General features: G+C 46.1%; 5 protein-coding genes and 1 non-coding gene across 13 annotated transcripts; 3 read left to right on the top strand and 3 right to left on the bottom strand.

Annotated features, from left to right (window-relative positions):
* Positions 1 to 18,839: 18,839 nt before the first annotated feature.
* Positions 18,840 to 19,687, top strand: LOC125542808 (papilin-like). The gene has a single exon (XM_048705998.1). The coding sequence runs from the start codon at positions 18,927 to 18,929 to the stop codon at positions 19,347 to 19,349; it is 423 nt and encodes a 140-aa protein (XP_048561955.1). The 5' UTR covers positions 18,840 to 18,926; the 3' UTR covers positions 19,350 to 19,687.
* A 2,707-nt stretch (positions 19,688 to 22,394) lies between these two features.
* LOC125542809 (amino-acid permease BAT1 homolog) lies at positions 22,395 to 28,001 on the bottom strand. Its single transcript, XM_048705999.1, has 7 exons — positions 27,787 to 28,001; positions 27,421 to 27,684; positions 24,153 to 24,171; positions 23,662 to 24,063; positions 23,268 to 23,557; positions 23,042 to 23,171; positions 22,395 to 22,924 (listed from the first exon to the last, which is right to left on the bottom strand). Exons 1-7 carry the CDS (start codon positions 27,915 to 27,917, stop codon positions 22,577 to 22,579), a joined length of 1,584 nt encoding a protein of 527 aa, XP_048561956.1. The 5' UTR covers positions 27,918 to 28,001; the 3' UTR covers positions 22,395 to 22,576.
* Positions 28,002 to 28,491: 490 nt separating this feature from the next.
* On the bottom strand, positions 28,492 to 31,649 carry LOC125542810. The gene is made up of 3 exons (XM_048706000.1): positions 31,520 to 31,649; positions 30,189 to 31,427; positions 28,492 to 28,778 (listed from the first exon to the last, which is right to left on the bottom strand). The coding sequence occupies exon 2, from the start codon at positions 31,402 to 31,404 to the stop codon at positions 30,190 to 30,192; it is 1,215 nt and encodes a 404-aa protein (XP_048561957.1). The 5' UTR covers positions 31,405 to 31,427; positions 31,520 to 31,649; the 3' UTR covers positions 28,492 to 28,778; position 30,189.
* A 2,381-nt stretch (positions 31,650 to 34,030) lies between these two features.
* LOC125549708 lies at positions 34,031 to 34,191 on the bottom strand. The gene has a single exon (XR_007301438.1). It is a non-coding gene; the product is annotated as a U1 spliceosomal RNA (small nuclear RNA).
* An 8,530-nt stretch (positions 34,192 to 42,721) lies between these two features.
* On the top strand, positions 42,722 to 46,786 carry LOC125542811 (protein NETWORKED 4B-like). Its single transcript, XM_048706001.1, has 2 exons — positions 42,722 to 44,645; positions 44,798 to 46,786. Exons 1-2 carry the CDS (start codon positions 44,543 to 44,545, stop codon positions 46,540 to 46,542), a joined length of 1,848 nt encoding a protein of 615 aa, XP_048561958.1. The 5' UTR covers positions 42,722 to 44,542; the 3' UTR covers positions 46,543 to 46,786.
* Positions 46,787 to 47,320: 534 nt separating this feature from the next.
* Positions 47,321 to 51,656, top strand: LOC125542812 (protein NETWORKED 4A-like). 8 transcript variants are annotated; one of them, XM_048706010.1, is made up of 5 exons: positions 48,067 to 48,250; positions 48,459 to 48,563; positions 48,694 to 48,856; positions 49,332 to 49,484; positions 50,161 to 51,656. In XM_048706010.1, exons 4-5 carry the CDS (start codon positions 49,379 to 49,381, stop codon positions 51,396 to 51,398), a joined length of 1,344 nt encoding a protein of 447 aa, XP_048561967.1. In that variant the 5' UTR covers positions 48,067 to 48,250; positions 48,459 to 48,563; positions 48,694 to 48,856; positions 49,332 to 49,378; the 3' UTR covers positions 51,399 to 51,656. The 8 variants fall into 8 exon arrangements, with proteins under 8 accessions (XP_048561966.1, XP_048561967.1, XP_048561961.1 ...); XM_048706009.1 differs by lacking the exons at positions 48,067 to 48,250; positions 48,694 to 48,856 and adding an exon at positions 47,321 to 47,620 and having other exon boundaries at positions 49,368 to 49,484; XM_048706004.1 differs by lacking the exon at positions 48,694 to 48,856.
* The last annotated feature ends 19,226 nt before the right edge of the window (positions 51,657 to 70,882 follow it).

Here is a 70,882-nt window from a genome sequence, read left to right on the forward strand (position 1 = left end):
CCTAGGGCGCGCCCCCTACCTCGTGGGCCCCCTGGAGCTCCTCCGACCTCAACTCCAACTCTAAATATTTGGTTTCGGGGAGAAAAAATTTAGAGAGAAGGATTCATCACGTTTTACGATACGGAGCCGCCGCCAAGCCCTAAAACCTCTCAGGAGGGCTGATCTGGAGTCCGTTCGGGGCTCCGGAGAGGGGAATCCGTCGCCATTGTCATCATCAACCATCCTCCATCACCAATTTCATGATGCTCACCGCCGTGCGTGAGTAATTCCATCATAGGCTTACTGGACGATGATGGTTTGGATGAGATTTATCATGTAATCGAGTTAGTTTTGTTAGGGTTTGATCCCTAGTATCCACTATGTTCTGCGATTGATGTTGCTATGACTTTGCTATGCTTAATGCCTGTCACTAGGGCCCGAGTGCCATGATTTCAGATCTGAACCTATTATGTTTTCATCAATATATGAGAGTTCTTGATCCTATCTTGCAAGTCTATAGTCACCTATTATGTGTTATGATCCGTTAACCCCGAAGTGACAATAATCGGGATACTTACCGGTGATGACCATAGTTTGAGGAGTTCATGTATTCACTATGTGCTAATGCTTTGTTCCGGTACTCTATTAAAAGGAGGCCTTAATATCCCTTAGTTTCCATTAGGACCCTGCTGCCACGGGAGGGTAGGACAAAAGATGTCATGCAAGTTCTTTTCCATAAGCATGTATGACTATATTCGGAATACATGCCTACATTACATTGATGAACTGGAGCTAGTTCTGTATCACCCTAGGTTATGATTGTTACATGATGAACCGCATCCGGCATAATTCTCCGTCACCGATCCATTACCTACGAGCTTTCCATATATTGTTCTTTGCTTATTTACTTTTTCGTTGCTATTTTCTATCATCACTACCAAATACCAAAAACATTACTTTTGCTATCATTACCTTTTGCTACCATTACCATTACTATCATATTACTTTGCTACTAAACACTTTGCTGCAGATATTAAGTTTCCAGGTGTGGTTGAATTGACAACTTAGCTGCTAATAGTTGAGAATATTCTTTGGCTCCCCTTGTGTCGAATCAATAAATTTGGGTTGAATACTCTACCCTCGAAAACTGTTGCGATCCCCTATACTTGTGGGTTATCACACGTTAAATAGGGCACCGTCTAAATCCGTTGAGACTACGCCTTATGAACTATGGTTTGGCAAGAAACCAAAGTTGTCGTTTCTTAAAGTTTGGGACTGCGATGCTTATGTGAAAAAGCTTCAACCTGATAAGCTCGAACCCAAATCGGAGAAATGTGTCTTCACAGGGTACCCAAGGGAGACTGTTGGGTACACATTCTATCACAGATCCGAAGGCAAGACATTTGTTGCTAAGAATGGATCCTTTCTAGAGAGGGAGTTTCTCTCAAAAGAAGTGAGTGGGAGGAAAGTAGAACTTGATGAGGTAACTGTACCTGCTCCCTTATTGGAAAGTAGTCCATCACAGAAACCGGTTCCTGTGACACCTACACCAATTAGTGAGGAAGCCAATGATGATGATCATGAAACTTCAGATCAAGTTACTACCGAACCTCGTAGGTCAACCAAAGTAAGATCCGCACCAGAGTGGTACGGTAATCCTATTCTGGAGGTCATGTTACTTGACCATGACGAACCTACGAACTATGAGGAAGCAATGATGAGCCCAGATTCCGCAAAATGTCTTGAGTCCATGAAATCTGAGATGGGATCCATGTATGAGAACAAAGTGTGGACTTTGGTTGACTTGCCCGATGATCGGCAAGCCATCGAGAATAAATGGATCTTAAAGAAGAAGACTGACACTGACGGTAATGTTACTGTCTACAAAGCTCGACTTGTTGCGAAAGGTTTTTGACAAGTTCAAGGAGTTGACTATGATGAGACCTTCTCACCCGTAGCGATGCTTAAGTCCGTCTGAATCATGTTAGCAATTGTCACATTTTATGATTATGAAATTTATCAAATGGATGTAAAGACTGCATTCCTGAATGGATTTCTGGAAGAAGAGTTGTATATGATGTAACCTGAAGGTTTTATCGATCCAAAGGGTGATAACAAAGTGTGCAAGCTCCAGTGATCCATTTATGGACTGGTGCAAGCCTCTCGGAGTTGGAATAAATGTTTTGATAGTGTGATCAAAGCATATGGTTTTATACAGACTTTTGGAGAAGCCTGTATTTACAAGAAAGTGAGTGGGAGCTCTGTAGCATTGCTAATATTATATGTGGATGACATATTGTTGATTGGAAATGATATAGAATTTCTGGATAGCATAATAGGATCTTGAATAAGTGTTATTCAAAGAAAGACCTCGGTGAAGCTGCTTACACATTGAGCATCAAGATCTATAGAGATAGATCAAGACGCTTGATAAGTTTTTTCAATGAGCACATACCTTGACAAGATTTTCAAGTAGTTTGAAATGGAATAGTCAAAGAAGGAGTTCTTGCTTGTGTTGCAAGGTGTGAAGTTGAGCAAAGACTCAAAACCCGACCACAGCAGAAAATAGAAAGAGAATGAAAAGTCATTCCCTATGCCTCAGTCATAGGTTCTATAAAGTATGCTATGATGTGTACCAGATCTATTGTATACCCTACACTAAGTTTGGCAAGGGAGTACAATAGTGATCTAGGAGTAGATCACTGGACAGCGTTCAAAATTATCCTTAGTGGAATAAGGATATGTTTCTCGATTATGGAGGTGACAAAAGGTTCGTCGTAAAGGGTTACGTCGATGCAAGTTTTGACACTTATCTAGATGACTCTAAGTCTCAATCTGGATACATATTGAAAGTGGGAGCAATTAGCTAGAGTAGCTCCGTGCAGAGCATTGTTGACATACAAATTTGCAAAATACATACGGATCTGAATATGGCAGACCCGTTGACTAAAATTCTCTCACAAGCAAAACATGATCACACCTTAGTACTCTTTGGGTGTTAATCACATGGCGATGTGAACTAAGATTACTGACTCTAGTAAACCTTTTGAGTGTTGGTCACATGGCGGTTGTGAACTATGGGTGTTAATCACATGGTGATGCGAACTATTGGTGTTAAATCACATGACGATGTGAACTAGATTATTGACTCTAGTGCAAGTGGGAGACTGAAGGAAACATGCCCTAGAGGCAATAATAAAGTTATTATTTATTTCCTTATTTCATGATAAATTTTTATTATTCATGCTAGAATTGTATTAACCAGAAACTTAGTACATGTGTGGATACATAGACAAACAGAGTGTCACTAGTATGCCTCTACTTGACTAGCTCGTTGAATCAAAGATGGTTAGGTTTCCTAGCCATAAACATGAGTTGTCATTTGATTAACGGGATCACATAATTAGAGAATGATGTTGTTGAATCAGAGATGGTTAACTTTCCTAGCCATAGACATGAGTTGTCATTTGATTAACGGGATCACATCATTAGAGAATGATGTGATTGACTTGACCCATTCCGTTAGCTTAGCACTTGATCGTTTAGTATATTGCTATTGCTTTCTTCATGACTTATACATGTTCCTATGATTATGAGATTATGCAACTCCCAGATACTGGAGGTACACTTTGTGTGCTACTAAACGTCACAACGTAACTGGGTGATTATAAAGGTGCTCTAAGGTGTCTATGATGGTACTTGTTGAGTTGGCATAGATCGAGATTAGGATTTTTCACTCCGATTGTCGGAGAGGTATCTCTGGGCCCTCTCGGTAATGCACATCACTATAAGCCTTGCAAGCAATGTGACTAATGAGTTAGTTGCAGGATGATGCATTGCGGAACGAGTAAAGAGACTTGCCGGTAACGAGATTGAACTAGGTATTGAGATACCGACGGTCGAATCTCGGGCAAGTAACATACCGATGACAAAGGGAACAACGTATATTGTTATGCGGTTTGACCGATAAAGATCTTCGTAGAATATGTGGGAGCCAATATGAACATCCAGGTTCCGCTATTGGTTATTGACCGGAGACATGTCTCGGCCATGTCTACATAGTTCTCGAACCCATAGGGTCCGCACGCTTAACATTCGGTGACAATCGGTATTATGAGTTTATGTGTTTTGATGAACCGAATGTTGGAAATATGCCCGAGAGGCAATAATAAAGTGGTTATTATTATATTTCCGTGTTCATGATAATTGTCTATTGTTCATACTATAATTGTATTAACCGGAAACTGTAATATATGTGTGAATACATAGATCGTAATCTGTCCCTAGTAAGCCTCTAGTCGACTAGCTCGTTGATCAATAGATGGTCATGGTTTCCTGACCATGGACATTGGATGTTGCTACCTCTTGAGCACTGTGTTGGTTTTCTCCGAAGAGGAAGGGATGATGCAGCAAAGTAGCGTAAGTATTTCCCTCAGTTTTTGAGAACCAAGGTATCAATCTAGTAGGAGGCTACGCGCGAGTCCCTCGCACCTGCACAAAACAAATAAATCCTCACAACCAACGCGATAAGGGGTTGTCAATCCCTACACGGCCACTTACGAGAGTGAGATCTGATAGATATGATAAGATAAGATTTTTGGTATTTTTGTGATAAAGATGCAAAGTAAAGTCAAAGCAAAGTAAAAAAAGCAAAGGAAATAACTAAGTAGTAGGAGATTAATATGATGAAGATAGACCCGGGGCCATAGGTTTCACTAGTGGCTTCTCTCAAGAGCATAAGTATTCTACGGTGGGTGAACAAATTACTGTTGAGCAATTGACAGAATTGAGCATAGTTATGAGAATATCTAGGCATGATCATGTATATAGGCATCACGTCCGAGACAAGTAGACCGACTCCTGCCTGCATCTACTACTATTACTCCACTCATTGACCGCTATCCAGCATGCATCTAGAGTATTAAGTTAATGAAAATAAAGTAACGCCTTAAGCAAGATGACATGATGTAGAGGGATAAACTCATGCAATATGATGAAAACCCCATCTTGTTATCCTCGATGGCAACAATACAATACGTGCCATGCTGCCCCTACTGTCACTGGGAAAGAACACCGCAAGATTGAACCCAAAGCTAAGCACTTCTCCCATTGCAAGAAAGATCAATCTAGTAGGCCAAACCAAACTGATAATTCGAAGAGACTTGCAAAGATAACCAATCATACATAAAAGAATTCAGAGAAGATTCAAATATTATTCATAGATAGACTTGATCATAAACCCACAATTCATCGGTCTCAACAAACACACCGCAAAAAGAAGATTACATCGAATAGATCTCCACAAGAGAGGGGGAGAACATTGTATTGAGATCCAAAAAGAGAGAAGAATCCATCTAGCTACTAACTTTGGACCCGTAGGTCTGAGGTGAACTACTCACACTTCGTCGGAGGGGCTATGGTGTTGATGTAGAAGCCCTCCGTGATGGATACCCCCTCCGGTGGAGCTCCGAAACAGGCCCCAAGATGGGATCTCGTGGATACAGAAAGTTGCGGCGGTGGAATTAGGGTTTTGGCTCCGTATCTGATCGTTTGGGGGTACGTAGGTATATATAGGAGGAAGGAGTACGTCGGTGGAGCAACAGGGGGCCCACGAGGGTGGAGGGCGCCCTTGGGGGGGAGGCGTGCCCCCCTACCTCGTGGCCTCCTCTTTTGTTTCTTGAAGTAGGGTCCAAGTCCCCTGGATCATGTTCGGTGAGAAAATCACATTCCCGAAGGTTTCATTCCGTGTGGACTCCGTTTGATATTCCTTTTCTTTGAAACCCTGAAATAGGCAAAAGACAGCAATTCTGGGCTAGGCCTCCGGTTAATAGGTTAGTCCCAAAAATAATATAAAAGTGGATAATAAAGCCCAATAATGTCCAAAACAGTAGATAATATAGCATGGAGCAATCAAAAATTATAGATATGTTGGAGACATATCAAGCATCCCCAAGCTTAATTCTTGCTCGTCCTCGAGTAGCTAAATGATAAAAATAGAATTTTTGATGTGGAGTGCTACTTGGCATAATTTTAATGTAATTCTTCTTAATTGTGGTATGAATATTCAGATCTGAAAGATTCAATACAAAAGTTCATATTGACATAAAAATAATAATACTTCAAGCATACTAACTAAGCAATTATGTCTTCTCAAAATAACATGGCCAAAGAAAGTTCATCCCTACAAAATCATATAGTTTAGTCATGCTCCATTTTCGTCACACAAGAATGCTCTCATCATGCACAACTCCGATGACAAGCCAAGCAATTGTTTCATACTTTAGTAATCTCAAACCTATAAACTTCCACACAATATATGAGTGCGATCCATGGACATAGCACTATGGGTGGAATAGAATATAATGAGGGGGGTTATGTGGAGAAGACAAAAAAGGAGAAAGTCTCACATCAACGAGGCTAATCAATGGGCTATGGAGATGCCCACCGATTGATGTTAATGCAAGGAGTAGGGATTGCCATGCAACGGATGCACTAGAGCTATAAATGTATGAAAGCTCATCAAAAGAAACTAAGTGGGTGTGCATCCAACTTGCCTGCTCACGAAGACCTAGGGCACTTGAGGAGGCCCATTGTTGGAATATACAAGCCAAGTTCTATAATGAAAAATTCCCACTAGTATATGAAAGTGACAAAACAAGAGACTCTCTATCATGAAGATTACGGTGCTACTTTGAAGCACAAGTGTTGCAAAGGATAGTAACATTGTCCCTTCTCTCTTTTTCTCTCATTTTTTTATTTGGCCTTTCTCTTTTTTTATATGGCCTTTCTCTTTTTTTTAATTCCTCACTTGGGACAATGCTCTAGAAAATGATGATCATCACACTTCTATTTATTTACAACTCAATGATTACAACTCGATGCTGAACAAAAGATGACTCTATATGAATGCCTCCGGCGGTGTACCGGGATATGCAATGGACCAAGAGTGACATGTATGAAAGAATTATGAACGGTGGCTTTGCCACAAATACTATGTCAACTACATGATCATGCTAAGCAATATGACAATGATGAATGTGTCATAATAAACGGAATGGTGGAAAGTTGCATGGCAATATATCTCGGAATGGCTATGGAAATGCCATAATAGGTAGGTATGGTGGCTGTTTTGAGGAAGATATAAGGAGGTTTATGTGTGAAAGAGTGTATCATATCACGGGGTTTGGATGCACCGGCGAAGTTTGCGCCAACTCTCAATGTGAGAAAGGGCAATGCACGGTAACGAAGAGGCTAGCAAGGATGGAAGGGTGAGAGTGCGTATAATCCATGGACTCAACATTAGTCATAAAGAACTCACATACTTATTGCAAAAATCTACAAGTCATCAAAAACCTCGGCACTACGCGCATGCTCCTAGGGGGGTAGATTGGTAGGAAAAGACCATCGCTCGTCTCCGACTGCCACTCATAAGGAAGACAATCAAATAACACCTCATGTTTCAAATTTGTTACATAACGTTTACCAACGTGCATGCTACGGGACTTGCAAACTTCAACACAAGCATTTCTCAATTTCACAACTACTCAACTAGCACGACTTTGATATTATTACCTCCATATCTCAAAACAATCATCAAGCATCAAACTTCTCTTAGTATTCAAAACACTCATAAGAAAATTTTACTAATCTTGAATACCTAGCATATTAGGATTTTAAGCAAATTACCATGCTATTTAAGACTCCCAAAATAATCTAAGTGAAGCATGAGAGATCAATAGTTTCTATAAAACAAATCCACCACCTTGCTCAAAAAGATATAAGTGAAGTACTAGAGCAAAACTATATAACTCAAAAGATATAAGCGAAGCACATAGAGTATTCTAACAAATTCCAAATCATGTATGGCTCTCTGAAAAGGTGTGTACAGCAAGGATGATTATGGTAAACTAAAAAGCAAAGACTTAAATCATACAAGACGCTCCAAGCAAAACACAAATCATGTGGTGAATAAAAATATAGCTCCAAGTAAAGTTACCGATAGAAGTAGACGAAAGAGGGGATGCCTTCCGGGGCATCCCCAAGCTTTGGCTTTTAGGTGTCCTTAGATTATCTTGGGGGTGCCATGGGCATCCCCAAGCTTAGGCTCTTGCCACTCCTTGTTCCATAATCCATCAAATCTTTACCCAAAACTTGAAAACTTCACAACACAAAACTCAAAGTAGAAAATCTCGTGAGCTCCGTTAGCGAAAGAAAACAAAAGACCACTTCAAGGCACTGTAATGAACTCATTCTTTATTTATATTGGTGTTAAACCTACTGTATTACAACTTATCTATGGTTTATAAACTATTTTACTAGCCATAGATTCATCAAAATAAGCGAACGACACGAAAAACAGAATCTGTCAAAAACAGAACAGTCTGTAGTAATCTGTAACTAGCGGAAGATCTGGAACCCCAAAAATTCTAAAATAAATTGCTGGATGTCAGAAATTTATCTATTAATCATCTGAAAAAATAATTAACTAAATATCACTTTCCAAATAAAAATGACAGCAGTTCTCGTGAGCGCTAAAGTTTCTGTTTTTTACAGCAAGTTTAACAAGACTTTCCCCAAGTCTTCCCAACGGTTCTACTTGGCACAACACTAATTAAACACAAAAACACAACAAAAAACAGAGGATAGATAAATTATTTATTACTAAACAGGAGCAAAAATCAAGGAATAAAAATAAGATTGGGTTGCCTCCCAACAAGCACTATCGTTTAACGCCCCTAGCTAGGCATAATAAGCAAGGATAGATCTAGGTATTTTCATCTTTTGTTTTCAACTTTTTAGCGGAATCAAGCTCAAATCCGGGAGGTTATTTACGTTTCCCTTCATATTCTGAAATTTTTAGATCTAACGAATCCAACCGCTTATTGCAAAGGGTAATCAACATATTCATGTGGTGAATATTTCCACTAACGTTCTTAAGAGGTTCAAGAGACTTCTGTAAAATTTTAGTAACTTCACAAAAAAATTCAAAAACTTGCGTCTCTTCCTGAGTAGGATGAGGCCCCTTTTGTTGAGGTAGTGTTCCCACTATACCTTCTATAATTTCAAGCGCGATATGGGGATCAATTTCAATAAAATTGCCTTTGGCAACGCAATCCAAGAGTTGTCTATGAGACATATTTAATCCAACATAAAAATTGCGAAGCAAAATTCTCTGGTTTATTTCAGAGGTACAATTACGATAAGACTCCATTATTCTCAACCAGGCATCTTTTAAGTTTTCTCCTAGTCTTTGTTTGAAGTGAAAGATTTCGAACTCAGGGGACAACGGAGAAGATAAGGGACTAGCCATAACGATAAGCAAACGAACTAACACACAAGCAAACAAAAAGCGAGCGGGCAAAAAGAGGCAAACGGGAAAGAGAGGGAGGATAGAGAGAGAGGGCGAATAAAACGACAAGGGTGAAGTGGGGGAGAGGAAAACGAGAGGCAAATGGCAAATAATGTAATGCGGGAGATAAGGGTACTTGGTATATTGACTTTTGCATAGACCTCTCCGACAACGGCTACCTCTTGAGCACTGTGTTGGTTTTCCCTGAAGAGGAAGGGATGATGCAGCAAAGTAGCATAAGTATTTCCCTCAGTTTTTGAGAACCAAGGTATCAATCCAGTAGGAGGCTACGCGCGAGTCCCTTGCACCTGCACAAAACAAATAAATCCTCGCAACCAACGCGATAAGGGGTTGTCAATCCCTACATGGCCACTTACGGGAGTGAGATCTGATAGATATGATAAGATAATATTTTTGGTATTTTTATGATAAAGATGCAAAGTAAAAGCAAAAGAAAATAACTAAGTATTGGAAGATTAATATGATGAAGATAGACCCGGGGGCCATAGGTTTCACTAGTGGCTTCTCTCGAGTGCATAAGTATTCTACGGTGGGTGAACGAATTACTGTTGAGCAATTGATATAATTGAGCATAGTTATGAGAATATCTAGGTATGATCATGTATATAGGCATCACGTCCGAGACAAGTAGACCGACTCCTGCCTGCATCTACTACTATTACTCCACTCATCGACCGCTATCCAGCATGCATCTAGAGTATTAAGTTCATGAAAACAAAGTAACGCCTTAAGCAAGATGACATGATGTAGAGGGATAAACTCATGCAATATGATGAAAACCCCATCTAGTTATCCTCGATGGCAACAATACAATACGTGCCTTGCTGCCCCTACTATCACTGGGAAAGGACACCGCAAGATTGAACCCAAAGCTAAGCACTTCTCCCATTACAAGAAAGATCAATCTAGTAGACCAAACCAAACTGATAATTCGAAGAGACTTGAAAAGATAACCAATCATACATAAAAGAATTCAGAGAAGATTCAAATATTGTTCATAGATAGACTTGATCATAAACCCACAATTCATCGGTCTCAACAAACACACCGCAAAAAGAAGATTACATCGAATAGATCTCCACAAGAGAGGGGGAGAACATTGTATTGAGATCCAAAAGGAGAGAAGAAGCCATCTAGCTACTAACTATGGACCCGTAGGTTTGAGGTGAACTACTCACACTTCATCGGAGGGGCTATGGTGTTGATGTAGAAGCCCTCCGTGATGGATACCCCCTCCGGCGGAGCTCCGGAACAGGCCCCAAGATGGGATCTCATGGATACAGAAAGTTGCGGTGGTGGAATTAGGGTTTTGGATCCGTATCTGATCATTTGGGGTACGTAGGTATATATAGGAGGAAGGAGTACGTCGGTGGAGCAACATGGGGCCCACGAGGATGGAGGGCGCGCCTGGGGGGTAGGCGCGCCCCCTACCTCATGGCCTCCTCTTTTGTTTCTTGACGTAGGGTCCAAGTCCCCTGGATCATGTTCGGTGAGAAAATCACGTTCCCAAAGGTTTCATTCTGTTTGGACTCCATTTGATATTCCTTTCTTAGAAACCCTGAACTAGGCAAAAAAACAGCAATTATGGGATGGGCCTCCGGTTAATAGGTTAGTCCCAAAAATAATATAAAAGTGGATAATAAAGCCCAATAATGTCCAAAACAGTAGATAATATAGCATGGAGCAATCAAAAAATATAGATACGTTGGAGACGTATCATTAATCACATAGTGATGTGAACTAGATTATTGACTCTAGTAAACCCTTTGGGTATTAGTCACATGGAGATGTGAACTAATCACGTAAAGATGTGAACTAGATTATTGACTCTAGTGCAAGTGGGAGACTGAAGGAAATATGCCCTAGAGGCAATAATAAAGTTATTATTTTATTTCCTTATATCATGATAAATGTTTATTATTCATGCTAGAATTGTATTAGCCGCAAACATAATACATGTGTGAATACATAGACAAACAGAGTGTCACTAGTATACCTCTACTTGACTAGCTCGTTGGTCAAAGATGGTTATGTTTCCTAACCATAGACATGAGTTGTCATTTGATAAACGAGATCACGTCATTAGGAGAATGATGTGATTGACTTTACCCATTCCGTTAGCTTAGCACGATGATCGTTTAGTTTGTTGCTACTGCTTTCTTCATGACTTATACATGTTCCTCTGACTATGAGATTATGCAACTCCCGTATACCGGAGGAACACTTTGTGTGCTACCAAACGTCACAACGTAACTGGGTGATTATAAAGGTGCTCTACAGGTGTCTCCGATGGTACTTGTTGAGTTGGCATAGATCGAGATTAGTATTTGTCACTCCGATTGTCGGAGAGGTATCTCTGGGCCCTATCGGTAATGCACATCACTATAAGCCTTGCAAGCAATGTGACTAATGAGTTACTTACGGGACGTTGCACTACAGAACGAGTAAAGAGACTTGCCGGTAACGATATTGAACTAGGTATTGAGATACCGACGATCGAATCTCGGGCAAGTAACATACCAATGACAAAGGGAACAACGCATACCGTTATGGGGGTTTACCGATAAAGATCTTCGTAGAATATGTAGGAGCCAATATGAGCATCCAGGTTCCACTATTGGTTATTGACCGGAGATGAGTCTCGATCATGTCTACATAGTTCTCGAACCCGTAGGGTCCGCACGCTTAACGTTCGATGATGATCAGTATTATGAGTTTATGTGTTTTGATGTACTGAAGGTAGTTCGGAGTCCGGATGAGATCGGAGACATGACGCAGAGTCTTGAAATGGTCGAGACGTAAAGACCGATATATTGGACGACTATATTCGGACATCGGAAAGGTTCCGAGTGATTTGGGTGTTTTTCAGAGTACCAAAGAGTTACGGGAATTCGCCGGGAGGGTCAATGGGCCTTCGTGGGCTTTAGTGGAAATAGAGGGCAGCAAGGAAGTGTGGAGTGCACCCCCCTAGGCCCAAACCGAATTGGTTTAGGGCTTTGGGGGCCGGCCCCCTCTTTCCTTCTCCTCTCCTCCTCTTTCCTTCCCCTCCTTGTTGGACTAGGAAAGGGGGAACCTACTCCTAGTAGGAGTAGGATTCCCCCTTGGGGCGCACCCTATGAGGTCGCCGGCCTCCTCCCCTTGCTCCTTTATATACATGGCCAGGGGCACCCCATAGACACACAAGTTGATTGTTCCAAGCCGTGTGCGGTGCCCCCCTCCACCATAATCCACCTCGTTCATATCGTAGCGGTGCTTAGGTGAAGCCCTACATCGGTAGCAACATCATCACCGTCATCACGCCGTCGTGCTGACGAAACTCTCTCGTGAAGCTCTACTGGATCGGCGTTCGTGGGATGTCATCAAGTTGAACGTGTGCTAAACTCGGAGGTGCCGTGCATTCGGTACTTGGATCGGTCGGATCGTGAAGACGTACGACTACATCAACCGTGTTCTCATAACGCTTCCGCTTATGGTCTACGAGGGTACGTAGACGATACTCTCCCCTCTTGTTGCTATGCATCACCATGATCTTGCGTGTGCGTAGGAATTTTTTTGAAATTACTACGTTCCCCAACAGAATCATGGACTGATGCTTTAGCCGGAGGAGAAGGGGGCGCCTCCGCTTCCATGGAGCTCAGGCGTGGCCCGATGATGGTCTATGCTGAAGAAGAACCGGACAAGAACTGGTTCTGTACATCGGCGTCGCCTCGGCGATGGCCTTTATGGGACCTAAGCGGCGATGGCCTCTTGTGTTCTACGTCTCCCCGATCATGGCGGCGAGCGCGCACGTGTTGGCTGCCACCTCGTCAACATCCGTGCAACCGGCTTCTTTCTTTGCTTGCATGGTGCGGCTACGCGTGCGTCAACGGCGGACGGCGCAGTCGCAGGCACTGAAGGCGTGGTATGACGCGGTGTCATCAAAGGCAGGGACGAAACCCGTGCCGGCCTGGAGCAAAACGCCACTCCTCCGCGAGCTGGCTTGGAGCGGCGAGTTGCTGAACCACGCGTCGGCTTGGGGCGACAACTTGCTTCGTCGGGCTAGTCGAGGGAGGTGGAGCAACGAGCTACCTCGCTCATATCCGCAGGGCTCGGAGGGCCATCCAAGCGGCTTTTATGCCGGAAAACCGCTCTTCCTACTCGTTGCATGCCATTGAAAGAGTGGAGAAAATGATGGAAGGAGATGGGAAGCGGCAAAGTGGTGCGATTCTTGTCCGGCGTATGGCCTCGTTTAAATAGAGGGCTGGCGGAGGAGCTTACCCAACGTTGCATTTAATGTCGGCCCGTTCCTGGACGGACGTGTCACCGGAGTAGATTTCTTGGCTTCCATGCGGGTTTAATGAAAGCGTTTGAATGCGGCGAGGAGGCGTGTTCAGCCGAGCGTGCAGCGAGCGCGCGCCACTTCAATGACGGAGGCAGTGAGAGGTCGCGTCCGTCCTGAGCCGCCTTCAATACGGAGCGACGCGCTCAACGGCGGCATGAATGCATGCAGCTAGCAACGGGCGGGAAGTACGCACGGGGGGAGGGGCAAGGCGGTCAGAGCACGTGACAGAGGTCCGGACTCCCGCAAACATCCCTCACGTTTGTTTCCGGTTTGCGGGAGAAAACGCGTCCGGACCACGTCACGGACCGATATAAGACCATGTTGAATGTTTTAAAAAAATTAATTCTTTTGTAGCTCATCATTTATTGGCAAAGATAGCAAAGGCGGTCTGAATGGATGCGAGAGGTTTGCGGGTTGCTGTTGGAGATGCCCGTAGAGCAACTCTAGCAGACCCCGCATCCTACCCCAACCCGTAAAATAACCGCCAAAATGCGGGTCGGGGCGGAAAAACCCGTCCGATCAGACCCCACATCCCGCCCCGGCCCGCAAAAATTTGTAGGGGGCGCGGCAAAATCCCGAGCCCAACCTGGGAAAACGCGGGTTTCCCCCTCGCGGATGCGGTGCCCTGCATATAAGCGGAAGCGGTTGGTGGGGGGGACATTTCATCCCGCGCTTTCTCCCACCAACCACCTCTCCTCTCCCCTCTCGCGCCGCCGCCCAAGATTCCGGCGACCGCAGCCGGCAGGAGCACGCCGGAAGGCCGCCACGCGCACGAGGTCTCCCCCCTCCCCCCTGCGTCGGCGAGCCGCCGGATTTGCAGATCTGCGGCAGTTCATCGCGGGCCGCCGGATTTGGCTTTTTTCGGCCGCCAGTTGCTGCCCCAAGCTATGGAGTGGTCGGGGAGCCTCTCCCACAGCCCAGTCAAGGGCGCATCGCCGCATGCAGGTGCGAGTTCGTCTGCCCATCGTCGCCGAAGGTTTGCGGGCATGGACTCGTCCGGCCGTCCACCGGGCTCGGCGCTCGCGCAGCGTCTTTGTGACTTGCCGATGCCGCTCATAGAGTGCGACGACTGCACGCGAAAAGTGTTGCGGCTCACTTCGAGCACGCCGAAGCACCCCGGATGGGTGTTCTTCAAATGCAAAAACGACGGGGTACGTGCACTTGCGGTAGCTCGTTTCATAGCTCATTCTTTAGTTCGATTGCGGTAGCTCACTTTGAGCTTCTTTTGTGTAGGACGAAGGATGCTCATTTTGGTTTTGGGAAGTCCAATACATTGGTTTGTTGATAGAAAGAAATTTAATAGATGTTAGTGCACTCCTTGGTACAATCGAAGGCAATGATGCGGCTACATGTGTAACTAGAGGGGAAGCAACGTCTACTTCTTTGAAACCAAAGATGAAGAATGAAGAAAGCAAGATCAAGAATCCGCAGATCAACAATAAGTGCATGGAGAAGATATTGCTTCAACTAGTGGGAGCAGTTATGGAAGTTGGAAATCTTTTAAAATGCACACTTGTGGTTCTTGTTTTCTTTGGTTTTGCTATTCTAGCCAAGATTTGGTGATATCTTTTGTATCTAATGTTGTTGCAAAAGTAAAGAAAAGCATTATGCTAGATCAATTTAAGTTGCAAATCTAAGTTTTGCGGGGCGGGAGGAGCTGCGTCAGATCAGAACCCGCGGAAGCCGACCCGTAAAAAAGCATATTACGCGAATATGTTTTTTTACGATCCATTATACGGGGTCTGCATCTGTGTCAGTCCGCGCCGGTCCGCAAAAACGGTTTTGCGCAAACTGCAAACGCATTTTGCAGGACGACGAGATGCGGGGTCTGCTAGAATTGCTCTTACACTACTAGTCATAAATACGGCTCCTCAAGGTAACATGTGTTGATAATTCCCTGCCTTCTATACATGTCCATAAGCATGCACGAGGGATAAAATGTCAGATAATAATGTTGCGTGTGGTGATAATTCCACGCCCATATGCATGCAATAGGGAGTAAATAAACTAATAAAGCGGCCACTGTGGATGGCAACGGGACATGCTCTTAGGATAAGAACGGGGACAAATGAAATGAACTAGCAGCGCGGCCTCCCCCGTCTCTTATCCATGCCGGCGATGTAAAGGATCACCACTCTCTCGTACGTCCAATTACTCGAGCATTTTCTTTCCCGAAAAGAAGTACTCGAGCATGCATGAATCGAGATAGCTCCTTGAATGCGGACGAAGAAATTGCAAGGCCGACGACAGCAACCAGTGGTTTCTTCTCCTGCAATTAGGACAAGAAGAAGAAGAGGTGGGTACACATCACCAAAGCATGCAACTTGCATGCATGGTCCGTTGTCGTTCTTATCCTCACCGCTCTCGTTGAGCTACTCGATTAAGCATTCATGTTAATAGGAAACCATCGAAAGTACTGGTACACTGGTAGATGACACATGGAAGTGCAGAAGATCACAGATGCCACAGAACAAGGAACCACACACAAGAACAACACCGAGACATTAATTAAACCCATTAAGCTACGGGTCAAGGGCAGTCAACCAGCTATACCACGTGGCACAAGTTGGTTGGCCGTGGTTAAAAATCTTTTGAAATTTTTTTAGATGAAGGTGTGAATTATTTTTTAATGCATTTTTTTCTTTTTAGATGAAGATGAGGATTTGGTATTTTTTTTTAAATGAAGGGTTATGCAAAGTGGCACTAGCTGGTAGGCTGTGGTGGTAATTTTTTTCTTTTTTCTTTTACTTATTTTTTAGATAAAGGTGAGGATTTTTTTTAAACAGAGACAAGGACTCTATGTATTTTTTTAAAATAAAAACATGCGCGTAGCTTTCTCTCAAACAGCACCACAGGGTGACGTCCCAACCACTAGTGATTTTTCTTTTAGCGAGGTATAGCCTTGCAGGCTTGCAACCCACGTCCTCGGGACAGTGACTATTCATATGTGACTGGTGTATATAGATTTTCTTAGGCATGTGTAATCGTCCAAGACAGCAATTGTTTGTGCTTATTTTGTTATAATTGTATATATGAGTAATTATTTTGCTTGGCTTTTATATGATGGCATAAGGCATGTTCAACGGCAAACCGTAAAAAACCTCCCGCATCCGTTCGCGGACAGGTGGGACCAGTCCACAGACATAGATAAGAGAGACAATCATCCAACGCTAGCTGCATACATTTTCACAACACCTCAAACCAACCGACAAAATTCATGCAAACACGGTCGGATTTCATGCAAACATGACGGTTTTCATATAAAAAAGGCAGATTTTCATATAAACATGACGGATTGCAGTACATTTACATCAACGGTGGTAGTCCGGCGCTGAAGGTATAATTAATACCTAATCTAAATCGCCGTCCGCGGATCCCTTTGTCTTCCTCATGTCCGGTAGCCCGATCACCGGACTACCGGGACACCCGGAGGTATATGCTTTAGCACAAAAGACGACTCGCTTCCCCACCGCTCATCGGAGTGGAACCCCTGGCTGATGCTTCACTAGTAGGGGAAGGGGGGGCTCCGCTTCCGTGAAGCTCATGCGGGAGCAACGAAGATCCTCGCAAGAGAAGAACCGGGCAAGACACCGGTTGTGTACGCCGGTGTCGCCTCGGCGGTGGCCTTCGTGAGACCCAAGCGGTGGCGGGCTCCCGTGTTCTACTTCTCCTCGATAATGGCGGCGGACGCAGAGGTGTCGGCCACCGACTCGTCTCTCTCCGCGCACCCGACTTCTGCATATGCCTGCATGGCGCGGTCGCAGCATGGGAGGCGTGGTATTCGACGACAACAATGACGTCTGTGCCGGCGTTGAGAAACTGGCCACTCCTCATCGAGTGGGCCTGGAACGGCGAGTTGCTGAACCACAAGACAGCTTAGGGCGGCAACTTGCTCCGTCGGGTGAGGCTCGGGAGGTGGAGAAGCGAGCTGCCCCGCTCGTATCCGGCCGACTCGGCAGGCCACCCAGCAGGCTTGTATGCCGGAGAACTGCTCTTCAGAAGCCATCAGAAGAGTGGTGGAGGACGAGATTGGGGAAGCGACGGAGGGGTGTGATTCTTGCCCGACATCTGCCATCGTTTAAATAGCGGACGGATGTAGGAGCTCAGCCGGCGTTGCGTTAAATGTCGGGCCGCTCATGAACGGACGTGTGGCCAGAGTAGGTTTCTCGGCTTCCACACGGGGTTAATAGGATGTATGAATACGATGAGGAGGTGTGTTCAGCCGGGCGTGCAACAGGCGGCGCCCTCGGCCGGCGCGCCGCTTCAATAGCGGAGGCAGTGAGAGGTCGCGTCCGTCCTGAGCCATCTTCAATGCGGAGCGGCGTGCTCTATAGCGGCATGAATGCGGGCAGGTGGCGCCGGGGGGAGCGCATGCAGGAGGGGGAAAGGGTTTTTGATGGATCAGGGCGGTCAGAAGCGGGCTTGGGAGCGGTCCGGACTGCCACAAACCTCCCCCACTTTTGTCTCTGATTTATGTAAGAAATCGCGTTCGGACCGCTCTCCGGACCAATACAGGCCGGCGTTGGATGACTTCCGCGGTCCGGACAGCGTGATCCGGACGGTTGCAGGAGGTTTGCAGGCCCGCCTTGGAGATGCCCTAAGTGGCTAATAGAGAAATAGATGTTTTTTTAGGATAGAAGTAGGTGTTTTAGTACTTTGGTTTCTTTTTTACAATGCCAGAGATTGGTGATTTTTTAGTATCAGGGGTTCTTTAGGTCATATTTTCTTAACGGAAATTGCATATAAGTTAGAATTATGTGTGTCACCTAAAGTGAAATATGTGTGATCTAATGATTGTTGTTATCAATGATGGTTATAGTGCACAAAACCTTTTTATCAAGATAATTTATGATATTTTCAAGCGTCTGAGTCAATATGAAGACTCTGAAAGGGATCTTTATAATCTGTATAAAATGAGGCACTTGCGTTGCGTGCACGAACGTGATGGATCTCTTCATCTAACCCACGTGCATGCACTAGGACAAGATGTCTTAGTCAAATGGTGATTGGACAAGAGATCAAAGTAGCCAGAGATGGCTTAAGGAGCTTTGGCACGTACAGGGCCAAACTGAACAGTTCGCTACGCTTACGCCAACTGATTTATATCATTAACTAATATGTAAGCTGGGGTCGTGCACGTCCAGGAGATGTCTATAAAAGGGAGTGGAGTTTTAGTAACATCTCACACCTCACTCACACATCTCGCCAATCTTCGAGAACGGTACAATATATACAATCTTATCGAGCTTTTTAGCTATGGCCGTCATGGCTTTCGCTAATGGTCTCAAGTTAGCTGCCCTCTGTGTGCTGGTCCTGATCATGGGCCAGATGATGGCAGTTACTGATGCGTCGGCTCGGCTTTTGCAGTTCGCAAAGCAGGAGCGCTCAACCTCTGAAAATTGTCTCTGCAGCCCTGCTACATGGTGGTGTTGCCCTCCAGCAAGCGGAGTCGCAAAACCCTCCGAGGGTTGCCTCTGTAGCCCTACTACATGGTGGTGTTGCCCTCCAACAAGCGGAGTCGCAAAACCCTCCGAGGATTGCCTCTGCAGCCCTGCTACATGGTGGTGTTGCCCTCCAGCAAGCAGAGTCGCAAAACCCTCCGAGGATTGCCTCTGCAGCCCTGCTACATGGTTTTGTTGCCCTGAAGCAAGTGGAGTCGCAAAACCCTCCGAAGATTGAACTAAAATCTTCATGAGGGGGGGAGATGGTAAGAGATGGATCATTAAGCCGTACGTACGGCCTGAACTTGAATCATCATTTTCTTTTAGTTCTATCCATGCCTACGTCTTTTGTGTGTATTGTATGTAATGTCGTGCAGTGTGTCTCGATAAAGAACAAATATGTGAGCTTCAAGACATATAATTGTCTTGGAGTGCTACGTAAGTCCGTGTGGGGATGCATATGCGATGTGCATATGCCAGTTTACTGTTGGGTTGATGTTGTAACCATTGTATGTTGTTTTCAAGTGTATGTCTATCTTGCTCTCAATAAATAAAGAAGTTGAATCCGCTGCCCCATGGATTTGTCCTATCAATACAAAAATTGAATCTATCTGTTGTTGGAAATTTATCGAGAATTTTTTGGATTAATGTCTTTGTGACAGACCGAGAGAGAAAAGGGGGGGCTCACTGTAATTGGTCGATAATTCTGAGGGATGTTTTGGGGGTATATAAAGCCATCAGACACAAGAGGGCAGAGGGGAGCCCTAGGGTGCGTAGATGCCCCTCGGACGCCTTTGGGCCTGCAGAGGCCTGCAGGGGCGCATAGGCACCCTAGGCCACCCAGGCGTTGGGCCTTGGCTCCGATGTCTCTTCACGCATCCTAAGCTTTGGGTTTTTTTCGGAATCTTTTGAGGCCCCATAATATGTATCAAATCAAATGACAATTTTTTCCAACAATAATATAATATTTTATATTATCTTATTTTGATTTAATAGAAATTAGAAATTTTCTATAGAAAATTGGTGTGGTATGTAAAATACACATAGAGGAAAAAAGGATCCTAATCCAATATATTTTTCCTAAAATTCAAAAACAGCAGAAAACATGAACTGGTAGTGAGCACTGAATTAATATACTAGAGTTGTGCAGAAGATTACTCAGGAACTAGTAGACCGGGGACAGCAGAAGCCATTTCATGCCGACTCTGAACCACCAGCAACTCCACTACCATAAGCAGTCCCCGGTTGACGCCTTGAAGAAGGGAAAATTTTGTTTTTGCCAGTCTAGATTTTGCCAATTTTCCTTATGCCATTCTAAATTTTGACATTTCACTTTTGACACTCTTAACTTTTGACAATTATCACAATTGTCATTCCGTGGCAAAAGCAAAATAATTTTATTTCATTTTTGCCACTCTTAGCATTTGAAATGTATCACAATTGCCACTCTGAAAATTTTGTTTTTGTCACGGGAATGGCAGTTGTGATAATTGTCAAAAACTAAGAGTGGTAAAAGTGAAATGTGAAAATCTAGAGTGGCATGAGGAAAATTGGTAAAATCTAGAGTGACAAAAACAAAATTTTCCCATAAATAAGTACTGTAGAATGCATGACAACAAGTAGGAGTATTGTATCACGGTGAAAAATTGTCTCACCATGTCTGTCCTTGGCCCACGGAATAGTTCATACAGTTCCTTCTTCTTTGATTCTAGTTTTGCATTTAGAAGCCATTCATGCTGACGTCTTGTCGGCGACCTGTGATTCCCGAGGATCGCCGCTGCTCCTACAACCACCAAAAAGCCGGCGGCCATCAGGTTAGACATGATTGTCTGTCTGTCTGTCTCTGTCTTGGGGTTTCTTGCCGGCCACAAGGTGGTACCGATGAGTTTAAGTACGACGCTGAAACCATACGAACACAAGAAAACAAGTTAGGAAGGAGTAACTCAGATTGGCTGGCAATGGGGATCATGAAGCGGAGAAACATATATGATCTGAGTTCTCGTAGTACTTGGCCAGAACTCGAAGAGCGCAAGCCCGATCGCCGTTCGGTCTCTGCTACTTCCAACCACTTGCAACATGGCTTATGTTGCGCACCCGTCGAAGCGTTTTGTACCTTCACAACGTGGCCTATGTTGTGTCCACAGCAAACCCCTTTGCAATGCTCAACTGCCACATGTTCTGAAGCCCCTTTGCAACATAGATGATGTTGCAAAGCCCCTTCACAACACAAACAACGTTGCAAAGGCACCAGCACCTCGCTGTTGTTTGCAACACCGTCCTTTGTTGCAAATCACCAGATTTAAAAAAAAATGTCACATATCAATTCCCATTTTGTTGACACTCGTGCTTGCATAAAAACATCGAGCGAGAAAGAATTGAAGGAGTGGAAATGATTAAGAAGGCGCTCTATGAGGTGTTTGCAATAAGTCATGGATGGAACCCCATGGTGTTGAAGATTGAAGTGTTGTGACGACATCTATTTGCCTATGGTGGCTCTTCGACCATTCTTGTTCTTCTGAAAAACTTTGTTTTTTAGCAGATTTTGTTGCTGCGCTAAGTTTTCTATGTGTTGTGATATCGTTCTTCAATTATGTGCCTGAAAAACTTTGTTTCTTACTCCCTCCGTTTCTTTTTAGTCTGCATATAAGATTTGGTCAAAGTCAAAGTTTATAAAGTTTGACCAACTTTGTTTGAAAATATATCAACATCTACAATACTAAAACTATGTGGTATGAAAATTAATTTCATGATGAATCTAACAATATTGAATTCATATTGTGAATCTTGAAAAAAAATTCTATAAACTTAGTCAAAGTTGATAAAGTTTGACTTTGACTAAATCTTATATGCAGGGAGGGAGTATCAGATTATGTTGCTGCGTAGATGCTTTCCTTGTGTTAATAATTTAAGTCACAAAAAATTGTCTGGTTGCTTGAATGGCTGGTGAGCTTAGGGAGAGAGCATGTAGTGTTCTCTTTGCCTCATACTTCGGTTTGTTCCGTTGATTTGATGCTTTATTTTTAAATTTTCTTTAAATTTTAGTGGTTTCTTTAATGAAAAATAATGTGGAGTCATTTAAAAAATCCAAAATCCAAATCTCTCGCGAAACAAACACGATATGATTTACCCGCAAATTAAAGAAAAAACAGGTACTCCCTCCGTTCGAAATAACTTGTCGCAGAAATGAATGTATCTAGACGTATTTTAGTTCTAGATACATTCATATTCGAGACAAGTAATTCCAAATGGAGGGAGTAAGATTTAATTAGGGCAATCGCACGCCTTCCAGTCATGTTGAAGAAATTAATTACAACATCTCTCCTGTGGAAGGCCTTTGTATTCTATGAGATTTTATTAAGAATCTCGGACACAACCAGCCTACAGTAGCTGCAGTGGACAACTAATCCTCCCAGCAAAATTCCCGTCACATGGCGTTCCGCCACAACAATTTCGCACACTTTGAAACTAGCCGCTCAAATTGGTGACGGGTCCCTTGAACCAGTGCCTGGCACTGACGACCCAAGACGTCAAGACGAGGATGAAGAGCCCGCCGACGGCGACCGGCGTGTAGTTGAGCGTGTCCCTGGTCACCGGGTACATCACCGGCAGCGAGAAGAGCACGGTGATGGTCACCACCCAGAGCACGGCCACCCACCCCACCAGCACGCCATAGCGCCCGAGGTTGAAGGGCCCCGGCACGAAGTGCTTCCGCGCCAGCGTCACCCGGAAGAAGATGGGCAGCGCGTACGCGATGTAGAGCCCGATCGTGGCGATCGACACCATGGCCTGGAACGCCACCAGGCTGCCCAGCGACTGCAGTTTCCAATCGGAGGGTTTATCAGCGCAGGATTAACTGGAGCATGTAGTTGTACTGTTGTAGTAGTACATTGACTACTGGGTGTCAATCCAGACAAGAGGGTTCATGTTTACCGGCAACGCCATGCAGAGGGAGACGAAAGCCGAGAGCCAGACGGCGTTGATGGGCACCTCGTGCTCGTTAACTTTGTGCCACACGGACGACAGCGGCATGGCGCCGTCTCTCGAGAAAGCATACGCCATCCTAGCCATCAAACACGTGGAAATTGTGAGATTTCAGATCTAGCTATGTGCCGATCGAGAAGTGCATGCAGATACCCAAGAAGACGATGATGATCACCTCGAGTTACTTGTGACGGAGCTCATGCCGCAGAAGTAAATGGCGACGGCGACGATCCCCAGGCAGACGATCCCGCCGACGCCGCTGCCGTAGCGACTCTTGAAGGCTTGGTAGAAGACCTGGGCGATGGCGTACCCTCCAGCTTCATTGTCGGGGCTCAGCAGGGAGGGTATGTCCTTGACGGCGAAGGTGACGCCGAGTATGTATCCCCAGCCGACCACTATCGATATGCCGATGGCGCTGATGATCCCGATGGGCCCGTTCGTGTCTGCGTTCTTGGTCTCCTCCGTCTGCGCGCATGCCAATGCCATGCATGCATGAGCAAAATAGCGTTACCAAGAGACCTACATATGTTGTCAGTGTCCTAACACCTACAAAAGCTCTCCTCAATTACCATATGCGCCGACGCGTCGTATCCTAAGAGCGTGTACTGGCTCATGAGGAGCCCCAGGAGGAAGATGTAGAGATGGCTGTGTATTCCGGCACTGTTGTCGGTGTTGAAACTGGTGAAGACGAACTTGGCACTGGCCCTCTCCGTAGCAACGGCCGGCACGGCGATCATGAGGACGAAGACACCTAGCATGTTCCAAGCGGCCGCGAACTGGCCGAAGAAGGAGAGCCACGCAATGGGGAGGCTGTTGATGAGGGCGTGGCTGAGCAGGATGGCGGCGTGGATGGCGATGACCTCGTACTTGGACGCCAGGTACCCTCCGCCGTTGTTGCCGCCGGTGCTCAGCAGGATGATCACCTGGATCAGCTGCGCCAGCGAGTAGTCCACGCTCGTTGTCACTGCCCACTGCAACAAAATTCTTTCTCCTGTCACTTCAGAGTTCAGAGTGAATGAGAAAACACATTCAGACAGACAAAGGTTGGGAGAGTTTTTACCTGTCCGACGATGTTAAACCTGCATGCATGCAACGCCAACGCAGCCGAGGGAGTAGACAACAAACATCACATCATTAGAGGCTGTCTCGAAACAGATAATTTACCGGAATGGTTCTTGTCTTGTCCCAACTAGAAGAACCATACTGGTTCTAAAAAAAAATTAGAAGAACCATACATACTGATAGGGAAAGTATCATGTGATACCATCCCTTAAATACTCACATGATACCAACTTTCAAACAGCAATTTTAAATGTTTCGTGTTCACAAGGCATGTGTCTACGGCACCTAAAAGAAACAGGTTCAAATTCGAAATACACATTGAGAAACCAAAAATGACAAATTTAGCATGAACAGTGTCACAAAAGAGTGAAGTGCACTGTAGGTCCTCGAACTATTGCAGGAGTGTCACATATGTCCTCGAACTATGAAAATCGTCATCCAGATCCTCGAAGTGCAATAAGTGTGTCATTCAGGTCCAAAATTTGCCTAACCCCATCTGACTGGCCAGCTAGCACCGTTAACCGTGACACGCCAGACAGGGGGCCCCGTAGGATAACGGATGTTGGTGGACAGTGCATCGGCAAACAGTTTTCATACGCGATGAACAATGCACGGGTGAAGAGTAAATTAAAAAGATAGCAAAAAACAGTCAAAAATCCTATAACGCACTACCATACCGCTCAAGAACGATAAATTTGAAAATGTTCACAAACGATAAATTCGAAAAATATTTGTTCATGACTTTGAAAAAATGTCCGCGAACAATAAATTTGAAGATGTTTGCAAACGATAAATTTGGAAAATATTTTAAAAACATATTTGTTCATGACTTTAAAAATATATGTGGTTTGCGACATAAAAAAAGTTCATGAAGAATAAATTTGAAAAATATTTGTTCACAAATTTATAAAAATGTTCACGAACGATAAATTTAAAATCATGTGTGATTTGAGAACATTTTTGTAAGCTGTGAACATTTAAAAGAAATATTTGTGACTTGTGACTTTAAAACAATGTTTGCGAACGATAATGTAAAAAATGTTTATTAAAGATACTTTTGACTCATGACTTTCAAATAAATGTTCGCGAACGAAAATTTTGAAAATGTTTTCGAATGATAAAGTTGAAAATGTTCGCGGACGATAAATTTGAAAATGTTCATGAATGATTAATTTTAAAAATATTTTTGATTTGCGAACATTGTTTTAAACTCATGAACATTGAAAAACTATTCGATAAGTTGAAAATGTTGGCGCACTGTTTATCGCGTATGAAAAACTATTCGCCGGTGCACTGTTGACCAATGTCCGTTACCTGTGGATCCCCCTATCCGACTTGTCACGGTAACGGCACCAGCTGGCCAGTCAGATGGGGTCAAGCAAACGTTGGACCTGTATGCCACGCTTACTGCACTTCAAGGACCCGGATAACGATTTTCATATTTTGAGGACCTACGTGACCCCCCAGAAATAATTCAAGGACCTACAATGCACTTTACTCGTCACAAAAAGGCAAAAGCAAAATTAACACTATTCACGTCTAGATCTTTTTTTTCTCAATGTGCATTTTGAATTTGAAGCTGATTTTTTATGGGTTGTAACACATTCCTTCTGAACAGTCACATTTTTTCGAAAAATTAAAATATTTAGAATTGATTTTTTTAAACAATGAGAGCATGTGGATCTGGGAGTTGATATCATTGTATATTCTCCCCATACTAATAGTAGCATATACTACTCCCTCCGTGTAAAAATATAAGAGCGTTTAGATCACTTGATCTAAATGCTCTTATATTTCTTTACAGATGGAGTACTATTCAATGATATCACTGAATGTTCTCCCCATACTAATAGTAGCATATACTACTATCCAAACACCCGTCACCATCAAATCAAAATCAGATTTTTCCCAGAAAAAAAAAATCAAGATCAGATTCTATGGCGTGAATGAGTCTAGTGGCCAGCCGCACATGTCAAAGCACGCAAGTGGAGCGAGCACATGAACACAAGCCAAAGATCCACGTCACCCCGTTAAACAACGTCAAATGCAGATCCATTTGCACTAGCACAGACTGGCAACTTTGATTCCATCTGATTGGATGGAGCAAAGAAAAAGATTATTCCAATTTCTATCCCGATTCTGATTGTCACAGAATCTGCTAGCTAAGACGGTTGTGGAACTGCCAGCCGCTCCGACGGTTGGTGGCATGGAGAAGAATCTTGATGCCTCGGCTTCCGCTAATAGATAAATAGGGTTAGTCCTCGTAGGGGGAGGGGGCGCTTGGGCGGATGTGGACGTTTCTTTTTCAAGTCAATTTTTTGAGCTTCGGTCCTTCTCAAGTTCAGTTGTCAGACCATATTAGACGAGCTCCTCCGAGGCGCTGATCCTTATGGATATGTGCATGAAGACATCCCCGTTGTCATCGACAAGGTCAGACTGGCTTCGTTTTGGCGGTGGCAGTAGTCTCGTTTGATGGTATATGGACCTCGATGTATTTTTTATTATGTTTGAGGTGTTTTATATTTTTGATAAATCCTTATAATACTCCCTCCATCCTAAAATATAGTGCGCCCGCGCTTTCCGAGGTCGAACTTTGACCATAAATTTAACGAACGAGACCGACTGCGGCGAGAGAAAAAGTTACATAATTAAAAACTTCTTTCGAATACGAAATCACTGATATAACTTTTGCTCCCGCCGCAATCGGTCTTGATAGTTAAATTTACGGTCAAAGTTGAAGCACGTAGATAGAGGAAGCACTACATTGTGGAATGGAGGGAGTATAGGTTTGATCCTTTTCGGAAAGAAAAAAGGACTGCTGTGGAAATGTCGTTTGAAAAAGAAATAAGAATGGGATCATTTGGGCAGCGCACGTGCAGTGCAGCATGGACTCTGTGTGCCGGCCGGACTAGATGTACTACTCGTGTTCAACCGGTCCAGTTCATGCAAAGAAATGAATCAAAAGATATTTGCACGTCTCTTTCCAGCTTGAGGCAAAACTACGCCCATTCAATTCAACATCTAATTTTCGCACTATAGTTTCAAGGAGAAGCACGTGCAGTCGCCTCAAAATTCGTCATGTCAAGACTTTTACGCCCCCTCCCTCCCAGAAATTCCAGGGTTTTTTATCTTGAGAAATGGATATTCCGGTATTGCACGGGCAGGACTTAACCACGTAGTACTCCAATTTCTTCAATTCATTCATGGCGGGCTAGTACGAATTGCACGGTCGACTGCAATAAGTGAAGTGAGTTGAGTGATCTTACCATCCGGTGAGCCAGGAGGCGAAGGGGCCCCAGCGTCGTTCGGTGCAGAGCCTGGCGCTCCAGAAGTAGAGGCCGCCGGAGGTCGGGTAGGCGGAGCAGATCTCGGCCATGGCCAACCCGACGACGACGGTGAAGGCGCCGGCGATGGGCCAGCCGTAGACCATGGTGACCGGCCCGCCGAACTCGAGCCCCGTCCCGTACAGCGTCGTGATGCCCGTCAGCACCGACACGATCGAGAAGGTCACCGAGAAGTTGGACAGCAGCCTGCACGCATTCGCAGCACGCTTTAGCAAGTGCGATTTCTGAATCAAATGAAATGGAGACGGTGAAAAGTTAATGTGGAGTAGGACTAGGAGGAGCACGTACGAGAGATTGCGCTTGAGCTGCGGTTCGTAGCCGAGCAGCCGGAGCTTTTTGGAGTCGTAGTCGTCGGCGGATGTCGCGGCGGCGGCGGCCTCGTCGGCGGCGAGCCGGCTGTAGCTGCCCTGCCCTGCCATGCTCGCTCTCTTTCTGTTGCCTGAAGACTAATAACAACTACCAGTCCGAGATCCAGATGCTATCCGTCCAGATGGCTCATCACACGAGCTTATAGAGAGGGACGGAGAGTGCGTGCGCTAAGGTAGGGCCTGCCTGTCTGCCTCAGATTCCGTGGAGAATCCATCCGGCCATGTGAAATGGCGATCGCGTGCGTTGGGCGACGATCTCCTCCTGTCCCTCGTGCTGATTAGATTAGCCCACGCATCTTCACACGATCCAAGGGATTTTTGCCAACATGGTTCTACAGCCTGACTAGCTACTGGAATACAAGAAGGCTCGTTCAAGTTAACACAAAACTGACACGTTTCAGTAATGCAGAAAACCATGACAGTGTAAAGTTTCTACCACATTCCAATAGGGTTACAACAGAAAGAAAAAAAAAAGGGACCGGTCTCGAATTTTCATGGTTTTAAGATTATTTTTTTCCCAACTCCCAAGATAACAATTATTCCATGAAGTTGTAATTTTCTTTTCCAAATTCATGGCCTCTCCTAAGAGAGACTCGCAGACAATGTATTTTGAAATTAGAGTCACAAAGCCAAACTGTCAGTCCTGCTTTCACAAAAAGACAAAGGATAGATGACAATCCGATGCATACATGATTAAGAGTCCTCCAGGACATTGTCACGCATGGTCCATCCACACATGCAAGCGAGACATACTAGCAAAGTAGATTCTACAGACGGTAAAAAGATTCACGAGAAGGCTCGCACAATTCAACTGAGCAAACTGGCTTCATCGACAAATTAGCAGCACGCGACATCGTCATCAGGAAAAAGAGTGGCGCCTCTTTGGATGATGCACGTTGTAGAATGCTTGGCCTGTAAGCGCAAAGAGCAGCAGATACATTAGACACCAAGCAAACAGAGAGTGAAGCCAGCGATATACTCCTGTGCTACGCCATGGTGGGGATAAAAATTTGGCAGCATAAAAAGGATCATTGACAATTACAACGCATAAAAATTCCAAACGCAATTTTCAGCTCCTTTTCTGAAGATGACACCCAAAGCTGACACAAAAATGACAAGACATGTAAAATCGGTTCAACCAAATAGGATATCATAATCCACCACAATGCCAAACACGGCCTTAATCAACACACTTGGTGTATCAACTAATAAGACAGTGTTATGTTATTACTATTATTAACCGAAAAAGGATAATTCAAGGCAAAATTTGCTCGTTTCAATAGAATACCATTCGTCGGGTCTAAAACACACCATCCTTAGCGCCTGGTGAAACTGCTGCACTCTTTATTAGTATGTCACATTCTGTTAGCCTACAAAAATATTCTTCAAAATTATCATAATAACTATGTTGCCCCTCAAGCTTAAATGAGCAAAAAGGAAAAGGAAATTGAAACGCTCATTGTTGACCAGCTTGCCTGTTAGCCAGCTTGTGTCAGTAAACAAGAGCATACAATAAGTTGACAATACAGCAATACAAAAGAATGGCTGAAGAAACATTCACTGTGCTACTTAGGTTGATTGGGAGAAAATACCACCAAAACCCACACTGACATCCAAATGGTAAAAATCTATGCATGCATGTTGTTAGGCTATTTTAGGGTATACTTAATACATTAATGACCATGCTAATCGTTGGGCGAATGAAAAAAAGTGGAGTTCGTGAGATATGACTTAGAAGATCCTGCTTGATGTACATATAAAGATTAATACAAACTAGGCCCCAGTAAATCTGCAATCCAATTTGGCGTCTAAGAATAACCAAAAAGGCCTTAAGAATCAAAATAATGAAATAGCCCTTTCGGTTTACATTAATCTAGTAAAATCACATTAATATAAACCTACAAATAAATACTCCCTCGGCACCAAAATGTAACACGTTTTTTGGTTTTGCATAGGGCATAAAAAACATCTTACATTTTGTTAAAGAGAGAGTATTTGCCAGTTTCTTCCTAAGATGGCAGTATATCCTTTTTTTAATGGTTCTTCACAAAACTCCAGTGAGGAGGAGCTATTATTTACATGGTCTACTTATTGATCCTTAAACCAACATTCAACTAGATGTCATTGTTAGTTGTTATATTATCAGCTGGGAGAGCTACTAGCTACATAACTGCAAGCGACATTAACAAGTCAAGTTTAACTAAATCAGAAAAAAATGATTGGGTATTGACTATTGAGAATGACGCTTAGAACTGGCTTAACTCATTTTTATAGCCTCACTCCGACACATGGTAAATATGTGCATACAAATACAGTACTCACCTCAGCGGTGAAAACCAGCCTCTTGACTCAGCAGATTTCCTGTGTAAATACACATAGACTGGAAATCTTCCAGCTGCCACAAATCTGTGTAAGTTTCTGTTTTTGGATCATAAACCTGTAGCAGCCCCGTTAGTTGCATCACAAAGACAATCCTCTCGTCATCTAACACCAGCAAAGGATAACTAAAATGATCCTCACGTCGGTAATAACCTATGCTGTACTTTTTAACCCAGACACCTTTCTCACGATCCATCAGAAACCATAGGTCCATCGATTGAGGTGAACTATGATGAACCTGCGCCACCACTAAGGACCCATTCAAATTGGTTATGGAGAGAATCCCCACAGCTCTGGGGTCCTCGAAGACAGGAAGCACATCTTCTTCGTCATATAAGCTGCTGACTTGTTCCGGACCATCAATCGGCGGCATCCATACTTCTGTCTCCAGGTTGAATGCAGCTATGCTGGCTGGTTTGATGGTCACCTTCGACTGATACATGTTTGAAAAATCCATCAAGAAATACACGACCCCATCGATGGCCGCGCTTTTCATCGTGTGATCGGAAAAGACACGGCCCGGAGGTCCTGGTCTTGCCCTCCACCGTCCAGGGCTGCGGCCGTTGAGAGTCATGACCTCGCAGAGCTGCTGCGGACTAACCAGAGGGCGAATTTCAAGGAAGCGGAACGCCTTGTACACTCCTGTGGAGGGGACTTTCCCAAAAATGCACGAGTCCATGGATGCCTTTCTGGTCTTCAGCAAACCAGCATACTTCATGGAGATGACTTGCGACGAGCTGATGACAGCACCCGTGGCCGGGTCGAGCAGGGTGACAGGCACGCCCAGAGGGTGGCGCCCTCCGACGAGGCAGACACGGTCGAGGCGCGTGCGCTGCACTCTCAGGTCGGGGTCGGAGGTGCGTATCCGCTTGATGACGTTGCCGGAGAGCAGATCCACGATGCTGACGCCGCGGGACTCGCCGTCGGCGAAGGTGGTGGCGAGGAGCGGGCCCGGGTGGCGGGCCGCGTGGGCCTTGACGAAGAGCGGGTCCAAGGTGAGAGAGCGCCACGAGGGGCTGACGGCGCGGAGGCGGCATACATCCTTCGCCGGGAGACGCAGCAGGATGTCGTAGAGCGCGTCGCGGGGCAGCTCGCCGGCGATGTGTTCCGGGGGGCGCAGCTCGCCTCGCTTGTCCGAGTCCGACGACGGCGACGCCATCGCTGAGGTCGACAATGCTAGATCTGCAAACAGCACCACGAGAGCTAATCTGAGTAATGTGACCACGAAATGGTGAGCTCAAATGAAGCCGCGCGGGCGGAGCAAGAGTGAGAACCAGGGCGGCGTGGGGATCGCCGGCGTCGGTGGTGCGAGCGGACGGGCGGCGGCGAGGTCAGGGTTCCAGAGGTAGGTGTTTGGAGGTTGGGGTTGTAGCCTGGGACTGAGAGAATGGGAGAGGCTGAACCGCCCATCAGAATTGGTGTAGCCTGGGCATGGCCCAGTAGAAGTTGCATAACAATTAATTGACGCACTTCGGCCCGGCAAGGCAGATAAATATTTCATGGTCATTCTGTTTTTTTTCTACTTTAAATGATCTGGGACTTCGAAAAGGTCCAAAAATTTAAAAAACTGAGGATTTTCAAATAAAATATTTAATAGATCATAAAATGTTTGTGGGTTGAAAATATGTTCCTAAAATTATAAGAAATACTTTCTTATTCAAAAAATGTTCAAGATTTTGAAAACAAATGTTCAGAAAATCCAAAAATGTTCACGATTTTTTAGAGTTCGTGTATTAAAAGAGATTCATGAAATTGAACAAAATTTCACCAATTCAAAAAATGTTCGTGAATGGAAAAATATACTAAAAATTAAAAACGGCTCGTGACTTACAAAATAGTTTATTTATTGTTAAAATGTTCGTTGATTCCAAAATGTACGTTAAATCAAAAAAATCTTTGTGTATTTCAAAAATTGTTCCACCAATTTCCAAAACAATGTTCGTCCATTCTAGAAATGTGCGCTGATTCAAGAAAATTGTTAAAAAAAATGTTTGCAAATAGTATAAAATGTTCATGAATCAAAAAATATTCTTGGCTTCTGAAAATGTTCAAAAAATTGTAAAAGTGCTTATGAATTTGAAAATGTTCAAGATTGCAAATATGTTCATGAGTTAAAAAAACATTATTTCACGAGATTGAGCAAAATATGATCATGACTATTGGAGATTATAAAAAAAAATCCCGTTACAATGCATGGGTCCTTTTGCTAGTGGTAGAAAAAATGTATTTGACGGTCACTAAAAAAGGATAAGTATTTTTTTTACTTTTTTTACGATTCAAAGAGCTATATTGGTCAAGACATGATTATACAGTCATTGTATATACAAACCTCTAAAATCTAGGAATAAAGTTTATCCAAAGGCAATACCTTCAATATGGGCTAAGTTAGAGCATCTACGGCCGGACTAGGCAAATCGGACCACTCAAACGCCCGCGGACGTGACTGGGTGCGTCCGCAAACAGTGACATGTCACGCCTTATACTTGGTGTTGTACATTCGAGTCTCTCATATTTCATCCCATATAATCATACAAAATCGTGCAAAATAAACCTACGTACCATGACAAGCTAGCTACTACGCGTCATTGTCGGATATGAGGGGAGGAAACCGAGTGTGTTTGAGCGGGGTGAGGCAACTACATAGCTTCCTTCAAATTTCCTTCCCACCATCAACCAACGAGCGTGTCCCACCCGGTCCAATAAGCCGACGCTGTGTTGATGATGACATGACACCCCCATAGGGTGCCCATAAAGTGCGGCTTAATGGGTTTACATCTTGTAACTACCGAAAAATGGATTATCCTAGTTCAAAGAAAAAACAAATCACAAGGAGGGACAAAACAATATCCATGAAAACCATAAATCCTAGAGAGTACCGGAACAAAAAAACAAGTGGACAATCATAGTGAATTTGAACGACCATCTTCATAAAAGTCTGATGGTCACTAATCCACACAATCTAAGTAAACTGCTGCTTGCTCGCACGCGTTTTCGAAACGGACAACTAATCCCCATGACCACAGGCAGGAGCAAACCGATGCTCACCCAGGTATTGAGAAGCTAGGTCGATCGGTGGGATCTAACTAAGCGCCGCCATTAAAAAGAAATTGACTAATCGTTGGATGGAAACAAGCAAGCTTGTACCCCAGAAACAAAAGGAACGAGGTGTACTATATGACACAAACGATTCGCCACAAACTTGGGTTGGGTTAAGCTAGGACATTCAAACGGTTTTTGTGTGTCTCATTGTTTCATGCGTGAGGGCAAGTGCTCGACCGACCAACTTCCTATTTGGTTGATCGAATTATACGACACAAACGATTCGCCACAAACGTCACCTTCTGCGACGCATCTTTCTCCCGTTGACCGAGCATCACCGCATTGATCCTAACATCATCCTGAAATCATAGTGCGTCCCATTTTTTACTAGTGTGTTTCAGACTCTTTGTTCGACTCGATACATGTTTTGAAACGGACGACAATCGAGATAACCACATTGATGGGGAAAAAAGGTTGATGCTGCGCTTGTGGTTTGTCATTGAGACTTTTAGCAAGACACGTGCACTGCAGAGTTGGGGGTGGTCCTTTGAAGCTCAGACCATGCTTACGTTAACAAGCTTATATATAGACCATGCTTCAATAAGAAATTTAATTCAATGCGAACCTCAAAGTGAGGACTGAAATGTTAAGGGCCAAGTATTCAGGGACCTAAATGTAAAAGGCAGCAAAGCAAAAGCTTAAGCCAGCTTCGAAACCAGGGGCCAAAATTTAATTTCGCAGAATTGGCAAGGGCTGCACGAACGCGTACCTCCTCTACCACAAATTACGACGTTCACTCTCCCACTTAGGGAGATGATAGGCCGGCGCACTCACCAGGTGCAATGTGGGCCACTAACCTAGGCCACGGGCCTTATTGATCGCCCGTCGACCCCGTACAGGTAAGTATGGAACAAGGGTGCACCCGGCTCTCCTTTTATAGCAAGCTCTCCCGCTCAATGCTCTCGGCTAGGCGAGGTGGGACTGGGCTCTCTCAGGAGGTTAGTTGGGCTCGTGTTTGCTCGTGTTTGGGCACATCAACATACATGGGCCTTGAGAGCCGTGGCAGCTTTGCCTTTCGTGGGCCTTGAGGGTGAGAAACGTCGCGTTTGTGGAGCCTCGGTCTTATTAAAAAAAATACTGATTCTATTTATTTTATACTCTTTCTATAGAAAAACTTTTGCTAAAGAAAGAGAATCGTTTTACAACAGCGAGGCATCTTCACAGTGCGATCGGCCTATCGTATGTTGGCAGATACAAAAAGGCATGGAGAAGACTGCCTCGAAGGGAATACAGGTTCTTCTGATTATGAAGTTGAAGCTAAATCTTGGACCTCGCTCTCGTCAGTCCAAGTCCCGGGAAAGATTCGTAATTTTTTGTGGCGATTAGCTAAGCACACCATCGCCACTGAAGATGTTCGGCATGGAAGGAACATGGCCAACGATGACAAATGCCAGCTTTGCGGGATGTGGGATAGTTGGCGCCATTCATTCTTGGAGTGCTCTATTGCCCGTTGCGTTTGGGCTCTGGTCGATGATGATGTGGCTGACTATGTTCAAGCGTCGACTGAGCCAAATGCCAAGCTTTGGCTATTTTCAACTATCGACGACTTACCACATGCTAGCATGATCAAGTTAGTTGTTACTCTATGGGCTATTTGGGCAGCAAGAAGAAAAGCGATCCATGAGGGAATCCTTCAGAGTCCACATGCCACTCATGGCTTCGTCACTAGCTTCATATCTGAATTGGAGTCCTGGAAAACTGAGTCTTGCAAAGCAACGCATCCAGTTACGGGTGGGATGCGGGTGAGAAGTACAATGAAATGGACAGCGTCGAGCCTCGGGGTGGCGAAGATACAAGTTGACGGAGGTTTTGCAAGAAATGGTAATAGTGGCGCATCCGCTACGGCTTACCGTGATCACATAGACCTCTTCTTGGGTTCGTTAGCTATGGTATTCACTGACATTTCAGACCCGGCAACATTGGAGGCACTCGCTTGCCGTGAAGCTCTATCTCTTGCGCTGGACTTGTCCCTCAACAAAATTGTTATTGCATGTGATAATAAATCAATGGTGGCGAAGATAAAGAATAGAACTGAAGGAAGGTATAGTGCAATCATTAAAGAGATTAATGCTCGGGCGAGAGAACTCGCAAGCTGTGATTTCATTTTTGAAAGTCGTATTATGAATGTTGATGCACACAATTTAGCTCAATTTTCTACTTCGTTAGATGTTGGTCGCCATTTCTGGCTGGGTTTACCCCATGACCAGTTTGTTATTCCTGTAAACCGAGCTGCTACTTCGCAATAAAGTTTTGGTTTACCACTTAAAAAAAACAGCGAGGCATGGCAAGGGACTAGCCTGACAACGAGATGTTTCAAAAAGGAAAAAATGAGGACGAGAGGGGACACGATCGGTCGACGGGCTCACCACACAAGCGTCGAGGCGGCCGGGAGCAACAGGAGCATGCCGATCACGGCGACGGCGACACGAACGGCGACGATGGCGCCATGGCGGTGGCTGCCAACCGGCCTTATCCACGAGGGCCGCGACTCTTGCGAACTACGGCGACGCGCGTGCCAGCGCACGGCCACACGAGTTTAACGACGGTAAGGAAAGTACCACGCGCGGACGCTTCACCATCAATCAATCGATCCATCTCTTCTACCGGCCGTCCACTCATTCAGCTTGACACATACGCACGCTCGCTCGCTCACCGCGTTCTCCACGCGCCGCGAAGCGTCCCGGCAGACGTGCCTGCTCCGGTCGCGCCAGCGCGACCTTCGTCCGAGCCGCGTCACGCGGAGGGCGGGCAACGTGTCGGCGAACGCACACGGGTGCTGTATTTTAAAACGTTTTTGGTTTGCCCCGTCACCTGAGCTGGTCGCGCCACTCTGGGGAAGAGGACGAGGAGCAGCGGAGCGGAGCGGGCCGAAACGCCGGGGCTCTCCCGCCACCGCCGCGAGTTTCGTTCGAATCGGAGGCGTCCCGCGCGCGCCGCCGTGCGCAAGCGACGCGGCCTGAGGGACCGGGCGGGCCCCGCGGCGCACTCATCAAGTTGATCTATGTAGCCATGTAGAGGCCGGACCAGGACGTACTGTGCGTACGCACAGCTTTTGGGGCCTTGCCTGTCGACTGGCGCGACCGAATTCCCGAGCCTGCCCCTGCCTGCCTCCCGCGAGTTAAAAAAACGAAGCTGCATTTGCTGACCCGTCCAACAAAATATTATGGGGCTGTTTGGTTCTAGGCCTATCCATGCCACACTATGCCATACAATGTTGCCATACTTGTCTAAGGTTAGTTTTTTAAAATGAGAGCCACAAGTTGGCAAGCCTAAGAAAATCTTGTCATAAATTTTGAGAGTATGTGATGTGGGACCCTAGTATGGCTTGCCTAAGGTGTGGCTTGAACCAAACACCCATCCAAGTTGGTCAAACTTGTCTAACCTTAGGTGTGGAAACCTTAGGCAAACTTAGTCTCAAACCAAACAGCCCCTATAACCGCAGCGGTCTTCATCCGTTTATCTCGTGTGGAATTTATGCATTCTGACGACCTTGTAGTATCCAGCCAGCTGCTGTATCACAACATAGAAGTTCTTAACAGCAACTCAACACGTCAATCCATTTGAATTGAAATAAACACAGAAGGCAGCCCAACGATCCGATTCAAACGGATGTGCTTCCATTTTTTGTCCACCGTACGACCCTTTTTCGGTTCAAATTTGGGCCATGTTTGCATCGGCACGGATACGAAACGGCCTTTGTCCTCCACTAACCCGTCAGTCGGTGGCACATTGGCCATCCCGTCTTCCTCCCAACAACAGCCAGCACACTTGACCGCCCCACCCGTCGTCGCCGCCGTCGTCCGGTTCCGGTGGCCAGCTGTCCACACCCACGTACCTCCCCCCGCAGCACACCACCTTCCAACGCCCCCGACCTTGCCGCCACTACCCCCTCGCCACACGCTTCCCCCTGCCTGCAGCACCCAAGCGTCGTGACCTCACTTGCCAGACGCCGCCACGCTCGTTGGACGTCGACGGGCCTGCTACTAGGTCTAGGGGAGGCACGAGGCTCTTCACCGGCCAACTTCTTCCACGACGCCCGCAAGGTGTTCGACGGTTTGCCTGCAAGGTACAAATGGACTCTGCCGACGAGTTCTTTTTCCACAATTTTCTTTGAGACTCGGATGATTCTTTATCCGACGATGAGGAGCTCGTGCCAGCTGTGTTGCTCGTCATGACCATAGTAGACAGCGGCCAATGTTCAGGGCCTCGATCTCGGGGCACACTCCAGCGTTGAATCGCAACCGAGAGAGCGGTCATTTCCTTCTCTAGAAGGATTACTTTGAAACCCCCAGCCCGCTCTTCAAAAACCTCAATTTTTGGCGTTGTTTCCTTATGGCTAGATATTTGTTCAGCCGTATCCGGGAGGGGGTGGTGGCATACAATAAGTATTTCGAGTGCAAGGAGGATGCCCTGAGAAAGATTGGCTTCTTCTCTTATCTGAAATGCACTGCAACAATTCAGATGCTTGCATACGGAGTTCCCCGGTGATTTCATTGATGAGTATGTCTGAATGAGCGAGTCGACGTGCCTAGAGTCCATGTGTAAGTTTTGGAGGGTTTGTGATAGCAGTGTTTGGCCCGGAGTACTTGAGAGAGCCAAATGATGCAGATACAACCCGGTTGTTGGCGATGAATGCCAACAGGAGATCTCTGGATTTGGCACCCTTTCTTCCGCATGGCTAGATCTCGCAACGATATCAACGTGCTTCAACGCTCTCCGGTGTTTGCTAGGCTTGCAGAAGGCAACTGCCTGGAGGTCAATGTTGAGATCAATGGCCATCATTACAACAAATGATACTACCTACCCGGCGATATCTATCATCACTCATCAGTGGACTACTCTTGTGAAGACAATCATCAACCCTGCAGGAGAGAAGATGAAGAGATTTTCCCAAGAGCAAGAGAGTGCTAGGAAGGATGTGGAGCGTGCCTTTGGTGTCTTCAATCTCGATGGGCATCGTTCGGTATCTTGCTAGAACTTGGAGTACCAAAAAGTTATGGGAGGTGATGACTGCTTGCGTGATCATGCACAATATGATCATAGAGGATGAGTGCCCATAACATATCTATGGCCGAGGGTTTCAGTTCCAGGGTAAAAATGGTGTGCCTGAGCATGGAGGAGCGGCAACGTTTCACCGAACGTCATCATCAAATGCATGATTGGTGCTACCTCTCGAGCACTGCGTTGGTTTTCCCCGAAGAGGAAGGGATGATGCAGCAAAGTAGCGTAAGTATTTCCCTCGGCTTTTGAGAACCAAGGTATCAATCCAGTAGGAGGCTACGCGCGAGTCCCTCGTACCTGCACAAAACAAATAAGTCCTCACAACCAACGCGATAAGGGATTGTCAATCTCTACACGGCCACTTACGAGAGTGAGATCTGACAGATATGATAAGATAATATTTTTGGTATTTTTATGATAAAGATGCAAAGTAAAATAAAAAGCAAAGGAAATAACTAAGTATTGTAAGATCAATATGATGAAGATAAACCCGGGGGCCATAGGTTTCACTAGTGGCTTCTCTCAAGAGCATAGGTATTCTACGGTGGGTGAACGAATTACTGTTGAGCAATTGACAGAATTGAGCATAGTTATGAGAATATCTAGGTATGATCATGTATATAGGCATCACGTCCAAGACAAGTAGACTGATTCCTGCCTGCATCTACTACTATTACTCCACTCATCGACCGCTCTCCAGCATGCATCTAGAGTATTAAGTTAATGAAAACAGAGTAACGCCTTAAGCAAGATGACATGATGTAGAGGGATAAACTCATGCAATATGATAAAAACCCCATCTTGTTATCCTCGATGGCAACAATACAATACGTGCCTTGCTGCCCCTACTATCACTGGGAAAGTACACTGCAAGATTGAACCCAAAGCTAAGCACTTCTCCCATTGCAAGAAAGATCAATCTAGTAGGCCAAACCAAACTGATAATTCGAAGAGACTTGCAAAGATAACCAATCATACATAAAAGAATTCAGAGAAGATTCAAATATTGTTCATAGATAGACTTGATCATAAATCCACAATTCATCGGTCTCAACAAACACACCGCAAAAAGAAAATTACATCGAATAGATCTCCACAAGAGAGGGGGAGAACATTGTATTGAGATCCAAAAAGAGAGAAGAAGCCATCTAGCTAATAACTATGGACCCGTAGGTCTGAGGTGAACTACTCACACTTCATCGGAGGGGCTATGGTGATGATGTAGAAGCCCTCCGTGATCTATGCCCCCTCCGGCGGAGCTCCGGAACAGGCTCCAAGATGGGATTTCATGGATACAGAAAATTGCGGCGGTGGAATTAGGGTTTTGGCTCCGTATCTGATCGTTTGGGGTACGTAGGTATATATAGGAGGAAGGAGTACGTCGGTGGAGCAACAGGGGGCCCACGAGGGTGAAGGGCGCGCCCCCTACCTCGTGGCCTCCTCTTTTGTGTCTTGACGTAGGGTCCAAGTCTCCCGGGTCTTGTTCGTTGAGAAAATCACGTTCCCGAAGGTTTCATTCCGTTTAGACTCCATTTGATATTCTTTTTCTTCGAAACCCTAAAACAGGTAAAAAACAGCAATTCTGGGCTGGGCCTCTGGTTAATAGGTTAGTCTCAAAAATAATATAAAAGTGGATAATAAATCCCAATAATATCCAAAACAGTAGATAATATAGCATGGAGCAATCAAAAATTATAGATACATTGGAGACGTATCAATTGGTAAGATCACATTTAGTTGCAAGATGATTTGGTTGAGCATATGTGGGCTCACGTTGACAACCAATAGATGTATCGTCTATCTTATGTTTGCAAAAAGAACTACAAAATGGGCACGGACCAGCCGCAAGGACGAAAATGCATTCGCTCATTGGACGCCCGGTCGATCCAAACGCAAAGGAAACAGATGAGTCGATCCAAACGGACGAAAAACGGATAAAATATGCTTCCATTTGAGTCGACGCGTTGGATTTGCTCTAAGATGATCACAAGAAAGTAGTTCGGTATTTTTGCAAAAAAGGAAGAGAGTACTCCTGTAAGTTGAAGCAAGGGAAAAATCATAGCAAAATATTGTCAAAATGTAATAAATAAATAAACGCATGCAGCATGACAAAAACTCATGATAGACTGATAGTTGTTCATACATCGATTTAGAAAAAAAGCTTTATCGAGCGAATGCTTTTTTTTTGAAATGACAATTAACCCATGCCAGAGCCGACCATCGGTGACCAAACAACGTAGCTCAGACTCCGACGAAGAACCACAAAGAAAAACTAGGCATGGCTGGCGCGCAGAAGATTATCGAACAAACCACATGCTGCCAGTCATCGTATAACACCGAGGCCCCACGACTGCAGCTTCGACTACACAACAACAAACTAGCCGAGACAATCCCCGTGGACACTCCGGAGAAGAGGTGACTACTGCTACCATAGCCACGTCTCCGACACTCTACACCCCATCATCATTGCCACAGAAGCCTCGTGCCAACACCATCGTCTTTCACTGGTCTGGCTTGACAACATCCAGCTCCAAAGACAAATCCCCCAGGAGGGAATACGACACAAAGGCGACATCATCGTTCGATCAAACCAGATCAAGGGTTTCCTCCCGGAGCTGCATCGATCCGCACGGGAAGGGTGAAACAACAATACAACGATGTCTCCAAAAAGATAAGCAACAACCACGGCCGCCGCCATCGTTGGTCACCGGCACAAACGAGACATGGTTTTCAGCCAAGCTCTTGAGACCACCTCATCCGCACATCATCTCACAACGGTGACCACCTAGCACCACCACCAAGCCAGCTCGTAGTCGAAGAAGCCCATCGTCCGAGCAACCAACCGCATCTTGTGGAGGCCGTCGACCAACACTAGCCGCTAGATCTGTCAACCGAGGACCCGGTCACCAGACGCAGCACAAACCGCTAATCCATGCCGAGCACCACGCTGACAAGGATAAAAAAAAATGTTGCCCAAGGCCATGAACCACCTCGGTCCCCAGCCGTGACCAAGCTCTCACGTGCATGCGCACCACGCGTGCCCGTCGGAGGACGCACGAGATCCAGCCGCCGCAAGTGCGCTCCTGCTCCAGCACTACGAGCCCCTCCACTTCGGGCTGCCACGCTGAGCGAGTAGTAGCACCCCCCTTGGTGCCGCCGCGTGACCTCATGGTATGGAGCGTGTAAGGTGAGAATTCTCTTCCCGACAAATTAAATAATATTCTAAATAGAACTGCATTTTCAGCAATTTTTTTTGAAAGACCTAGGACGCGAGCTCACCTGAACACATGTTAAGACGTTTAGCATCGAACGCGGAAATGGTTCTTTGACAATTAGAGCCGGTCTCCCCTAAACAGAAACAATGCTAGTGAACCGGGGGTGGCGAGTGGTGACACACACACAAAGGTAGTGGTGACAACATCAAATTAACGACGAAAAATGAAACGGTCTTGCTAAGTTTCAGTCGACTAAGACTTACAGTCGATGCTATACCCGTGAGATGTTAGAGATCCATGCAAAATTTTATTTTTTATTTTTCCAGTTTCTCTCTTGCATGTTACGTCATTTGACTGGGACTTGATTAAATCTCAGTCGACTGAGACCTAGCCACACCCAAAATGAAAACTCTCGAGGGCACATGGCCGGAACCGGGCGCCGAAACCAGGTGCTATCGCAGCACTCGCAGAGTGGAGACAAGCCAGTACATTCACTCATGCTTAAGCTAAAGAAGCAAAAGAATTCAGAATGGATCTCGTGTGAGACCTGATCTCATATAATTTTTTTCCGGGAGGAGCAGGAGCCTGCGGAGCCCCCGGCGCGTCACCCGGATTCAAATTTCGAAGCTCAAACGAGACCACCGGGTGGCCCCCACCCCCTGTTCTCGCTCTCACCTTCCCGTGGAGGAACTCGCGCGGCGGCGGCCCCGCTCCGGGTGGCCAGTTGGCCACCATACCCATCAATCAAGTGACCGATTAGCCCGTCATCCCGTGGTTCCACGCGTTTAATCCATCTCTTAACCTCCACCAGCCCCGCGACCCCGACGCGCCCATCGTCACCGTCGTCGTCGCGCGTCTTCCACTTCCACCCACCCACCCACGTAAAACACGGGCGAGGGGCAGCGCGGTCATTTCCCGCGCGGAGCCGGGGCCCCACCTTCCCTCCCCCGGCACAGCCCCCTCCACCCTGTCGCGTTAAAGCCAGTCCACTTCGCTCGAGCACCATCGGGGCCGTGGTCCGTGGACGGCAGGCACTCACTCCCCATCCATCCCCCTCTCCCCTCCCCCCCCCCCCCCCCCCCCCCCCCCCCCCCCCCCCCTCCTCCGTCCCTCGGGGCGGGGCCGCTCCAGATGGCGATGGGTGGTGGCGACGCGTTTCTCTTGATTTTCACCTTTTCTTTTCGCCACATACGCTGCGCAGTGTGCGCATACACTCTCGCTTGAAGAGGGAGATGTCTCAGCGTAGGCTCGCTCGCCATTTAAGCCCCCTTCCCTTTGGTCTGACCATCCCAAAGTAGTACGTTCTGCTCCAGCTTTTCGTTATCCCTCCATACAGGATTCGCTTCAGGTTGCTCAGATGTCGCCATTACAGAGTTTCCCTCCCGAAGCAGGCAGGACGAACCGTGGCATGCTTACGGAATATTTCCTTCCTACTACGTATCAGAGATCAGCCTGGTCTGCTAGGTTGGTTCTGGAACATGCATATAGTTGTCACCACCTTAGCTGTGAACCAAAAATAAAAATAAAATTCAATTGGGCGGCCATTAGCTGGTGCGTGTGCCCATTGACCCGCAATAGTTTTGGATTCATTTAAAAAAAATCGACCAACCGGGCTCTAGTACCTGGTGGCAATTATCGTAAAGAAGTACAGACATGCAGCAGTCAATCCGTGATGCTGAAATTAATTCCGCACATTTTTGGATTCACGATCTTTACACACGTTCTCTCTTTTTATGGCTATTGGTTCTGGTCAGTTGTTTATGTGAATGAAATTTTGCTCTAAAATTAGAAATAGCTAAAGATGATTGGATTTCTTGCTGTGTTTGTCTGGGTCCACCATGAGCGGGCCTGGCAAATTATTTGTAATGACGCTTATTTGCATGCCTAGCTGTGGTCATGGTTACTTATTGCCATCTTCACATGCATGACAAAATTATTGCCAGCAAGAAATGGAAGTATTATACAATTTACTGAGATCCAAGATAGGTGTATCTGTCCTTTCATGACTTGAAAATGTACCAGTTGACAATACGATTTGCTAGTTGAGTTGTTGTATGTTGATTCGTCTCCTCACCCCATGGCTGCATGTGTCCACCTAGGTGTAAGCCAGGCCATGTTTTGTGGTTGACAGACAAATATTATTTTGTACTACTAAACTTGGCCGGCCTCAATTATTGGTTGGATAGAAGTTGACTACAGCTCATCTGCAATTGCAAATTTCATCTTGAACCCTGGCCTTTTGATCCGTGTGGGGTCAGGACAAATGTGACGTCCTTGCCTGTGATTGAATTTATTCTGAGTTCACTGAATTATGCTTCTGCTCTGACCTAACAAGGGACAGGTAGTTGCCACATCTTTTGCGCTGTGGTGTGCGATAACCAAGTCCAGCCATGCTTATATGATGAATTAGTTCCCCAACTAACATTGGTACCCACAATATTTGATCAATTTCGCTGTAATAGTTTTTCATGATTTGCTGATAAGATCATGATTTACGCATGAATAATGATAGCCGCATCTTCTTGGTAGTTAATCAGTTTTCTGGTCCCTGCATTATGGAGGTTGCCTTGCATAGTCCTCTCCCTCTTCCTCTTGAATAGAGTGAACCAGTACTTTTCTGTACATAGGCGGTGCAAACCTTCATACTTCATACCATTCATGGTTTTAAATTTTATACATTTTGGATATTTTCTTTCCACCTATTATTCTTATGGGTGTACTCAGGCCGTGCCTTCTTGTTTTCTGTTGTCACAAATACTTGCAATGGTATTCTGGTAATCTAGCCATAAGCTAACCTTGCAAGCTTCTTTTTTGTTCCCCCCTAATTTCACTACATATTATGAGGAAAGTGTTTTTTTAATTGCAGTCTTGCAGATCACTCTTTAGCACAAGAGTCATCAACTTGTATGTTTCACATTCTCATTTTTGCCTCCATCTCATGATTAGGTCTACCTTTTACAAGATTCCCTATTTATCGTGAGAATGAAGCGCATGAGTAGAATGCCCACAAGGAAGGCCCATTCATGGTGGTGGGACAGTCATATTAGTCCCAAAAACAACAAATGGCTAGCTGATAATCTAGAAGGTAATGACTCTATTCTTGTTTCTTCAATTGCTTATGTACCAGATACTTCTGTCACTTGCTAGGAGTAGCTATCTTTAGCACCATGGCAATTTCCTTCTCTGATATTTCATCCTGCAATCTATTTACACTTGCAACCTTTTCTGAACAAACAGAGATGGATAAGCAAGTTAAAGAGATGCTGAAGCTCATTGAGGATGAAGGAGATTCTTTTGCAAAGAAGGCTGAGATGTATTACCAAAGGCGTCCTTTGCTTGTCACCCATGTTGAAAATTTCTACCGCATGTATCGTGCTCTTGCTGAGCGTTATGACAATGTGACTGGGGAACTACGAAAAAACATGCCATCATCTCTCAAATCACAGGGCTCAGGTATATCTGAATCTGACTCTGAGGCACAGTCTACTCCCGCATCTCCTGAGTCTGAAAAGAAGACCTCAAAAGAGAAGGGTAAAAAGGGAAGTGATGGATCGTCATCATCTTCTTCTTCTGATTCTGATTCCGAGGTTGATGAAGCGAACCAAGAGAATGGCAATGGGATTACTCATGCACTGAATGAACGAGTTATTGAGCTAGAAGATGAGCTCAAGGAAGCAATGGAGAAACTTGAGGCACTCGAGGAAAAGAATATGCGGTGCCAATGTGAAAACCTTGAAGAGAAGTTGCTAGCTTCGCAATCAGAAATCAACAGCCTTCAGAAGGATCTTGAAGAAAAGGTCCGTTCATTGGAGAGTATCAAAGAAATTAGCAGTGAAAAGGAGGATTTGGAAGCTGCAGTTCTGGAAAACAAGAACAAGTTCGAGGAATTAAAAGGGGAAATGGCCTTAGCAGCCAAGCATCATGAGGCCCAACTTTCATATCGTGACCTTGAAATTGAGAAATGCAAGCGGGAGCTTGAGGAAGTATCTGAGAGGCATACCTATGATAAGTCTATTCTTGAGACTGAAATCGGAGATCTCCAAGAAGTGGTCAAGAACTTGGAAGGGAACTTGGCAAAACTGTCGGAAGAGAAGTTGCAGCTTGAGGCACAGGTTATGGAGCTTGAACAAACATCTCACAGCCTAGATGATTCATCTGCTGAAATTAAGAAGCTACAAAAGGTAATCAAGGATCTGCAAGCAAGACTGGAAAATGATTCAAATGAGAAGAGAGTGCTCGAGGAACGTGCTATCGAGTTTGAGCAAGTTCATAGGGAGTTAGAGGATTCGAGGGCTGAAACAGTGGAGCTACAAACTAGAATTGAGAAACTCAAAGCTGATCTGGAAGGAGCACTTCAAGAGAAATCGATGTTGGAGGGCTCTGTCAAGGATCTGGAACATGCCATTGCTAGTAAGTTGGAGAAATTCTCTCTTGAGAAGTCCTCTCTCGATGCTGAGATCCTACAACTGTCAGAAGCTAATGCTTCTCTTGAAGACAAGTTGTCATCCACAGAGGCGCAGCTTAAGCAACTTCATGCCGAAAAGGCAGAAGCATCTGTTGAGAGTGAGAAACTGATCTCTGGATTGAAGCAAGATATTGCCAATCTTAAGACAGAGCTCGAGTTACTGTCCTCACAGAAAGCTGCAGTTGATAATAAGGTGTCTGGTTTGCTGAGTGATCTCGCAACTTGTGATGAAAAGATGAAGGAGATGGATAGCCACTTGCATCAGCTACACCTGGAGCATGTGCAAGTGATAGCAGAGGCAGATGCCGCACGGAAGTCCGTGGCAGAACTGCGTGCACGGGTGCGTGAGCTCGAGGAAGAGGTTGAGAGGCAGAAGCTCATGGCGTTCGATAGCGCAGAGGGGAAGCGGGAGGCAATCAGGCAGCTGTGCTTCTCGCTCGAGCACTATCGTGACGGGTATCAGCAGCTCCGGCAAGTTCTGCAGGGCCACAAGAGGCCGATGGTGATGGCGACGTGATCAGCCAACCAGCAGCTTGCTGGATCCTTCTCTCTGGATGCCTAAAATCAGTATGTCCATGTAATGTAAACATCCCTTTCCCTTTCCCCTTTCTTCATGTAGCTTCGGTCTACTCCTTAGTAGTCCTGGTAAAAGCTTGTGCTCTGTAGTTGCTTCAGCTACTGGTACCCTATGATGTGTGTGGTGTAATATATTATGGATCATTGTGGCATTCCTTTTTCAATCAATCTGCCTGTTGCCGCGAGTCTGAAGATGATCGCTGTGTTTGTTCTCTCAAATCCTGACGAACTTGATTGCTGCAAACCTGTGACATGGCTCATTGTTTTTCTTTTTTGCCATTTAATGAGCCTCATATTATCTAGTTTGAATTCGCATATCTATCGAGTAATTTGCCTTTTGGATCTCCTTGTGCTGCTGTGAACTCGCCCTTCTATTTCTATTATCCCAGAAGTCTGAAATTGTATTCAAAAGGGAAGCAAGACTGCTGAGAAGCAAGACCAGTCCAGAGATTATGGCAGAAATGATGGAGGTGGCAGCCATGACCACCTGTCTGCTGTCTCTGTCTCTGCCTCTGTGACCAGTCCATGCCTTGAGCTGCTGACCTTACCTTTCTCCATGATTTGCTCTAGAAAAGCTTACATAGTGCATTCTTGAAAGTTTTTGGAGATGACTGCATTCTTGGAAGCTGCAAGAAAAGTTTACTCTGTGGCAGAAACACGGCATAATTATCACAACATAGCATACTGTACTTTTTAATCCCACTAAAATGGGAGACAGCACACCCACTAAAATACAAGGAGATGTGTGCAGGGATTGGACCATTAGTTTTAACTGATTCTTTTAATGCCCTGGAGATCAGGAATTCAGAAGCTTCACATGGCTAAGCGTCAGTTTTCACGGCCTGCACTTTACTCACCTGCAAGTTTCAGGCTTTCAGACTTCAGTTTCTTGCCCATTTAATTGGCCAACCTCCCTCATTGATGCCTGTTTTAAGCCTGCTTAGCCTACGATTCCTTGCAGTCAGTTAATTCTTTTCTTGAAGCCGCACCCGTCAGCTGTCCGATCCTGTGATCCAACGGTAAATCTCTTTTTCCTTCTCTTTCCTTTTCTTTTTTCTTTTTTGTGAATCAAGTTCCTTTTCCTTGACTTGTTCATCTCTTCATAGTTCATACCCATTGGTATACAAGGCCAAAAAACATTGCAACTGGTTTCTTGACACTTCTCTGTTCAGAAATAGCACTACTATTTACTTCCTGCAAATCCTTTTCCTTCCGTTTACCTGTCAAGAAAGCTTTGAGCAAAGGCCAAGTTTTGGAAGGTAACAAGGAGCAGCAAACCTCTCTTGCTTGCTACGATTTTGTTTCTCCTTTTTTACTCCTCTCTTTGCTTCTTCTGCTCCTGCACATTATTCATTTCTACGGCAAGAATTCAACTGCATACATCCCCATCTCCTGCAGCCGTGCAATCTTGACCGCACGCAGCACATGGCCGGTGACACCACGTGACATATATTTATTTCTTGCCTATTTTGTCCCATCTCTGTGCTAGCTACCTTCCACCTCCCATTATTTTTTTGCTTTTCTCAAGAGATTTTTCAAATCACTTCTGATCCTGTGAGATTGAGAACACTGTACCTACACCACGAGTGTGAACAAAAAGGTTGAGACTTTCTCTCTCTGGGCGCAGCGGTGGATCTTGGATCCTTCAGGTAGCAGTAATACGCATACGAGTAGGAGTAGGTGGGCGGTGGTACTTGGTCATGTGCCACCGTCTCGTGCCCCTTTGCATCTTCCAAGCTCGCTCTGGGCTGGAGACCCTCACGCGTTTGCTTCAAGCATTGACCCAGGCATAAATCTTCCAGCTACCTGTTCCTGGCCCCTTCTTGATTTCTTTCTATCCCCTGCCTGTCCGTGTAGTGCTCAGATTTGGTCAGCATGAAGGCATGAACAGAGCTGGCGCCTCTGGTGCAGGATCCTGACGACTTGCGTCTCTGAAGGCGAGGAGGAAGCTTCTTTTCTCAGGTGAGATTGTGCTCTTGACGCTTCCCGCTCATCTGAATCTGTACCAGTTCTTCTCGGTCGTATGTTTCAGTTTCTTCAAGCCATGTTTAGTTGCTGTTCTTGATAGATGGTTGCTCCCAAGATCTTGCAGCGTTTCTCCAGGGATGATGCTATCTTTTGATCTGGTCTTGGTTATATGGCCACCTCTGTTTTCTATATCCACACGCTTATTTCTTCATGGATGGAACAGTAAAAGCTGCCTGCTGAATCATTGCTTTTCTGTTTGGTAAAAAAGGATCATCCTTGATACTACAGTAAGAAGATATGCTGCTCATGTCTTGTTATTGCACATATAACTCAATCTGATCCATTGACCTGATGATCTGTCCAGATATGCAATTTCTTGTTCATTTCTTCTAGTTCATCACAGATGCGATTTAAGCATTTATTTCCCGAGGACACAGATTTCATTACACGAATGTACTACCGCTGGTACTACTAGATGATAATGGGATGCTGTTAGTAAAAATGGGAAATAACTTATTATCCAACTAACAAGGACTAGAATGAGTGGCTGCTGGCATTGTTGCAATTTACATGCTTATCCACACCTATTTTAGATTGGTTGATTTATGTTGCGGTATAGTGTATTCATTTCGCAGCGCTATAGTTCACCCTGATGCTTATGATTTGGAAAGTTAAACATATCATTACTTATTTTTCTTCTCTTTGACTGAAGAAAGATGTAGTTTTCGTTCCTAACCATTCATATTTCCTCTTTCCATTTAGTGCTTGAATCTGCTAAACTTCTAGCTCTCCTTGAAGATTTGTGAAACATGAAGCCGCCTTTGGAAAGGAACCCATCCAGGAAGCGCCATTCATGGTGGTGGGATAGTCACATTAGCCCCAAGAACTCAAAATGGCTTGCAGAAAACCTCGAAGGTAAGCTGAGACTGTACCTGGACAATTTCCTATATGATTTTTTTCTTAGTACTTGCTAGTAAACATACACCGTCAATGCATGCATAGGTACAGTACAATTTCTGATTGTATGTTGCACTGAGATGACATAAATAAATGAATAATAATAAAGAAAAAGTACAAGTCTACAACACACTACTTTATTAGCCCTCAGATGCTTTTGATGTACATATGTTGCCTATGGTACAGTATCCCCATCTGATTCTTCACGGAGCTGCAGAAGTTTTGATGGTTATTACTGTCACTCTAGGTTTAGGTGTGGTAGCCTTATGTGACTGTTCATTGTGCATTTGCTCCAAAAACTAAGACAAATGATAAATACTATTGTTGATGCTTCCATAGTCAAGTGAGAGAAATTCTGTACATATTTTATTTTAGCAGAAATTGGCAGTGAGAAAAACAGAAAAAATGTTGATACTTTCCTTGACAATTACTGCTTTTTTATTTATTTATTTTTACTTTGTTGATCTTGCTTCAAGCTCTTCTTTTATTACTCATTTTACTGGATTGGGGAGATAGATTGTAATTGAGTTATTTGATGTGTTGTCCTCGCTGCTGTTATCTGTTCTGTATGTTATCACTGTTGTTCTTGTTCAAAGTAGCCTTATCCAACCTTTCCCTGAACTGAAATATGCAGAAATGGATAAGCAAGTGAAGGAAATGGTGCAGCTTATTGAGGAAGATGGCGACTCCTTTGCAAAGAAAGCTCAAATGTATTATCAGAGGCGCCCAGTGCTCATCACCCATGTCGAGAACTTCTACCGGATGTACCGCGCTTTAGCTGAGCGCTACGACAATGTTACCGGTGAACTGCGCAAGAACATCCCTTCAAGGATGCAGTCTCAAGGATCTTTATCCGGTTCTGAGTTCGGTTCAGAGCTGCAAAGGTCGCCCACACCATCTCCTGAGCCACAGAAGTCCTGGACAAGGGAGCAGAGCCCTAGAGCCGCCGGTTTCGACTTCTTTCTGAGCAATAAGAGCAATGACTCACCGTCCTCGAGGAAGGAGCCCGAGTCGGCTTCACAGTCAGAATCCGACATGAAGTCTGAGGATGGCGAGGATGATGGCATTGCCTACACATTGCACCAGAGGGTTCTCGAGCTCGAGGACGATCTCAATGCCGCGAACCGGAAGCTGCTTGATGCAAACGAAAAGCTCGAGGTTTTCGAGGAAAAGAGCCTGAGGTGCCATTGCGATTATATGGAAAATGGAAATGGCGCCGATTATGCTGCCAAAATTACAGACATTGATGGAGAGTTCGCGTCAACTAAGGAGAAGCTACAATCTTCAGAAGTGGAGATCAACAGTCTCCAAAGGAGGCTCGAAGATGCTGCAATTTTGTCCGAAGAGCACTCTAGGCTGCTGGAACAGAACAAGGGACTGGAAGCTGAAATTGTCAGTCTGAAGGAAGAAATGGCTTCAGCCAGACGGCGTTTCGACGATAAAATTTCCAAGAGCGATGCCGAGATCAGCAAGTACAAGCAAGAGCTTACCGCCACGTCTGAGAAGCTGCTGCAGGAGAAGTCCACCAACAGTGCAGAGGTAGGTAAGCTGCAAGAGACAATCCAGATCGCCAGTCGTGAGCTGGAGAAAGTTTCCAAAGAGAAGTCCCTGGTGGAGGACCAGGTGAAGGAGCTGGACGAGGTGAACGCTGAAGCTGAAAGGCAGATGCAGGAGCTAGTCCATGCCGCCGAAATGCTCTCAGAGGACAAGTTCAGGCATGAAGCTGAGATCCTGACGATGCAGCAGAGCATCGAGGACCTGAAGCCGAGATTTGAAAGCATCGCAAGAGAGAAATCACTGCTGAAACTCTGGTTCGCGGATCTGGAGCGCGTCGTGGAGCGAGGAAGTAGCGTCGTCATTCCCCCAGAATAACCTGGTTTTGTCGGGAAAATTCAGTAGCTAGAATTTAGAAAACTAGCAGTGCTATCTCTTTGTTTTTTTGGCCTGAGGTACAACATCATGCAAAACTGAGAAAGCCTACCATGGACATCAGTGTTGCCTTTTCTTGGATTATTCGTTGCACTGTGAGGTGATGGGTGGTGGTGGTGGTGTATGAAACATTTGCACTGAATGCATTTCCTTTGGCAATAAAATGTCTCTGATGAGTGCATTTGGAGGCTAAGTTCTGAACTCCTAATGCTGCAGCTGTTGGTATCTAGCCAAGTGGCTCGATATTGTAGCCAGAATGAAACCATTCCTGGAGGCATCCATGCTCTGGATCCTGATGCTGACATGATTCATGTCATCGACACGGCGCCCCGAACTTACAACATCCAGAGAACAGAACACTGCCACATTCATCAGTGAGCTCTTAGCTTTCGTTTATTTAGCATGTTGGTTTGGCTGTTTTCACGACCAAATTCCAGCATCAGTGCTCTTCGTTACAGATTAGGCACAGTTTCGATGGTTTTTTGTGCCCTGTCTAGAATCTGGCACTAAGTTGTTATCCTAACCCCAAGTGTGAGTTATTTACCCAAACCCACCACATTTGGGGTTAGGGTAACGACTTGGTACCAGATTCTAGCCAGGGCACAAAAAACCACCGAAACTGAGCCTAATCTGTAATGGAGAGCACTCATTGTCTGATAAGCTCACGCAAACAGTGAAATTGACAAGTTGGTCCCACTTGTCATGCTGACGTGGCATGCTTGTGTGGACAATACGCTGACTTGGACGAGGGTCCCACTTGTAAAAGACTTAAGTGTTTATCTTTATTTTTTTTCTCCTGGGCATTTCAACAAACACGTACTGGGCGACATCTGCACATCTGTGCACTTCACAACGCCGGACACGCTCGCCGCCTTTAGTGGTTGACGGTCACCCGAGACCTGGCCGGCTGGCCGCGCTCGTGCTTGTGGTGTCCGCCGGGAGGCCCTAGCCGCGCCCGCCGGGAGGCCTGGCCACGCCCGTGCTCGTGCACTGTGGTGGCCATGGCCATGCTCGCGGTGACCGCTAGGTGCCCCTGGTCGCGCACGTACTGACGGTGGTGCGCCACGGTGGAGCACTCTGCCCGTCCCAGTGCTCGCGGCGCCCGCCGGGATGCCTGGCCGCACCCGTGCTCGCGCACTATGGTGGCCATGGTCGTGCTCGCGGCGACTGCCAGGAGGCCCTGGTCGCGCCCGTATTGACGGAGGTGCGCCATGGTGGAGCGCCCTGCTCGTCCTCGTGCTCGCGGCGCCCGTCGGGAGGCCCTGTTCGCGGCGGTGCCCCACGGTGGAGCGCCTTCGCCGCACCTGCGCTCGACGCCACCTCCCGTTGCTCCCCATGAGCCACCGACACCACCCCCCGGAGCTCGACCCGCAGCTCGCCGTTGGCCGCGGGCGCGCTAGCAGCGGCGACGCTCGACCATGCTGCCCTGCCGAGCACGAGCAGCCCGAGCCCACTGTCGCCTCCACAAACACAGAAGAACGCCATGGACGCCACCCGAGTTTGTCACTGCCGCGGCTACATCTGCCGGCTCCATGGTGCGCCCCCGCGCGACCTCGCCTGTGCGGACGGCCGCCTTCTTCACGCAGGGTCCTCTGCTCTCGGATGGAGGCGGCCGGCCCGCAGTTCCTCTGGTCACTGCTCCGACCTGGCCATGGCATGCGGTGCCTTCTTCAATGACCAGATGATGTGCGCACTGAAGGTGCTCGATTGAATGCTCCAGCGAAAAAATGTTGTGAAGAAGATGACTTTCTAGTCATTGACAGGTGGGGCCCGCATATTATTTGCCACATCAGCCGGTCAAACTTTTCGGTCTTCGCCATGTCAGCCCGACATGTGGGACCCACATGTCGGTTTGGCTGTTTTCACGACCAAATTCCAGCATCAGTGCTCTTCGTTACAGATTAGGCACAGTTTCGATGGTTTTTTGTGCCCTGCCTAGAATCTGGTACTAAGTTGTTATCCTAACCCCAAGTATGGTGGTTTTGGATAAATAGCTCTCATATGTACAAACATTTTGCAAGTGAAAAAGACAGAGGACTTGGTTTCTACCCATGCACAAGTATAAAGAAAACATCACCATAAAACTAATTGGTCGTTGACATAAAACAATGAAAATTTTACTTGGAAAACTGACATGAATTGATCATGTTAAAGACATTTACCGTGCTATCAATTTATAAGTATCAAGCGGAATTTCAAATTCCTTTTACAAGTTCCAATAAATAAGGATTGGATCCAGGCATAGCAGAGTGACTTTGAACCAACTTACTCCTACAACTGTACAGTCACACAACAGGCCTGGTGCTGTCCTGCTCGAGACATGAACACAGTGTCAGTGTGGGATCTGAGCCAGACAGCGGCTCGTGTTTACAACACAAGTTTAGTTTCTCCAACTAAATATAACCATGTCGGATTCTCGCTGTAATGGAAAGCGTCTAAGTTTCCATTTATCTTAATGAGCGTCTTAGTTTGTTGCTATTGCTTTCTTCATAACTTATACATGTTCCTGTGACTATGAGATTATGCAACTCCCGTTTACCGGAGAAACACTTTGTGTGTCATCAAACGTCACAATGTAACTGGGTGATTATAAAGGTGCTCTACAGGTGTCTCCGAAGGTACTTGTCGGGTTGGCGTATTTCGAGATTAGGATTTGTCACTCCGATTATCGGAGAGGTATCTCTGGGCCCACTCGGTAATGCACATCACTATAAGGCTTGCAAGCATTGCAACTAATGAGTTAGTTGCGGGATGATGTATTACGGAACGAGTAAAGAGACTTGCCGGTAACGAGATTGAACTAGGTATTGAGATACCGACGATCGAATCTCGGGCAAGTAACATACCGATGACAAAGGGAACAACGTATGTTGTTATGCGGTTTGACCGATAAAGATCTTCGTAGAATATGTAGGAGCCAATATCAGCATCCAGGTTCCGCTATTGGTTATTGACCGGAGACGTGTCTCGGTCAGGTCTACATAGTTCTCGAACCCGTAGGGTCCGCACGCTTAAAGTTCGATGACGGTTATATTATGAGTTTATGTGTTTTGATGTACCGAAGGTAGTTCGGAGTCCCAGATGAGATCAGGGACATGACGAGGAGTCTCGAAATGGTCGAGACGTAAAGATCGATATATTGGACGACTATATTCGGACATCGGAAAGGTTCCGAGTGATTCGGATATTTATCGGAGTACCGGGGAGTTACGGGAATTCGTCGGGGAGTGTATGGGCCTTATTGGGCTTTAGGGGAAAGAGAGAGAGGCAGGCCGCCCCCCAAGGCCTAGTCCGAATTGGACTAGGGGGAAGGGCTGCGCCCCCTCCTTCCTTCTCTTCTCTTTTCCCTTTCCTTCTCTCCTACTCCTACTACTTGGAAGGGCTCCTAGTTCTACTAGGAAAAGGGGAATCCTACTCCCGATGGGAGTAGGACTCCCCTAGGGCGCGCCATAGAGAGGGCCGGCCCCTCCCCTCCTCCACTCCTTTATATACGTGGCCAGGGGGCACCCCATAGAGACACAATTGATCGTTTGATCTTTTAGCCGTGTGCGGTGCCTCCCTCCACCATAGTCCACCTCGATAATACTGTAGCGGTGCTTAGGCGAAGCCCTGCGTCGGTACAACATCATCATCGTCACCATGCTGTCATGCTGACGAAACTCTCCCTCAACACTCGGCTGGATCGGAGTTCGAGGGACGTCATCGGGCTGAACGTGTGCTGAACTCGGAGGTGCCGTGCGTTCGATACTTGATCGGTCGGATCGTGAAGACGTACGAGTACATCAACCGCGTTGTGCTAACGCTTCCGCTTTCGGTCTACAAGGGTACGTGGACAACACTCTCCCCTCTCGTTGCTATGCATCACCATGATCTTGCGTGTGCGTAGGAAAATTTTGAAATTACTACGTTCCCCAACAGTGGCATCCGAGCCAGGTTTTATGCGTTGATGTTATATGCACGAGTAGAACACAAGTGAGTTGTGGACGATACAAGTCATACTGATTACCAGCATGTCATACTTTGTTTCGGCAGTATTGTTGGATGAAGCGGTCCGGACCGACATTACGCGTACGCTTATGCGAGACTGGTTCTACCGACGTGCTTTGCACACAGGTGGCTGGCGGGTGTCAGTTTCTCTAACTTTAGTTGAACCAAGTGTGGCTACGCCCGGTCCTTGAGAAGGTTAAAACAACACTAACTTGACGAACTATTGTTGTCGTTTTGATGCGTAGGTAAGAACGGTTCTTGCTCAACCCGTAGCAGCCACGTAAAACTTGCAACAACAAAGTAGATGACGTCTAACTTGTTTTTGCAGGGTATGTTGTGATGTGATATGGTCAAGACATGATAAGATATAAGTTGTTGTATGAGATTATCATGTTTTGTTGAAGTTATCGGCAACTGGCAAAAGCCTTATGGTTTTCTATTGCATAAGATGCAAGCGCCAAATAATTGCTTTACTTTATCGCTATGCGATAGCAATAGTTGCAAGAGCAATAGTTGGCAAGACGATCATGTGACGACACATTGTTATAGATCAAGATGATGGAGATCATGGTGTCATGTCGGTGACGATGGAGATCATGACGATGCTTTGGAGATGGAGATCAAAGGCGCAAGATGATGATGGCCATTTCATATCACATATTATGATTGCATGTGATGTTTATCTTTTATACATCTTATCTTGCTTAGTTCGACGGTAGCTTTATAAGATGATCTCTCACTAAATTTCAAGGTATAAGTGTTCTCCCTGAGTATGCACCATTGCGAAAGTTCTTCGTGCCGAGACACCACGTGATGATCGAGTGTGATAGGCTCTACGTTCAAATACAACGGGTGCAAAACAGTTGCACACACATAATACTCAGGTTAAACTTGACGAGCCTAGCATATAACAGATATGGCCTCGGAACACTGAGACCGAAAGGTCGAGCGTGAATCATATAGTAGATATGATCAACATAGTGATGTTCACCATTGAAAACTACTCCATCTCACGTGATGATCGGACATGGTTTAGTTGATTTGGATCACGTGATCACTTAGATGATTAGAGGGATGTCTGTCTAAATGGGAGTTCTTAAGTAATATGATTAATTGAACTTTAATTTATCATGAACTTAGTCCTGGTAGTATTAGCATATCTATGTTGTAGATCAATAGCCCGCAATGTTGCTCCCCGTTTATTGTGTTCCTAGAGAAAAACTATGTTGAAAAATGTTAGTAGCAATGATGCGGATTGGATCCGTGATCTGAGAATTATCCTCATTGCTGCACAGAAGAATTATGTCCTTGATGCACCGCTAGGTGACAGACCTATTGCAGGAGCAGATGCAGACGTTATGAACATTTGGCTAGCTCAATATCATGACTACTTGATAGTTTAGTGCACCATGCTTAACGGCTTAGAATCGAGGCTTCAAAGACGTTTTGAATGCCATGGAGCATATAAGATGTTCCAAGAGTTGAAATTGGTATTTCATGCTCATGCCTGTGTCGAGAGGTATGAGATCTCTGACAGTACTTTGCCTACAAGATGGAGGAGAATAGCTCAACCAGTGAGCATGTGCTCAGATTGTCTAAGTACTACAATTGCTTGAATCAAGTGGGAGTTAATCTTCCAGATAAGAGAGTAATTGACAAAGTTCTCTAGTCACTATCACCGAGTTACTAGAACTTAGTGATGAACTATAATATGCAAGGGATGACAAAAGTAATTCCCAAGCTCTTCGTGATGCTGAAATCGACAAAGGTACAAATCAAGAAAAGCATCAAGTGTTGATGGTTGACAAAGACCACTAGTTTCAAGAAAAGGGCAAAGGGAAGAAGGGGAACTTCAAGAAGAACGGCAAGCAAGTTGCTGCTCAAGCGAAGAAGCCCAAGTCTGGACCTAAGCCTGAGACTGAGTGCTTCTACTGCAAAGGGACTGGTCACTAGAAGCGGAACTGCCCCAAGTATTTGGCGGATAAGAAGGATGGCATGGTGAACAAAGTTATATTGGATATACATGTTATTGATGTGTACTTTACTAGTGTTTATAGCAACCCCTCGGTATTTGATACTAGTTCAGTTGCTAAGAGTAGTAACTCGAAACAGGAGTTGCAGAATGAACAGAAACTAGTTTAGGGTGAAGTGACGATGTGTGTTGGAAGCAGTTCCAAGATTGATATGATCATCATCGCACACTCCCTATACTTTCGGGATTAGTTTTGAACCTAAATAAATGTTATTTGGTGTTTGCGTTGAGCATGAATATGATTTGATCATGTTTATTGCAAAACGGTTATTCATTTAAGTTAGAGAATAATTGTTGTTCTGTTTACATGAATAAAACCTTCCATGGTCATACACCCAATGAAAATGGTTCGTTGGATCTCAATCGTAGTGATACACATATTCATAACACTGAAGCCAAAAGATGCAAAGTTAATAATGATAGTGCAACTTACTTGTGGCACTGTCGTTTAGGTCATATTGGTGTAAAGCGCATGAAGAAACTCCATGCTGATGGGATTTTGGAATCACTTGATTATTAATCACTTGATGCTTGCGAACCATGCCTTATGGGCAAGATGACTAAAACTCCGTTCTCCAGAACAATAGAGCAAGCAATTGACTTTTTGGAAATAGTACATACTGATGTATGCGATCCGATGAGTGTTGAGGCTTGCGGCGAGTATCATTATTTTAGACCTTCACAGATGATTTGAGCAGATATGGGTATATCTACTTGATGAAACATGAGTCTGAAACATTTGAAAAGTTCATATAATTTCAGAGTGAAGTGGAAAATCATCGTAAGAAGAAAATAAAGTTTCTACGATCTGATCGTGGAGGAGAATATTTGAGTTACGAGTTTGGTCTTCATTTAAAACAATGCGGAATAGTTTGGCAACTCACGCCACCTGGAACACCACAGCATAATGGTGTGTACGAACATCGTAACCGTACTTTATTAAATATGGTGCAATCTATGATGTCTCTTACCGATTTACCACTATCGTTTTGGGGTTATGCATTAGAGACAGCTGCATTCACGTTAAATAGGGCACCATCTAAATCCGTTGAGACAACACTATATGAACTATGGTTTGGCAAGAAACCAAAGTTGTCGTTTCTTAAAGTTTGGAGTTGCAATGCTTATGTGAAAAGGTTTCAACCTGATAAGCTCGAACCCAAATCGAAGAAATGTGTCTTCATAGGATACCCAAAAGTAACTGTTGGGTACACCTTCTATCACAGATCCGAAGGCAAGATATTTGTTGCTGAGAATGGATCCTTTCTAGAGAAGGAGTTTCTCTTGAAAGAAGTGAGTGGGAGGAAAGTAGAACTTGATGAGGTAACTGTACCTGCTCCCTTACTGGAAAGTAGTTCATCACAGAAATCTGTTTCTATGACTCCTACACCAATTAGTGAGGAAGCTAATGATGATGATCATGTAACTTCAGATCAAGTTACTACCGAACCTCATAGGTCAACCAGAGTAAGATCCGCACCAAAGTGGTACGGTAATCCTGTTCTGGAGGTCATGTTAATTGACCATGACGAACCTACGAATTATGAGGAAGCGATGATGAGCCCAGATTCCATGAAATGGCTTGAGGCCATGAAATCTGAGATTGGATCCATGTATGAGAACAAAGTATGGACTTTGATTGACTTGCCCAATGGTCGGTGAGTCATTAAAAATAAATGGATCTTCAAGAGGAAGACGGACGCTGATAGTAGTGTTACTATCTACAAAGCTCGAATTGTCGCAAAGTGTTTTCGACAAGTTCAAGGTGTTGACTACAATGAGATTTTCTCAGTTGTATAGATGCTTAAAAGTCTGTCCAAATCATGTTAGCAGTTGCCGCATTTTATGAAATCTGGCAAATGGATGTCAAAACTGTATTCCTTCATGGATTTCTTAAAAAGAAGAGTTGTATATGATGCAACCAGAAGGTTTTGTCGACCCTAAAGGTGCTAACAAAATGTGCAAGCTCCAGTAATCCATCTATGGACTGGCGCAAGCATCTCAGAGTTGGAATATACGCTTTGATGAGTTGATCAAAGCATATAGTTTTATACAGACTTGTGGTGAAGCCTGTATTTACAAGAAAGTGAGTGGGAGCACTACAACATTTCTGATAAATATATGTGAATGACATATTGTTGATCGGAAATAATGTAGAATTTTCTGGATATCATAAAGGAGTATTTGAAAAGAGTTTTTCAAATAAAGACCTCGGTGAAGCTACTTACATATTGAGCATCAAGATCTATAGAGATAGATCAAGACGCTTGATAAGCTTTTTTTCAATGAGTACATACCTTGACAAGATTTGAAGTAGTTCAAAATGGAACAGTCAAAGAAAGAGTTCTTGCCTGTGTTACAAGGTGTGAAACTGAGTAAGACTCAAAGCCCGACCACGGCAAAAGATAGAAAGAGAATGAAAGTCATTCCCTATGCCTTGGCCATAGGTTCTATAAAATATGCCATGTTGTGTACCAGATCTATTGTATACCCTACACTGATTTTGGCAAGGGAGTACAATAGTGATATAGGAGTAGATCACTGGACAGCGGTCAAAATTATCCTTAGTGGAATAAGGATATGTTTCTCGATTATGGAGGTGACAAAAAAAAGGTTCGTCGTAAAGGGTTACGTCGATGCAATTTTTGACACTGATCCAGATGACTCTAAATCTCAATCTGGATACATATTGAAAGTGGGAGCAATTAGCTAGAGTAGCTCCGTGCAGAGCATTGTTGACATAGAAATTTGCAAAATACTTACGGATCTGAATGTGGCAGACCCGTTGACTAAACTTCTCTCACAATCAAAACATGATCACACCTTAGTACTCTTTGGTGTTAATCACATAGCGATGTGAACTAGATTATTGACTCTAGTAAACCCTTTGGGTGTTGGTCACATGTCGATGTGAACTATGGGTGTTAATCACATGGTGATGTGAACTATTGGTATTAAATCACATGGCGATGTGAACTAGATTATTGACTCTAGTGCAAGTGGGAGACTGAAGGAAATATGCCCTAGAGGCAATAATAAAGTTATTATTTATTTCCTTATATCATGATAAATGTTTATTATTCATGCTAGAATTATATTAATCGGAAACATAATACATGCGTGAATACATAGACAAACAGAGTGTCACTAGCATGCCTCTACTTGACTAGCTCGTTGATCAAAGATGGTTATGTTTCCTAACCATAGACATGAGTTGTCATTTGATTAATGGGATCACATCATTAGGAGAATGGTGTGATTGATTTGACCCATTCCGTTAGCTTAGCACTTGATCTAGTTTGTTGCTATTGCTTTCTTCATAACTTATACATGTTCCTATGACTATGAGATTATGCAACTCCCGTTTACCGGAGGAACACTTTGTGTGCCACCAAACATCACAACGTAACTGAGTGATTATAAAGGTGCTCTACAAGTGTCTCCGAAGGTACTTGTTGGGTTGGCGTATTTCGAGATTAGGATTTGTCACTCCGATTGTCGGAGAGGTATCTCTGGGCCCACTCGGTAATGCACATCACTATAAGGCTTGCAAGCATTGCAACTAATGAGTTAGTTGCGGGATGATGTATTACAAAACGAGTAAAGAGACTTGACGGTAACGAGATTGAACTAGGTATTGAGATACCGACGATCGAATCTCGGGCAAGTAACATACCGATGACAAAGAGAGCAACGTATGTTGTTATGCGGTTTGACCGATAAAGATCTTCGTAGAATATGTAGGAGCCAATATCAGCATCTAGGTTCCGCTATTGGTTATTGACCGGAGACGTGTCTCGGTCATGTCTACATAGTTCTCGAACCCGTAGGGTCTGCACGCTTAAAGTTCGATGACGGTTATATTATGAGTTTATGTGTTTTGATGTACCGAAGTTAGTTCGGAGTCCCGGATGAGATCAGGGACATGACGAGGAGTCTCGAAATGGTCGAGATGTAAAGATCGATATATTGGACGACTATATTCGGACATCGGAAAGGTTCCGAGTGATTCGGGTATTTATCGGAGTACCAGGGAGTTACGGGAATTCGCCGGGGAGTATTGGGCTTTAGGAGAAAGAGAGAGAGGCAGGCCGCGCGCCCCCCAAGGCCTAGTCCGAATTGGACTAGGGGGAAGGGCTGCGCCCCTGATGTCTACTACGCAACCTTCTTGTAGACGTTGTTGGGCCTCCAAGTGCAGAGGTTTGTAGGACAGTAGCAAATTTCCCTCAAGTGGATGACCTAAGGTTTATCAATCCGTAGGAGGCGTAGGATGAAGATGGTCTCTCTCAAGCAAGCCCGCAACCAAATAACAAAGAGTCTCTTGTGTCCCCAACACACTCAATACAATGGTAAATTGTATAGGTGCACTAGTTCGGCGAAGAGATGGTGATACAAGTGGTATATGGATGGTAGATAAAGGTATTTGTAATCTGAAATAATAAAAACAGCAAGGTAGCAAGTGATAAAAGTGAGCGTAAATGGTAATGCAATGTGTGGAAACAAGGCCTAGGGATCATACTTTCGCTAGTGTAAGTCCTCTCAACAATACTAACATAATTGGATCACATAACTATCCCTGAACATGCAACAAAGAGTCACTCCAAAGTCACTAATAACGGAGAATGAACGAAGAGATTATGGTAGGGTACGAAACCACCTCAAAGTTATTCTTTCCAATCAATCCGTTGGGCTATTCCTATAGGTGTCACAAACAGCACTAGAGTTTGTACTAGAATAACACCTTAAGATACAAATCAACCAAAACCCTAATGTCACCTAGATACTCCAATGTCACCTCAAGTATCCGTGGGTATGATTATAGGATATGCATCACACAATCTCAGATTCATCTATTCAACCAACACAAAGGACCTCAAAGAGTGCCCCAAAGTTTTTACTGGAGAATCACGACGAAAACGTGTGCCAACCCCTATGCATAGGTTCCCAATATCACGAAACCCGCAAGTTGATCACCAAGACATACATCAAGTGTTCTCAAGTCTTTAAAGACTCAATCCGATAAGATAACTCCAAAGGGAAAACTCAATTCATTACCAGAGAGAAGAGGGGGAGGAGAAACACAGGATCCAACTATAATAGCAAAGCTCGTGATACATCAAGATTGTATCATCTCAAGAACACGAGAGAGAGAGATAAAACACATAACTACTGGTACATACTGTCGGTGTCAAAACCGGCGGATCTTGGGTAGGGGGTCCCGAACTGTGCGTCTAGGCCGGATGGTAACAGGAGACAAGGGACACGATGTTTTTACCCAGGTTCGGGCCCTCTCGATGGGGGTAATACCCTACTCCTGCTTGATTAATATTGATGATATGGGTAGTACAAGAGTAGATCTACCACGAGATCAAGGAGGCTAAACCCTAGAAGCTAGCCTATGGTATGATTGTTGTATATGGAGTTGATTGCCCACGGACTACAACCCTTCGGTTTATATAGACACCGGATAGGGTTAGGGTTACATGGAGTCGATTACAATGGTAGGAGATCTTGAATATCCGCATCGCCAAGCTTTCCTTCCACGCCAAGGAAAGTCCCATCCGGACACGGGAAGAAGTCTTCAATCTTGTATCTTCATAGTCCAGGAGTCCGGCTGAAGGTATAGTCCGGCTACCCGAACACCCCCTAATCCAGGACTCCCTCAGTAGCCCCTGAACCAGGCTTCAATGATGACGAGTCCGGCGTGCAAATTGTCTTCGGCATTGCAAGGCGGGTTCCTCCTCCAAGTCCTTCATAGAAGATTGTAAACACCAAGAGTAGTGTCCGGCTTTGCAAAATAAGCTTCCACATATTGCCATAGAGAGAATAATATTAACACAAATCAAATCTGCTGACGTATTCCGCAGTGCGTCATCACACCACAGCCAAGTCCTTCACTCAAATCGTTTTCACTTTTCCACCTCAGCATGTTTTGTGAGGCGGTTTCCTTGGCACGTCTTGTCAAAGCATAGATCGTGTACCCCCTTTTACGGGATTCTCATCAATACGGACGTGGGTAACCCAACCGCGCCACTTATCACGGTGCTTGGGAGGCAAGCGAGTTTTACTAGGCAGGTGGGGACGCACAACCGCATCCGCCCATATAAGGGGACAAGGATCCACCTTTTTACCTACGCCTTCTTCCTCCTTTCCCTACCCATCTTCTGCGCACCCGAGCTCCAGCGCCCAAGCCCACACTTCCCACCTCAACCTTCTCCAGCAATGTCTGGAGCGGGAGGCAAGTGGATGGTCTCCTCCGCCACGGAGGGTAAAGTCAAGAAGCTAAGGAAGGCCGGATACCTGTCCAAGGATATCGCGCACCGGCTTCCCGAAGAGGGGCAGCTTCTCCCCACCCCAAGGCCCCATGAGAGGGTAGTATTTCTCCCCCACTTCCTTCGCGGACTGGGTTTTCCACTCCACCCATTTGTCCGGGGACTCATGTTCTACTACGGCCTGGATTTCCACGATCTGGCTCCGAACTTCGTCCTCAATATCTCGGCGTTTATCGTCGTGTGCGAGGCTTTTCTCCGCGTCCGCCCTCATTTCGGCCTCTGGCTCAAGACCTTCAACGTCAAGCCCAAGGGGGTGCGTGGCAGCCAGGCGGAGTGCGGAGGCACCATGGCGGGCAAGATGGCCAACGTCCTATGGTTCGAGGGCTCTTTCGTGGAGACCCTAAAGGGATGGCAATCCGGGTGGTTTTATATCACCGAGCCGCGCGATCCGAATTGGACCGTAGCCCCCGAGTTCTGATCCGGACCCCCCACGCGGCTTATGTCCTGGAAAGAGACGGGCCTGTCGTGCGGTGACGACAAAGAGGTGACCTGATTGCAAACATGCATCTAGTCCCTGGTGAACAAGCCAGTCCGGCTTGTTAATGTAATCCAGGTTATGCTCGTCCGCTGGATCACGGGATTTTAATCTGTGGGAGTTCGACCCGGCGCAGCATCAAACCCTCAGCAGGCTCTTTGACACGACGTACGAAGACGCCTGGAAGATGCTATTCAAGGGCGCCGAGGCTCCCGCATCCGCTTCCGAGGACCGCGGATACAGCTCGCAGCGTCACGCTAGCGAGGTATGCCATCTACACCTTTTACAGGATGTTATGCTTTTTTCATAGTTTGACTCTATGCGGGATCTAAACTCCCTTACCTTTGACAGGCTTGGCGGGCGATATCCGGACCGATTAACTGTCCGGCTCCGCTGCCCGAAGACCCAGCCCCTGCTCTCCTAGTGAAGCTGTTGGTGCCGGAGAAGAAGGCCAAGAAGAAGAAGGCCACGGGGACTCGAAAGAGTACCTGTAATGTGGTGGTGTCGGACTCGTCATCCGACGAGTCCGAGACGCTCTCCTCCCGTGAGAACGAGGAGGAGGAAGAAGAACACTCTCCCCCTCCAGCGGGGGGAGGAAAGAAAAGGAAGGCCGCCCCAACGGGGGAGGCCGAAGGGTCCAGGAAGAGGAAGACCCCTCCGCCGAACTACTCCCCCGACGCCGAAGAGGACGAAGAGGAGTGGCCAGATAGGGCCAAGCGTCCAGCGAAATCGTAAGTATTCGGATATCAGAGTAACTCATGACGTTGCTTTGTTGCACAACCTTCCCTAATGTCGAACATAATTATGCAGCCCGCCCCGGGCCGAACTCAACGAGTCGTCGAGCGGCTCCCTGGATTCATCGGACGTGAACTCAGTTCCGCCCGCTGTCTCCCCCCGCACTGCGGATGACGCTGAAGTGGCATCGCAACGAGCTTCGGGGCAGGAGGAGGTGGTCCTGGAGGAGCCGCAAGGCGACCTCCCGGACTCCAGGAGTAAAGGGGACAAGACCCCCCAGGGCTCCAAGTCCGGCTTTGTGCCGGACACCACGCCAGAATCTTCAACAGTTCTGGACCGCGGTAGGCGAACTCCTTCCAAGAGGAGCAAGCCTTCTGAGCCGGCGGCCTCCGTCCAACCGGAGGTGCCGGACAATCTGCTGGAGGTGCTTGACGGCGCCTCCATCGACGAGGAGCACCGTACTATTATGAGTACGGTGATCCAAAAGGTTCGGTTCGCCAAGAGTGGACTGAGTGAAGCTTGCGCTAGCCTTCTAACAGGCTTCGAGGTAAGTAAAAAATATGTAAGAATATAACTGCATAGACAGTAGCCCCTGATGCTCTGTTTGGCGTTCGGAAAGAAAAGCTGAATAGAGGATCTATTAAATTTCGCAGGAGTCTAACAACAAAGAGTCAATATGCGTATGCAGGCTTTGCTGCTAGCCACCGCCGCACTGACTGCGGAGGTGGGTGCCCTGAAACAGGGACTCGAGCGGACCGAGCAAGAGCTCGGTCTTGCCAAGCGGCAGCTCGAGGAGAAAGAAGGTAAGAAATACCTTACAGAAAAAGTGCCTATAAAAAGACGTGATTGCAAAAAATAACAGGATTGTACTGCTTATTGTAGGGGCCACGACTGAGGTGGCGACCCTCAAGCAGGCGCTGTCCGAGGCCGAAAAGAAAGCGGCCGCGGAGTGCACCGAGCAAGAGAGACTTGAGGCCCGTGTCGGCGAGGTGCAGCAAGAGCTTCATGCTCTCATGAAAAAACATGAGAGTCTGGAGCTTGAGTCAAAGACGCAAGCATCCGAGCTCGCGGCGGCCCTTGAGACTGCCAAGTCTGCCAAGGCCGAAGCTCAAAAGGTCCTCCAAGAGTTGGAGGAGGTGAAAAAGATAGCAGCGGGTAAGGCATTCTTTATGCAAAGCAGAAATATAAAAGTAAACTACTTGTTACTTACCCGAATCCGGAGCTCTCCAGGGGCATTCGCAGATCTTCCCCGCAGCGTATCCGCCGCCGCCGCATTCTAGCGAGCTGAAGAGGGCAGCTCGACGGAGAAGGTGTTCTGGTCTCAGTATGCTGAGGCCGGACACCCTATGCCCTTGAGCGACCAGCTGAAACAGCTGGTCGAGCTCCACAAGGTGGCCGAACAGGCCATGAAGGGCTTCATAGTTCGGCTGTGGCCCGGAGAGGCCCTGCCTGGGAGCTACTTCGGGCTGGTGCGGCGGCTGGTGGAGGCCTGTCCAAGGCTCGAGGTCATCAAGCGCTCCGTCTGTATCGAAGGTGCCCGTAGGGCCCTTGCCCGTGCAAAGGTGCACTGGGGTAAGCTGGACGGTGAGAAGCTTGTTAGGGACGGGCCGCCGCCGGGGAAGGAGCATCGCAAGCCCGAGAGCTACTACAAGGATGTTCTTGCAGGTGCCCGCCTTGTGGCGGATGAATGTACCAAGGATGTGATTTTTGAATGAACTCGCTCGTGTTTATCCTGTGCTCTGAAAACTTGTTCATATGCGCTAAGCAATGCTTATTGAATTTAAAATATTACTTTCTGTGCAGCCGTTTATCAAAAATTGAGAGATGGCCAGTCGTCGGCTTCTGCCCCCATGCCACTAGTGCTGGGGTGTTCGGGATAAACCTGAGCGCTCTTTTTCCCATAGTTGGGTCCTTCGAGGGAGGCGCTCAGCACAACGAACCAGGCAATCGGACTATAATGCTTGAACACTCTCACTTAGCCATAGAACTCTATAATTTTAAATTTCGGCGAAGCCCCTAGTTCGGAAGACCGAGTTCGGGGCGCTATCCACGCCTTGGCCGGACAAAGCCAGCTCCTCGCTCGAAGCGGCATAAGCCTTTAGGGACTCGAAAAACCTCTCGAACAGTGACCGGTCTCTCGCCACATCATGACAGTCAGTTTTAGCTTTCTCCACTAAGGTGCTTAACCCAGCTGAACCGGGGCACAATCGCAGTGGTTCTCCTAGTGCTACCTTAGCCGATAGAGCGGAACGTAAGGCACCAAAACATAGGAGCCGGGCAAACCCAACTATTGACCCAAATCATGATTCGGAGCCGATGCATATAGTGCTATAAGTTCGGGGTGCCGCACTTGTGAAAGTGTACGGACTTCTCACACCATTATGAGGGGTACTGAAGCCCCTGGCGTGTTTGTCGTACCATGGTGTACGGGTGCAATCATGTCATTTAATAAACATAAATGTGAAAAAAAGATAATGCAAAAATAGACAAGAAGCTAAGCATTATTTATAGAGAGGCTATTTATCAAAGCCGAACGATACAAATAGTGCGGTAACCAAAAGATATTGGACTATTCAGTATGTCCTGACCAGGGGCAGGCCGCGGAATTGTATTTAAAACAGGTATACCGCTCGTAACAGAGACCACCTGGGAGTTCCATAATGCGGCATGGCTTATCTGCCTCCCTGGATCTTGCATCGTTTGTGCGGCAGTCGAATTGCCGAACAGGTCGTCCGAAGTATGGAGTCCTGAAAGTAAGAAAAATATTAAAAAAAGAATCCGGTAGCCCCTAGTACGTTTTAAGCCGTATTTTGGGCGTGCCGTTATTGTGCCCCTTCCTCTGTGCCCATGGTATTTCAAGGGCGTAGTTATGTACGCGAGGTACTGGTTTCGCTATGTCGCGAAAGGTGGGGTTGGGGCCGCATTGCTACGCTTGCTCAGAGTGTGCCAGGCGGTCTTGCTGTGGGTTACTCCGGGCGCGCTTGGCAGTGTCTGGCTTTTTAATGGCCGGACTGGAGAATTGCCTGAGAAGGCTACTTTGTACCTCCGCTGCGAGAGCCGCCGTATGCTCCTCCGTACGGAGGGAGCGTTCGGTGTTTCCGTTGACCGTAATTACTCCTCGAGGGCCTGGCATCTTGAGCTTGAGATATGCGTAGTGCGACACCGCATTGAACTTTGCGAATGCGGTTCGTTCGAGCAGGGCGTGATAGCCACTGCGAAACGGGATTATATCAAAGATTAACTCTTCGCTTCGGAAATTTTCCGGGGATCCGAAGACCATGTCAAGTGTTACTGAGCCTGTACAGTTGGCTTCTACACCTGGTATAACGCCTTTAAAGGTCGTTCTTGTGGGCTTAATCCTTGAGGGATCTATGCCCATTTTCCGCACTGTATCCTGATAAAGCAGGTTCAGGCTACTGCCACCGTCCATGAGGACTCTTGTGAGATGAAATCCGTCGATGATTGGGTCAAGAACCAATGTGGCGAAGCCGCCATGATGGGTGCTAGTGGGATGGTCCCTTCGATCAAAAGTGATCGGGCAAGAGGACCATGGGTTGAACTTTGGGGCGACTGGCTCCATCGCGTATACGTCCCGTAGCGCATGCTTCCGCTCCCGCTTGGGAATGTGGGTTGCGTATATCATGTTCACCGTCCGCACTTGTGGGGGAAAGCCCTTCTGTCCATTTTTGTTCGGCGGCTTGGGCTCCTCGTTATCGCTGTGCAGCCCCCTGTCTCTGTTTTCGGCCCTTAACTTGCCTGCCTGCTTGAACACCCAACAATCCCTATTAGTGTGATTGGCTGGCCTTTCGGGGGTGCCATGTATCTGGCACAAGCGATCGAGTATTCGGTCCAAACTGGATGGGCCCCGAGTATTCTTTTTGAATGGCTTTTTCCGTTGACCGGATTTATAGCCTTTGAATCCGGCATTGACTGCCGTGTCTTCATTGCTGTCGCTGCTAACGCGGCGTTTTTGCTTATTCCGACGTGTCCTACCACTTTTGTCCTTGGTATCCGAATTACCAGGGTTCTTTGATAAGTTGTTACTGCGAGCTAGCCAGCTGTCTTCTCCCGCGCAAAAGCGGGTCATGAGTGTCGTGAGGGCTGCCATTGATTTCGGCTTTTCCTGTCCCAGGTGCCGGGCAAGCCACTCGTCGTGGATGTTATGCTTGAAGGCTGCTAGGGCCTCTGCGTCCGGACAGTCGACTATCTGGTTTTTCTTTGTTAGGAACCATGTCCAGAATTGTCTGGCCGATTCCTCTGGCTGCTGAATTATGTGGCTTAAGTCGTCGGCATCCAGTGGTCGCACGTAAGTGCCCTGGAAGTTGTTGAGGAATGCGGCTTCCAGGTTCTCCCAAGAACCGTTTGAGTCTGCTGGCAAGCTGTTAAGCCAATGCCGGGCCGGTCCTTTAAGTTTGAGCGGGAGGTATTTGATGGCGTGTAGATCATCGCCGCGTGCCATGTGGATGTGAAGGAGATAATCCTCAATCCATACCGCCGGATCTGTTGTGCCATCGTATGATTCGATGTTTACGGGTTTGAAACCCTCTGGGATTTTATGCTCCATTACTTCATTCGTGAAGCATAGCGGGTGTGCGGCGCCTCTGTACTGGGCTATATCACGACGCAACTCGGAAGAGCTATGTCTGTTGTGTTCGGCCCGGCCGGATTTGTTGTATCCGGAGTGAAGATCATTTTCACATGCCGTAGGGCGCCTGCGCGATCCGTAGATTGATCTTGTTTGTCTTGCCTTATCCTCCAGTATGTCTCGCAGGTCGGGCGCATTTTCCGGTGCCTTAGTTGAGAGGCGTCGGGGCATGGCTTGGGTGGAGGGCCGAGAGGCCTCTCTGTCGCGGCCGCGAGGTGGCCGGTCTGCCATGTCATGCGCTGGTGATGTAGGTGCTTCCTCCTCTGATCGGGGTAGCGGCCTATGCTTCGGGTAACTCTTGGAGGGGCGTTCGAGTTCATACTCTTCGACCGCAAGGACTTCAGTCCATCTGTCAGCTAGCAAATCTTGGGCAGCTCTAAGCTGTTGCTGCTTTTTCTTGAGGCTGCTTACCGTGGCTAAAAGCCTGCGTTTAAAATGCTCTTGTTCGGCGGGGTCTGATGGTATGACGAATTCGTCATCATCGAGGCTTGCCTCGTCTTTGGAGGGAGGCGTATGGTTATCATCCTCGACCTCTTGGTCTGCCGCTCTCTCATGAGGGCTGGCTTTTCCATCTTCCTGTGCCGAATCTTGCTAAGGTGGGTGTTCTTCGGCGCTATCCGGGGTAGTATTATCTACCGTGCCGGAATCACCGTTTTTGCTTTGGCGGGATTTAGAGCGGCGCCACTGACGCCGGCGCTTTGGCTGTTTCTTGGGGGCGTCATCCCCCACTGTTCCATCGCCATCTCCATTTTTTGGAGTATCCACCATATATATGTCATATGACGAGGTGGCCTTCCAGCGCCCTACAGGTGCTGGTTCCTGTTCGTCTCCTACATCGTCGTCCATGCCGTCGATGTCTTTGGAGCTGAAGTCAAGCATGTCGGTTAGATCGTCGAGAGTGGCTACAAAGTGGGTGGTGGGTGGGCTTTGAATTTCCTCATCGTCCGTATCCCACCTTCGCTGACCGTAGTCCGGCCAGGGCTCTCCTGATAAAGAGAGAGACTTAAGAGAATTCAGGATGTCGCCAAAAGGCGAATGCTGAAAGATGTCTGCGGCGGTGAACTCCATTATCGGCGCCCAATCGGATTTGATTGGCAGGGGCGCGGGGGGTTCGGAGTCCGGATCCTCGGAGTCACGGGTCGTGCAGAGTGCGGGGCTAGCGTTCGGCTCGATCGCTTTCGGGATCGCAGCCCCCGAGGTGACATCCAACCGCTCATCCTC

The sequence above is a fragment of the Triticum urartu genome, chromosome 3 (genome assembly GCF_003073215.2).
Source record: "Triticum urartu cultivar G1812 chromosome 3, Tu2.1, whole genome shotgun sequence".
In the NCBI taxonomy this organism is placed as follows: domain Eukaryota; kingdom Viridiplantae; phylum Streptophyta; class Magnoliopsida; order Poales; family Poaceae; genus Triticum; species Triticum urartu.

Coding starts and splice junctions, on each gene's coding strand:
- LOC125542810 (XM_048706000.1), bottom strand. CDS start 31,404: ATGGCGTCGCCGTCGTCGGACTCGGACAAGCGAGGCGAGCTGCGCCCC.
- LOC125542809 (XM_048705999.1), bottom strand. CDS start 27,917: ATGGCAGGGCAGGGCAGCTACAGCCGGCTCGCCGCCGACGAGGCCGCC. Junction 27,685..27,786: donor CAGCTCAAGCGCAATCTCTC/GTACGTGCTCCT, acceptor GAATGCGTGCAG/GCTGCTGTCCAACTTCTCGG. Junction 23,558..23,661: donor ACGACGCGTCGGCGCATATG/GTAATTGAGGAG, acceptor GCATGCGCGCAG/ACGGAGGAGACCAAGAACGC.
- LOC125542808 (XM_048705998.1), top strand. CDS start 18,927: ATGGCCGTCATGGCTTTCGCTAATGGTCTCAAGTTAGCTGCCCTCTGT.
- LOC125542811 (XM_048706001.1), top strand. CDS start 44,543: ATGAAGCGCATGAGTAGAATGCCCACAAGGAAGGCCCATTCATGGTGG. Junction 44,646..44,797: donor GCTAGCTGATAATCTAGAAG/GTAATGACTCTA, acceptor CTGAACAAACAG/AGATGGATAAGCAAGTTAAA.
- LOC125542812 (XM_048706009.1), top strand. CDS start 49,379: ATGAAGCCGCCTTTGGAAAGGAACCCATCCAGGAAGCGCCATTCATGG. Junction 49,485..50,160: donor GCTTGCAGAAAACCTCGAAG/GTAAGCTGAGAC, acceptor TGAAATATGCAG/AAATGGATAAGCAAGTGAAG.